The sequence below is a fragment of the Gallinula chloropus genome, assembly GCF_964237585.1.
Source record: "Gallinula chloropus genome assembly, chromosome: 1".
NCBI classification, from domain to species: domain Eukaryota; kingdom Metazoa; phylum Chordata; class Aves; order Gruiformes; family Rallidae; genus Gallinula; species Gallinula chloropus.
The window spans coordinates 128,189,247-128,257,618 of record NC_140085.1 but is presented as its reverse complement, the minus strand read 5'-3'; the positions used below and the strand labels follow the sequence as shown (position 1 = coordinate 128,257,618).

The window sequence follows — 68,372 nt, the reverse complement described above, 5'->3', positions numbered from 1 at the left end:
GATAAACATGGGGGAAATACTTGGTTTCAGGTAGCATTATGCAATTCTTCTGACTACAATAATAATAAAAGAGATGGTAAAAGCAGAACGTCCCATCAGTAGTACTCAGATACGCACAGACAGACCCACAGCACACACAGTTCACCACAGGAGATGAAGATTCTCACCTAAAGAAAGAATATCATTGGTGTCATGCAAAATTATGAGCCACGTTAAAAAAAAAAGGCACAAAACCCCAACACCAATACTGTGAACATGCCCCAAGACATACTGAAATGGGTGTTGGAAAGGAAGCTGCCACCTTAAGCCAAAGACATACCTGCCTAGCAAAATTCAACAGTGCAATAAAAGGGCTAACCATTAAAACCACCCACCTCATTAGAAAACTATTTATTTTTATTTATTTTTCAGTGCCACTCACTGAGCACCATTTATCCGTAACACAGGGGAGCTCCTACCAAGGGTAACAGCACCAGGAGACGCACCTGACAGACATCAGAATCAGATACAGGGCAGAAAGAGTAATTTTTTTGAGGTCATCAAGTACTAGGTAGCATCACTCTAGAAGGCTCGGTGCTCAGTACGGGATGCTTACTGCCAGTGTCCATTCCAATGGGTAGATGACTGGAGAGTCACTGTGTACTTAAACAGAGATCGTCAGGAGGTTGATTTTTGCTGGCAAATGTTGCCTACAGCACCTGTCAGTGCCACTGAAGCACTGAATGTAAATTGGAAAGTGTTAATGAAAACAAGAAATGAAAGCTGTCTTTGCACACACTCCTTACCCTCTCCATCGAAGGAGCAAACATTTTGTGCATGCCAAGTAAATTGCCCTGGAGAAGGTGGCACTGGGATTAAAATATGACGTGGAAATACCAAGACTTGACTGGCTGAAGGCTGGGTGGGGGATCACGTGTCCATGAGCATGTTATGAACTCTAAAGGTACAGAACTAACACATAATCTGTGCAACACCCAAACCTGGTTTTCCCTTCCACAGTATGAGGCTGATGGAATCAGAAAACAAACAAAACAAACCCCCCAATCTGTAACAAAGGGGGAACAGCTCTTGAAATTAAGAATTTCAAATCAACAAGAGTAGGTAATTTATAGCAAAGAATCTGGAAGAAATTAACTGAAAAAACCCTTTGCCAAAGTCACATTAATTTCCTATCACAGAAGGGAACACAGATGACTGAACTACTGCCAGAAAATAATCCCACATATTCAAAAATAAAAAGTGAGTTTGGTATGAGCCAATTAAAACGAGAGAGGTCTTCTTAGCGAAATAACAGAACCATTGTTTGGGACTCCTGATCAGCTCCAGAGGTGCTAACAAGTAGTCAAGTCGGCCAGCATAGCACCACGGAAGAAAGGTATTGCCAAAAATACAACCTAGCTCACAGAGAAGGGAAATAAAGGAGGTGAATGAAAATAATAAGTAACATCTACAGTGTGAAAATATTGCTGCCATCTTCTCTTCCACTGTGTCAGTCTAATTTGGTCTCCTTTAGTACCGAAGAAGGGAACACACCACGTTTGAGAGAGGCCCTTCCTCCTGGGACACATCCCATGGGGTTCAGCAGAAATGCATCCCCAGCGTTCTCCTGCAGGAAAAAATCAAGTTTCCAAAAAGGGGTGGTGGGAGGGAGTTACTTCACAGAAATAAAGTTTTAAGCGATTTTAGGTATTGAAATAAAACTCAAAAGCTATTTTAGAACTCAATATTAAAAAAAAAAACCCAAAACACACCAAAAATGCAACAAATCACCAGTTATTTTCAAGCATTCTTGACAGTAGTCTTTAAACCAGGGGCTTTCATCTGACAGCAAGAGAGCTGCTGAGAAGCAGTGGCAGAGGAAAGGAAAACCGTGGCAAGGGACTGACAAAGGCGGCTTTTATAAGATCACAACCCCCTGTTTATACACCTTTCCCCTCTCCACACACACATTGGTATCCCAAGGTTTTTGTGACATTGTGAGGACGAAACAAAGTCTCCCCTTCCCGCTACGGGAAGCGTACAGTGGCAGTGCTCGGACTTTGGGCACGGGGAGGCCCAGGTGTGTGATAAATGCCCTAGATCCTGTGCACCTGACAGTGGGAGACGGTCTCTTCTCCTGGCCACTGACCACCACCAGATTTATGCCTGGACACCGAGTTGCAAATGTAAGGAAGTCAACTGGGAACAGGTATTTCAAGCTTGGAATGCAGAGTAGACAGGTGAAGTCACTGCAACAATTAGAATTGGGCAGAGGATAAAAAGCACAGCTGGAAGTATGAGTTCAGTGCTGCATAAAGACACGCAGCTTTTCTTGTTGGGAAAAGCTTCAGCACATTATGAATCACATCAGCGCAACATTTTTGAAGAGCTGCTTAACTGAGTGAACTCTGAAGTCCTGTAGGAAATATTCCAGGTCCAGTCTGTTTTAAGGAGTACAAAGTTTACACAAGAGTGTTTAAAGATTAAAAATATTTTATTTACACTTTTCTTTATACACATTTTATACATTTTTTTTCAGTTTAAAAACCAAACAGAGCGCTTATGCAAGTCTGAGCATACTGTGTCCATAGCTAGGGAGAAATACCTTCTGCCAAAAAGAAAGGACAAGGGGAAAAAAAAAGGCTTTAAAAGTTATAAAGAGGCAATACTTAAATAATTCAGAGAAGTTTATAGCAGCCCCAGGGTAGTCATTAGACACTTAATCTACATGTACATACGAGGTCATATATATATATATATATATATATAAAATTTTAATTTTCTAGAGGAAAAGTATTCCAAATTGCTAGCACAAACACAGCACAGCTTGAAAATAACTCTTCCTGGGAAGTTATCAAATACATTCTTCTCAATACAGTCTGACACTGTACACTGGAATCAAGTGGGATACCATAGTGAAATCGCAATCTCCAGCATATAATGTCTTTGAAAGAGATCTATAAAAATAACAATATATAGGGAAAAAATATTTAGAATAAAACCATAGCTCGCTCTTCTTGTTGCCTGTTCCCAGAACTGACATAAAAGTTAGGTGGGTCTCACTGAGGTAATAGACATTCCCTAAGCGTAGCTAACTTTGCAGTCCTACATAACACTGTTTTCCAGACTTCCAATACGGTTTTCCACCAGAGCCATAAATAAAAACTACCATCTGCAAATACAAGTGGTTTTCCCCTAGCTACTAGCTTAATATTAATCCAAAGATATTTGAAATTCATATTTGCAAGTTATTTTTAAAAGACCATATAAACATTAATTGAAATTTGGCAAGTGAAAGAAAAAAAAAATTGCAGAGGGAAAGCCAGGAAAGCTGTGCTCAAAACAAATCTTTTTCTTGCCACCTGCCACGTATGTTTTATGAAGTTTACCCACAGGAATGGAAATTTTATAGTTACCAAATTTCAGAAATAGAATGCAGATGCAAAAGTAGTCATTAGCATTTATTTTAAGCAGCTTCAGATTGTTTTACAAACATTAAAGTCTCAAAGTGGTCTGGGACAGCACCAAGCTTTGTTTTAACCAGGCTACAAGTGCTTTGTGGTTACGTTCTCTCCCACCCCACTTCAGCAAAGTCCTGCCGCGTGTGATGGGCTGTGCTTCCCGTGACTTCACCAGCTATGTTGTTATTAACGGAAGGAGGGCAGGGTGGATGTTTTCTTTGAAGCCCCCAACCCCAAAGACACTTAAGCACAAGTTTAATAACATTTGTGGTTTCAAGCTTTAAGTACCCTAACAGGTTTGTGTTTTCTTTATGTTGGACTGTTCACATATGTGATGTACCCATTTGAAGTGTTAAAAGAATCAGGGGCCCAAGTACTTTTTTAAGGAAAAATACATTAAAAGGGCAAAATACCTCTACAAACATGACCACTTCTAAAAAGACTTTGTCGTATAAATGCTGATGCAAGCCTGAAGTTTATTTTTAAATAGCCATTAGCCATCTCCCCAGAATGCTCACCCTCCTTTTGCAAAAGGATGGACATAATGAGCTAAGCACTGGTTTTCTTTTTAAACCGATTTGAATTTGTACCTGCTGGATTTTATCCTTTGCTTCCTGAGTGTCAAGTGAAGCTTTGTCCCTGATTCAAGTAGTCACCGTATTAGCAGCACAAAACAACGCAGCACTTGGGGTTCGTAAGGCAGGAGGTCCTCAAGAAAAAAAATGGCTGCACATCTCAGAGAGCAGAGAAATAGGGAAGTCACAACCCCTCAGAGCTCACGCCAGCAGGACCGCTATCATACCGCAGAAAGTAGGGCAGCAAAAGAAAGGAACATGAGTGCAGGTTGCCAGGTAGCTCGTGTGCTGCCACTGGCCCCTCTCGCTAGCAAAGCTTTCTAAAACAGCTTTGCAAAAAAAAAAAATCAAGTACTGCCTTTCTTCAGCTCAATCTGTGAGGAAAGAAACAAAAATCCACAGTGTTTTTTGCCACCTAATACCTCCCACTATGAGACTACTACCAGCACTCCGTGAGGAACAACGAGCTAATAGTTTCCTTACGTGGTACTTTGGGGAAACAACCAAACAAAAAAATCATCTGTCCCCTAAGAACAGACATAGCAGCATGTGGAATGAGAACAGGCAGTGTCTGACCCCTTGACAGGAGCACTATGCCTTTTGTCCCTTCATTTGAGAACAAACATTTCCTCTTGGAGCTAGTTGCTAAATTAAGACATGCAGCTGATACGTTTCTTGTTATAAATGTAAAAAACCACAAACAAACCCCTCAAACCCTAGACTGTAACTCACTATGTCCACCTTTTCAAGAAAAGGCAAGTGTGCTTGCTGTTTAAAAATTTAACACATGAACTGCTTTAAGTATGCAGGTGAGATTGGGTTTGCTGGTATTCCATTAGATTGGGGTGGGATTAGAAGAAGAAAGCCTCCCAAACTTACCAAAAGACAGTTACTTACCTTTTCCTTGACAACTGAAGGGGCATTTAAGTGTTTTTAAAACTCCTATTAATCTCATCACAATACTCAAAATTTCATAGTAATAGGCAATTAGCCACTTCAGTTTTGTTTTTATTTCAAGACTCAATTATCTGGAGCTAAATACTAAAAGCAAACACAAACAAAAACTTTCAATAAAAAAAAAAATCCCTCTGATATATACAGCAACAAAAGTAACCACCTTCCACTGCAATGGGAAAGAGAACATAACCTAGCTTTATATTCTGTGTTTGAAACAATAAAAAGCATGATAGAAATGTAAATTAACAAAATATTCTTGCATACCCACACACGTTCTAAACCCAAGCAAATTCCAATCATTCCTAATGTTGGAAAGGTTACATCCAGCTTTCTCAACAGAGGCACAACTTCCCAGATCAAGTTAGAATTTAACAAAACTATTACTATTACAAACCTGAACGAGATCTTTCAGAACTGGGCACCTGAAGATAGATATGGACTCAACAGAGAGCACCTAGAGATCACCTGGTTCTTCGTGTTTCAAGCGGCAGTACTCACCGGTGAACTTACTGGCAGCTGCGTAGTGCACACAACTTCCGAAGCTGCTTGTATACAGACTTAAAGACACATGGGGTTGAGACACACCCATCCTCACTGTTATTTTTAGTCAAGTCTTGGATGTGTTTCTTCACTACACCTGAATCACAGGAGACCAGATACCCAGAACCATGTCCGTTCCCCAGACTGGCCCTAGATACACATGCCCATGACAGCCTACTCCAGCAGCACTAGTTTTCGCTGCCCATAAACTTACCGAGAAATGAGCTGGTGACAAAAACAATAAAACAATTTTCAACCCCCCCCTTTGTTTTCTTCTTGTGCCCCAATTTTCCATGACCTACATGCAGTAGAAACTTTTTACTTTCACACAGCCAGCACCTACTGGAGTCACGTTAATCTCTGCACCCATGCAGGGTGATGTATGCACAAGCCTCACAGTGACACTGAGGTTTTAGTGTAAGCCACGCTGGCTTTAAGTTAAGCTATTTAGAAAGTAAATTAGATTTCTTATTCAGTAAACTAAATTTTGATTACAATAGAGACAGAAATTTAACTGCAAACTAGTTTGCATCAGAAGGCTGAATCAGTTTTTGGTCCAGTCACTACTGTTGTAAGCTACTTCTCACCACAGCTATGATGGCATGCGTTCTCTCTGTCAAAACATGAAGAAAATAGTCTATCAATAAATCATCTCCAATTTAAAAATAATAATAAAACCCACCAACTTGCCATACAGCTCCAAATTCTGACATCTCAGCCAAGAATGTAATTACTACAAAAAAATCAACCTATAAGTATGAAGAGTTTTACATCTTGTTTTAACTTTTACCATTTATTTCATACTTAGTTTAGGCAAGCAGGGGTGATTTTAGCATAGGAAATTTAGGGTGATTTTGGTCCCTTTGTAAGTGCATTCTTTCAAACTCCCTGAGTACTGTACATTCCTTTTCTACAGTGATTTCTGACTGGAAGATGCTGAAGGAAGTGGTTTTGCATGGCTGCATATAGAGTCAAGTCTATTGCTTAGAGCGAAACAGAGCAGCCTAAGATTTTACACAAGACACAGGTGCGTGTTTCAGCATTTTGCTCCTACACATCTGAACCAAGTGTGAGCCTTCAACTTCTCCAAATCCCTCCTAGAAATGGCTAGTTTCACATCATTAAATATCATCAGAATGTAATTACTGTTACTAGTTAGGTCTTGGCAGGTAATTCTTACCAACCTACTATCAGTAATATCTGCAAGTTAATAGAGTGGAGTTATTGGAAGCCCTCCTGGACCACACCTCTCAGTTCAGGCACTCCGAGGTCAGCAGCTCTAGTCGTGTAGGTGTCTTCGTAAAAGCAAGTGGTACTACCCATCCATCCAACCACCTAACTCCACGCTTTCAAAACACAGTAGTTCATAGCAGTCAATAATTAAAGTAACAGCAATATTATACCACTTCGAGTACAAACAAAATCCTCGTACTGAAGTACAAGTTCAAGCAGAGTACTGAGAATAAACTATAGTTTATCCAGTTCTAAAAATAACTCTGGGTCAAAGCAGCACTGAGCATTTGCTTATTGACATTTTCCATTTTCATAAAAAAGAGGACTGGGCAGCAGATTCAAACATAAAAGAAACTCAAGTAAGATGTGTTTTAAGAAATAATTTATAAAATAAAGAATTATCAACAGTTCACTACGGAGCATTGATATAAAGAGTTTGAAGTTAGTGACTCAATCAGTATACACTAAAGATACTTTGATACCAAATGAGGCCTCCAGTTATTTAAGAACGTTGAATTATTTAGCTCATTAAAGGATAGCACTATACCTTAAATTTAACAGCTATGGCTGAATCTGTGCACTAGTTGAAATATGACATTGTAACTGCACATAAAAAGATGGACTTATATATAATTTTTACAGTGTATGAGTGTGTGTGCATTTATTATTTACTCACCAACAAACACAACGCAGACAATAGAAGGCAGCATAGAAATAGTGTTTTCAATAGAAAAATGTTTCATTTTCAATTTGGTAGAAAATGCGTATTTTGCATTTTGGCAGACTTACTGGTACTACTATACAAAACCAGGAAAAAGGGCATGCAAAGGGGTTAAGACCATTCTTCAACATATATAAGGGAAAACAAAAACACCCAGCAGATTTGAGAATACTCTGCGACTAATGGGAAAACCATCCAAAAGACAACATAAAATACAGAAAAGTTTTGTTCTTTAAAGCCTGGTCGTACCCTAGTACAGATGGCAAGCTTTATTTTTGATGATCAATAAGAAAAATGAAAGACAAGTCTCTCCTCCTTCCACAAATGTTTTGTTAAACTCAACTGATCTCAGAAGCATAGTGTAAAATGAACATGAAAAAAAAAGAAAGAAAAAAAAGAAGGTATTGTGGACATGTTACCAAAAAAATAATACACTCAAAAATATATTTTTCTTTCCCCTACTTACAATTATGTTTGTTAAAAAAACCCCAAAGCTTTTACAGTATCAGACCAACTATTGGCTTTTCTAATAAACTCGGTAAGTACTCTGCCTGTACATCCTGTTTCCCTTAAGTGTTTAGCAGTTGTTCTTACACACAAGGTAACAAACGTCTCTGGAGGATTCAACTGGTCTGTGGTTTTTAACAGATTCGGTTTAGCTTTTGTTTTGTGTCATTGAGTCGTTCAACTCTGTTTCAGCTGCATCGTCTAACGTGCTCCAAAACATACTCTGGAAAGTGCAAGCTGCAGACTTGTAAGCCATCCAGCTTGCATGGCATCCTTGGATATTCGTCTTCTTTCCATTTGTTCTCCTCTGGATCAAAGGTGAGAATGGAATCGCTGTAATGACCATTGTAACAAAGGCCTCCAAGAACCATTATCTGTTTGTCCAGAACAGCTACACCGTGACCACTCCTACCAATTGGCATAGACGCCAATATAGTCCATTGATCAGTATCTGGGTCATAAACCTCCGTAGAAGGACATCCTTGAGATTCAAAGGAGGCCCTCAGGATCACACAGACACCACCAAAGACATAAAGCTTACCATTATAGGAAATCATTTTGTGAAAGCATCTTGCATAATTCATTTTGCATTTGTTCTCCCAACAGTTAGTGACCACTTGAGTTCTCCTTGTTCGCTGCTCCACTGTCCCTTCTTTACTGGGATCAAACACACACACTTGCTTAGAAGTTGACGACGAAGTGATTCCACCAGTGATATATAACTTCTTACCAAGCACAGTCCCTTCGTGTCCGTATTTATTGACCGGGTAGGGATCCACAAACTCCCATTTATCTTCAGTAATATCATACCGTTCGGTTGAGTAAAAGGTCTCGTCCCTGGTTCTCCCAGCCACTGCATACACATACCTCCCAATAACTCCAACAGCAAACTCAGAACGTGGAACAGACATGTCTGCCATTCGTAACCAAGTGTTCTGTCTTGGGTCATATCTAAACACTTTGGATGAAGCATGAAACTCACCATCTGGCCCCAGTTCTTCCCCACCTAACAGGAACACAAAGTTATTCACAATGGCAAGGCAGTCTGGTCGCAAAGGTACTTGAGGACCCTCTAGTTCCCACCAGACCCTCGGTTTGTGCAAGAGAAGAATTTTACTGTTTACCATACTGTGTCCTATCATTCCTCTAAATACTGCAGTCTGGGGTTTGGCAGAACGAATTTTGTTCGATTTCATTTCCATCAAAGGCTGTTGGTGAACGCTATGAAAGTAATTCATGGCTTGGTCAACCTCATGTCGCAGCTGCCGGGAGTATCGATAAAACTCTGATGTTTTTACCTATGAATACATTTAAAAGATATTAAAATTCTGACTGAAACAATCCAGAAAACCTAAATGACTATGTGTCAGTAGAAGATTATTTTACTTAGTTTCATTCAGGCAATCTTGAGAGCAATTGAATTTGTGCATGGAGGGTTAAGCTAATACACTGTTATCCAAAATGCAGAGGCAATTTAGTGATTAACAGCAGTGACTAACATTTTCAGCAGAATACTCACATGCAGAACTTAAGCCAGAATTAGGCACAACTGAAACCCCAAAGCCTCAAAATAATTATTCCTTCTCCCAAAAAAGAGCCTGCTCACCTTCTGCTCAAGCCACTAAGAGCCTAAATAAAACCGTGCTGTTTTGTAAAACATTCTACACAAGCATTCTGCGTTTACAAAGGTCTGCTCTAGTCTCATCTCTGCTGAATTCTCACAGCCAAGCTCAAGCTGGTATTCCCAAGTGCTAGGCTGTGCTCTGCAGGGCTATTTAATTGGGGTGGGAAGGAAAGGTACCCAACCCTCTTCCTTCAGAACACGTGATGTTCACCCTAACCACTCATCATGACGCTTGCCGTATGGTTTCTGCTCTGCGAGTCTCCAGCTGTTAACAAATGCCTTTAACATGAGGGAAACATCTCAATCTATAATCCTTTGGCTGTGCATTTATTTAGTAAGTTGCAGAGGTAGGTTTGAGCTTCCCAGGTGAGAGTTACAGCCTCTGAAGTACCACATACTAGTGAAGTGCTCCTTCTCGGTGCTCTCTCGATTTGAAAACAGCTATCCCTGCTCAGTTTTCTTGGAGGTGGAGGCAAAGGAGAAATTGTAAGAATTTACTTTTCCAGGACCCTTCCTACTATATCTCAGCTAATTTAAGCTCCTGAGACTGGCCCCGAGAATTCCTGAACATTTTAAGTAACCTAGCTCCAGGAAGCCCTCAGGTCACCATGTGATTCTCTTCAAAGAGGATTTACTCTCCCTGTACTGTCCGGTTTAACATAGCATTCTGAATTACACTTCTAAACCAAATAAAAACTTGCTAGATATTGCCAGATCCATAAATCCTCTACCAGATGATCCTAAGTCCCAGTTTCTTTCACGTAAAGCTGGATTGCTTTCAAACACTCCAAATGCCTTTAGCTCCCGCCAGCTCCAGAAAGAGAAGCAGTTCTCTGAAGAAATGTCAGGCCACTCTGAAATTCCAAAGCGACCATAAGTTACCATCAGAAGCCACTATTTTGCAGGATCTGTTTCCCCCACCTCCTCCTATTCCCTGTCCCAAGGGACAAAAGTCTGTACCACTACTTACCTAAGGGGCTGTGGTGTAAATTCTCACACAGACAAAAAGCAGTCTGGAAACTGAAGTTCTTTACACCTTGTGAATAAAGTAGCTGCTCGTTGCACAAACATGTACTATTCCAATTTTGTTAGCTTTCTGTCAATCATTTCTGTTCTTGCTACACTAATTAAGACATTCTGCTGTCAGATAAATATTTTTTTAATTCTTTTGAACTGTTATTGAAGCACAGGTCTTATGAGGAGCGGCTGAGGGAGCCTGGAGAAATGGAGGCTGAGGGGAGACTTTATGGCTCTCTACAGCTCCCTGAAAGGAGGTTGCAGCCAGGTCAGGTTTGGTCTCTTCTCCCAAGTGAGGAGAGCACATGGCCTCAAGTAGTGCCATGGGAGTTTTAGATTGAATATTAGGAAAAATTTCTTCACTGAAAGAGTTGTCAGGCACTGGAACTGGCTGCTCAGGGAGGTGGTGGTGTCACCATCCCTGGAGGTGTTCAAAAAACATGTAGATGTGGCAGTCTAGGATGTGGTGTGGTTGACATGATGGTATTGGACAGACAGTTGGATGTGATGATCTTAGAGATTTCTTCCAACCTTAAAGATTCTGTGATTCTATGACATGATTCACACAGATTTTGAGACTGTTTTATGCACCAGATTTTTAAAAACTCCTGAATACTAACCTACCATTGTAAAAAAAAAAAAAAAAAAAAAAGCACTGTATAGGTCAAGAGTTACAGTGATCTGATATTTTTATTTACACTTTTTCCAATTGAAGTTGAATTTCTCAAAATAAAGTGGGGAAAAAAAAAGAGGATGGTCACATGCAGATTGCATGTATTATTTCTGGGACAATATACAACTTCTTTCTACCATTTTTACTGGGGTTAATGATGGAACAAACAGGTTTACTTAGGTATAGTGCTTCTACAATACCCACAGTGAGCCCAACTCTTCTAGGGAATAACAGATCTATTTTCTTATTGCAAATAAAGAATGTATCACACGTACACAGGAGATGTGTTTATGTAGCATTTGTTAGAATATATCTTGCCTGACAAGACTGAACAGAAATTCCAGAAAATATGCTGCAGGAGGGGTTGTATGAAGAAACACAGCACAGGAAAAGAGTGAAACATAGAAAGCCTTAAAGATTACAAAAAATGAAAGAGGAAGTTAGAATAAAGACAAATCACGGGTGAGTTACTTTATCCTTAGAAGTGACTTTCAAACTGTTAACCAAACCAATTATCTCATGCATTCCCAAACCAGAGCTATCATCTTTTGAATTTAACAGAAAGATAAATTATTCTTGTTACACCTATATGCATTTCAAATTTTCTTGGATGATTATGGGAGACACAACAGGATCAACATGCTTACAACGTGAAGCGTGCCAGAACAGCCTGACAGAGATGGAAAATGCATTTTTTTTCTTTCCCCCTCAACATTTACAACTCTGTCTTTAGATCTAGAAATTGAAATGCCAGCCAGAAGCTAGAATTAAAATAAACCTTATATATCCTCACCACTCCTTCACATAACTTAAATCTCACCCCACAAGAGCATACAAAAGGCAACAAGGAATATCTCTAATTTCAGAGACAGAATCTCAAGACCAGGGAACTGATGTTAGTAGTTTACTACTACTTATCTTGACAAAGGCACCAACACCAAAGCAAAGCCTCAATCTCTTTCCTTGAGCCAGAAATACATCAAGAAACAAATGCAACTACCAGTTACATACAATTCTTTCAGACTGAGGTTTGTGGGGAAGCTGCCTATGAGCACAATCTTGAAGAGATGAACATGAAAATACGTAAGAATTAGGAATTATTACAACACCAGGAGCAAAAAAAAAGACTACAAAAACCAAAACCCACAAAAAACCAAACCCAAGTGATAAGACTATATAAATTCTGGGAACAGAAGGTAGCTGGATGCTTCCTAGACTTCACTATTGAGGAAAAATACCTGTGCTTCTGGCTTTCCACCTTTCACCAGCACAATCTCTGCCACGCTGGAACTGTACATCTCAGATGTACCACGCTCAAACGGTGGTCTGTGGTGAATGCCAGGATATGCCTGTATCAAAGCACAGACTGCTCATGCTTGCTTGATGCAAACGAAGACAAAAGAAATGTAGGTCAGTTTACCCACTTCCACACACTCACTGTGTGACATCTTCTAGAATCACTTGGAAGTCCTGTTTAGCCCATAGTAAGGAAAACACTCCAAACACCTACACTTCTGAATAATGTTACAACACTTTTAATTACTTGTATTATCAAAGAAGAGAAGCAAGCAGTCAAATTTAGGCATTTAGGTATTAAGACACATCTGTGGATACATTTTAGTTTTAGTAGATTAAAGAACATGTCCCTCAGCAAACCTTTTGTGGGAACTGCTGTCTGACACCCAATGTGCACTGCAGGAAATCCTTCAGCATTCAAAAGTAGACTGCTGCCATTACCCATAAGTAGAAACAAGGAGTTGATCAAGAAATGTCTAAGTGCTTACCAACTGACAAATTTTCCTGTTAAGTTCAAATGAAGAAACTCTAGAAGGAATATGCATCTTATTACCAACATGCTCAAATAGGGAGAACACTCACAAGTTTCTGCAAAATATCTGAAACAGATGAAAATGTACACTAGCCATGATGAACTTTGAAGTTAAACAAATCTTCCTTCTTAAGAATGCATAATCAATTCTGAATTGATTAATATATATAAATGCTTCATAGCATTTTTAAAGTTTAAAGAAAGACAATTATGCTATTACCTGTGCAACCTGTCCTAGGGAACCTGCTTTGGCAGGGTGTTTGGACTCTATGATCTCTGGAGATCCCTTCCAACCCCTACAATTCTGTGAATCTGTGAACCTTTCCAAAGGGTCTCAAGTAAGTTGGATTTCCTCACCAACCCTCATCTTATTGTAAAAAAAAAAAAAAAAAAAAAAAAAAAAAAAAAAAAGGAACTTAATCCAAGTGCTAAGACTTTGGTCATGACTTTTTACATTCTTTCTCTTCAGTTTTCTGGACAAAAGTCTTCTTACAGAGGTAGTCCCTGGTCACAGCATTAATGCAAGAGCTCCGCAAAGAACTCTCCTAAGAACTACCTCACTGGATCATCCATTAGCTACAGTGGGTCCCAGTTGGACTTTCAGCTACATAGACAGTACTAAAAAACCAAACATATCATTTCATTAACAATGATAAAAAAATACTAAAATATCCACTTCTCACCCCCTAGGTACTCAATACCAAAACTATCAAGACTTCACCAAAATCAACACCATTCCTCCAGCTCCAAACGGAAGCTTCTTCATTTTGCATCAGTGAAATGCTCAGTAAAAACAGCTGGCTTTTCAAATGAATGCAGCCATTAATCACTGCCTGGTTTTTTTCTGCTTTTCTAGCTGCAGTAGCTATGCAAGTTTCAGAATTTTCCATCTATATTCTATGAAAAAGTAAAGGCTAAAGTCTAAGTCATTTGTTTTTAATTTGAAAAGTGATTCCCATGATTTTTTCACCATATTCCCTCCCCCTTAAAAAAATTAAGCAAATTAATAAGCTGCAGGAAGAACAATTAAATGCAAGGTAGATGTTCTGTAACATGAGCATGATTTTGGTACAGAGTTTGGCTTTGGTTTGGTTTTTACTCAGATGCCATTTACAGCTATTGCTATATTTGTATTTTTGTTCTTGGGCTCTTAGGAGAAAATGTTAGAAAACATAAAGGCTACTTTTGAAGTGTACATATTAAAACACTGTTAGTTGTATACCTGGTAGCTAAATCCTAACACATTATTATACAGGATAAGTATAAGCTTGGTTCTTCCTCTAGAACCGGTAAAAACCCACAGAAAAATCTGGACATCTTATAATGTGGCTATGATCTCCAGCCACAGAATCAAAGAAACATTTCAAAGGTTATAAAATTATGCTTAAGTTTCCCAAAACTTGACATTTTTGCACATGAGATGCACTCAAACTTTATTAGGAATGTAGAAGGTATGCTACACCTTTTCACTGAATAATGATGGCATTTGTATCAGAATTATATAGAGAAAATTCTTCCTTTTACTTGAAAAAAAGATATTTTTCAAGAGATTAAGCTGAATCAACACTAAAGATTCATCAATCCTACTAACTAGGATCCTTCTTATTTCACACCTACCTATCTCTGTCCATATTCTAAGCACAGTTATAAGTCTGTCAAACACACATTATAAAAATGTTAACACTTACTCCAAACCAAAATTCAGTCAAATAGAGAAAAAGTCACAGGTATGTCTCTAAACCAGCAGCAACCACAACTACTTTGCAACCAAATATTAGTATACATAGTGTTAGACAAGATGCTGCACTTAATTTTCCCTTTTTCTAACATGGGTCGTTTCTTACGCCCCATGGCCAGCACAAAAACTGGTCAGTAGCAGTATAGGGCTTCAAAGGGCTATTCTGGAAGTGCTACAAATCACTTACTGAGCCTGCTTTGGCAGGGAGGTTGGACCTGATGATCTCTTGAGGTCCCTTCCAACCCCTCTGATTCTGTGATTCTATGATGATACTGCTTTTTCAGCCTAACCATATAAAGACAAGACAACACAGCCTCCCTGCAGCAAGGACAATGCCCTCAATTTGAGTATTTTGTTGTTCCTTTTCAGAAATTGGCAAGAAAAATTATCACAATCAAGCTGGAATCCAACTAAAATCTAATCTCTAATTGAGCCCAGCACATAATACCACTAGCAAATCTGCCCAAGTTAGTAATAGGCTTTAGACAAAAATATCATCTGCAGCACCTATTTAATGAGGGCCCCACTAACCTCATCCACTAGACACTTCTTATTGCAAGCTTTAGCATACAAAGTTGTAAAAGGAGGAACATATGAGTTACTAGACATGGAGGTACATGAGGAAAAAAAAAAAAAGATAAATTCAACACATTTATCAAACGTAAGTCATGACAACATAAAATTGCAATGACATCTTCTCAAAAGCTCCTATATTCCAGGAACAGGAAAACATATACTCAAAGATAATGTGCTATTCATCCTACCTCTAAAGCAGAAGTAGATGCATGTAGTAACTGGTTAGTAAGTTTCTGGTTTAAGCTGGGAATTTATCCATACAGCCCTACAGACTGGGCTTTAAAACACCCAACACAACTTCTCCATTTTAAGGACAGAGGATTTAAAACAACAATCTAAGTAGTACACAGAAATTAAATGAAGCTTAAATAATGTATGAAGGGAAATCATGACATGATTGCCTACAATAACAGAGAGATGAACTCAGTGACCTAAGAGAAATGCCCTCTATCTTCAAGACTTATGGAGCAGTGGATACATTTCAAATAAAGGAAAACATTGCATGAATAGTGGGACTTGTGCTTTTCCCCATATACTTTGCCTTTATTTTCTAACTATTCCTCAAATCCTCACTCCATTTACCTCTCTATTTTCTGCCATACATCTACATCTATTCCAAGGACTGAGGAACAAAAAGAGGATCTATTCATACTTCAGAAGCAGTTCTTTCAGGACACTTCAGAGTAAGCAAGCAGGCTGCACCTTCACTCTAAACATGTATCAGCCTCAAGGAATAAATCTAGAATTGCTCATCAATTCCTTTTAAAAAGGACAAGCCATCCCACTCAGACTGTAAATCTTTTTTTTTAAGTACGTAAGAAATAGAATGGCTTAAGAAGCTAAAAGTATCTTTACTTGCAAAGTTATGTAAGTTATTTATATACTACAATGACAGGCATCTTAGAAATGCGTGTTAGAAAGATTACATAAGAGTACATATGACAAGTCAGCCAGCGTATAGTGAATACTGAGTTTGCTGAACCGTGAGAGTCAACCTCTGGTTGTATTTGGTACATTCACATAGGCACTTCGTATGTGCTGGCTTCAGAAAAAGGGTGAATTCTGTTTGTGGATCTCCAAAAAAGCTGTTTTACCAACACTTTCCCCTCTTCTACACAAAGGAAATGTTTTCCTCTGGTTACTGCCACAACAACAGACATGCTCTTTCTTTTATTAAAACAACAACAAAAAAAGCATGGTCTGTATTTTGATGTTGGCTCCAACTGCAGTTGCCCTTTGTCACTTGTCATGCTGGATTACTCAACGCTCTCTAGCTGGGGCAAAACACAAATACATTCCTAACTTCAGCAGCAAATGCCATACTTAGCTAACTGTGCTTCCCTCCGAACCCACACTGGCTTCTCCCTGTTCCCACATGCACTTAATGGAAAAGGTATCCACAGATCAAGATTTTACATGTGGGTACATAAACTGGATGCCCAAAACAACTTCCTTCTCTCCTTAAGTTGTACCCCTTCTGGCCACCTGGTAGCCAGCAAGATGAAACATGAGAAGCAGTGTAGGCAGGATTTATACTGCTGATACCAAAACAAGCACTAGAAGTGGTATCGGAATGTAGTGCTGAAGACCCCCGTACCCTTTTCACCTGCACCTCCAGAAGCTGAACTGAAGACAGCTCGATGCTTGAACTTGTATGCCAAACACCTGAGGAGCTGAAACGGACTCTTTCACATGCCTTACCCTACTAGACTGACCTCAAGAACACTTCAGGAAAGCTGACTGGCTTCACGCTGAAGGGCTTAAATGATGTCATAATGAGGTTAATGTGTTACTGAAAACAAGACACTACACAGTATCTTGCAGAGTTCAGTTCTTACTAGCTGGAAAAGTTTTAACCCAATGTAAACATTACGTAACTGTTCTAAAAGATCTTTAGGTATTTATTTTGTTTATATCTACAGACTAATATAGGACTATAAAGATATTTTATGTTTTATTACTTCCTCTACACAATTCACACAGGCAAAACCCCAAAATATCACTAGTCTCTGAAGTAATTAATAGCTCCGTAATTTAAAATACAATTACTGCTTAAAAGATCCAGTAGCCCTTGGAACCACCAAGAACAGTATGTTATCTGTATATTCACTAGATACCAAAGTAAAAATATATGGGAAATTAATTTGTAAAAGAAGCCCAATAAAAACACAGGGCCTTAATTCCTATTAATTCACTGACAGGTGAAAAATACACATGTAGCCTGTCTTATGACACAATTAACATTATTAAAACAAACCAGCACAGTTTAAGTAATTCCTAACCTAAATACTCTTATTGCTATGAGCCTGTGAAAGAGCTGCTTACAGAGTTTTGTAATTCTCTTCTATTGAAGAGACTTGCAGGAACTAGAAGCCAACACTTTTTGTCTATGCTTCAACGAAATAGTAGAAAAAGCAAGTTCTATGTATTAAGAGGTTGAAAGAGAGTGTTCAGTTGAATTTTAGATCACATTTTACAAAGATTCCTCTGATAAGAGAAAATAATTACATTTCACACCATCAATAAATTTTAATTGTATTATGTGCCTTGTGTAGAACCAAATGTATGCATAACTTTGCAGGATCAGGACTTAACTTCCAACTGCTGTGTAACTGCACAAGCTCTGAAAGTACAACAACAAAACCACCCTGCAGATTTAACAGCGGATGCTAGTTTTCATTTGTAAATAAAAAAAATCTGTACTTAAACCACGCAAAATCTACAGTCACTACATTTTATATTGATAACAATTGCCATAAGCCCTACATACTGCACACAGCTATAAAACCTCTAGAAAGCAAGGAGCAACTTGTAGAAAACAGCATCAACAACTGAAATAAAACTTAATGCAAGTGACCTGATTTTAAAATGCCCTTTCCATCTGAATTCAATTAAAAACAATGCATTGCAAACCTACCTGTTCTTCAGCCACTGTACATACTATTGTCTAACAGTCAGGTGACAATACTTTTAGATGTTTGTCTTCTGTGAGTTTATTAGAAAAATATATGCTATCTTTTTGTTCCTCCTAATAGGTTTGGCTCTTACCTATTTAATGGCATGCTGCCCTAGCTAAATGATGAATCCTGTCTATTGCTTTTCAAATGCACCAACCTTCTCAAAAACACTGGATGGTGTCATCAAACAAAACCTGATGTTCTGAATGATGGTGTCCGTATGCCTCCAGCGTCTTCGATCATGCCGCAGCCAGGCCTGAACAGCTTCATACAGCTCTATCTCTGGAAACCTGCTCAGGTGATCGTTATCCAAGTAGGACATGAGCTTCTCAAAGCTCAGATATGAAAGGAAGTCAGGTCTGGACATGAGTGGCACAAAATTCTCTAGCAGAAAGGAGTCCAATTTTTCCCTGACTCCTTCGATGTTTACACCAAAATCATCCAGAAGTCTCATAATCTCTGCACAGTTTTCTAAGCAGATTTTAGCTAAGAGAAAAGAGCAGCAAAATTTTACCACCTCTATAAGCTGGACATACATGGCGGCCTGAAGGATTTCATGAACAGTGTTCATACTCAGTTCAATAGTTCCATAGTACATGAATTGGAGTACATGACTGAAGCCTGTAGCTGTCAGACCTTTCAAATGGATTTTGTCCTGATCTCGTTCTCGCATATCAGCTGTGAACATAATCCTGAAGTAATCACTCTGGGTGGCAAGCAGTGCTTTATGGGCCTGAAATTGGTGGTCTTCAATGACAAGTGTGACATCAAGAAGCAATCCCTCCTCATACAGTGCTCTGAATCCAGCAGAGACACTGGTGTCATGGATGGAGGAGCTAAACCCTTCCACGTCCCCTGCCATGAATCACCTAGGGGGAAGAGAAAATAAATAAATAAAAATAAAAATAAATTGTATTTTCTAATAACATATCACAAGCCCTTCCTGACCAGATAAATCCTAACTGAGACTGCTTTTATTAAGAGTCTTCACCATCCTTTTAATTTTCTCTTCAGCTGAAAATCAACTTAAGAAACAACATAAACCCACAAACTTTAAATATTTCTCCCCCCTCCCCCATATTCTTATTTTAATCAAGGGGTAATGAACAAGAATAATTATGCACACTGCCAAAGTTATTCCTCACTCCAAGCTACTTAGTGGTCAGATAATGAATATGCAATGTTAAAAAGGTTGCCATGGTTTTCTTCCTATCTCCCCCTCAATCCTTTCTAAAGAATTTAACTCAGGGAAGCAATAAAACACCCACTCTTGAATATCAAAGGTTTCAGAAAGGAAGCAAAACTTTCTTAACTTCAGAAACAAACTCCAGTAAATCTCTACAAGGTATAATGTAAAAAAATTTTTTAAAGAAAAAAGAAAAAAAAGAAAAAATGCAACCCCAAAAAAACCAACTCCACAAACCCCAGAACTTGGTATCTTTAAAAACATGTCTATTTACTCAAAAGTTATTGATAGGAAACAGCATTTTCAGAAATAGTATTTAAGTTTGTTTGTCTCACTTCTCCTGTAACATAGTCCCTTCCCCCTGCCTTGTTTCTTACTATAGTGATTAAGTGATGAGATGTATACTAGTAAGATATATATATATTAAGGCAACAGGAAGTACTGACAAGACTAGGTCACAATAAATAATATGCTCCTTACTAGGTTTAGTGAAGCTTAATTGCTTATCAGGTATTTGAACATTTGCAGATAGTGTTACTTATGTGCAAGCTATATTCAAACTGTAAATAAGTCTGTAAAGACTCACAGGATCCTACCCTGTTAATAAATTCAATAAAAATTTATATCAAAATCTGTTGAATATTCTGGAATTTTTCACAATCTTACTCAGCTTCCTTTGGTTTAGATGGGATGAAGTTGCACAAGGCAGCTTGAACTAGACTAACAATTTATCACAGCCAAAGGGCAACAGCACACTCTGTTCTCTGTCATTCTGGGGTCTGAGCTCTTGCTGCCTACTTTGAGCCACTTCTGGGGCTCACTGGACAACTCTTGAAAGCCAATTCAACTCATAAACCTGACAGAAAACTAAACCAAGGCCAGGGGGACAGGACATGGCCACCCACCCCATCCCCCAAATGTCACAAACACGCCCACCACTTAGCACACACAAATCCTCAAAACCAGTATCAGTGAGCTAACTTCTGACTTAACACTGCAGGGGGAAAGGCACAAGAACCAATCTGATAGAGAGGGCAGAACACATGTGAGCAGCAACAGGGAAGGAGAGTAACATCTTCCCCCTTTGGCATTAATCTGCTACTAGAATTGGGTCAACTTTTTTTGTTTCACTTTATCCCACCTTAGAATTACACCACAACATTCATCCACTTATTACCTGTGCATTTAACTCTGAATTTTCTTTAATAATTAAGGTTAATAACATTTTGGTACTGATAACGTACGTGAAAAGCTAAGTAACACAAACACATTTAGAAAAACTGATAATGTCAACGTTACAGAACTTCACAGCAGTATATGGACCCAGAAGTGACTCTAGTTTGGCCCAGGTTTCACAACTTCAGAGAGCAGTTACCATGTCATTCCCGCTTCTGCAAACGCCACATCCTGACTGCTACCATTTTAACTGGAATGTATTCTATTAGTCTGCATTGACAGGTAATCATCCCTTCTCCTTAATTCATCAGCACACATCCTGGAAAACAAGACTGGAGATACTATGTCTATGCAACATGGAGATACTCTTTGTCTATGCAAAACTAAAATGGCGAGTGGGTTGTTTCTTGCCACCACTCCCAAGCTGCTGAAGCCTGCTGACAGGTTCTGTGCACAACAGAGTTAATGCTGGGAGTGTTCAGGAAAATTAAAGCCTTAAGACTAAATTCCAATTCCTGAAAGTAAGAGCAGTAGCAAGGGAACAAAGCTGACAACCCAATTGCTTTGTCGCCAGTATCCATGATAGCACACTCCCCTCAATGTCACTGAGGACAGAGAGAAAATGCAAACTGCTCTGGAGTTTGTCAGCCCCTTATTCCTGAGCACAGCACACATGCCTACCAGAAAGAAAAATTATCATTAAATGCTTGTCTTAGCTGTTCCTAATTCTTACATAAAAGCAGCAAAAGAAAGGATAAGTTCACCCTTACCACCTCAGAAAGAGGCAACAAACTGGCAAGGAAGCGTGACATCTGACTTTTCAATATGGTCCTTTTTATTTGGATGTCCAATATTAAAAACAAAAGAGTAAACCCTAATGTTAATTTCTTTTTTCTTTCAATAGAACACTAGTAACTCCCCTTCCCCCATCTCAAGTTCTCTGATATTTAGCAAGAATCATTTCAGTCTTTCCCGTTTAAGAGATTTAATGGTCCCTTGCTTTTAAATTGGCTGCCCATTTTAATTAAATATACAGCAACTTAAACCAACAAGAAGTTACTAGGACGCTCCAACACTACAACTGTATAAACTACATTTCTTTAGGAGACCAGCCAAGACACAGGGCTCAGCTTCAATTCTAAGATCAGTAAAAAAGACAGAAGAGCACAGTTTGGAATTTGCAAGTGGGTAACAGGAACAGAAAACGCAACAATATATTTTTTGGGGAAAAAAAAAACCCACTCAGAAATGAAGCAACATGTACGAAATATGCAACAAAGCAACAAATAATGGAATCTCCCATCACACAGGTAGTGATGTCACAGAAGGTATTTCTTCAAAGCAATACATACTGCATGTGTGAAGACAGAAGAACCGTACCAGTAAGCTACAAACACATCCTAGGGTCTTTCCCTTTAACTTGAGAAAAGCAATTACATTCTAGATATTCTGCAAATAAAATGACAGAAGTTAACTTTTACATAGGATGGCTTTAAAAGGCCTCTTTCATTACCCTCAAAGAAGCAAAAAGAAAAGCTGGCAAGTGAGGAGACAAACGGTATGGGGTAAATGCACTAAATCCAGAGGAGCACCTACAGTGTTCCTCATCAGGATCAAAAGCAAAATAATACACAAACCCCAAAACCCAGTATCTGCGAGAGTTCCGGCCAGCCGGCTGTAGGTGGCCCTGCTGAGTAGGGGCGTTGAGCCAGCTGACCTCCAGAGGTCTCTTCCAACCTCAATCAGCCCGTGATTCTGTGAGCAGGTTGCTTTTACACAGAGACTGCACCATTTTTTAAACTGTATTTGTTTGCTACCATCCTTTCAATTCTGATTAAATAGCAGTAAGACAAACACACACACAACAACAATTATATACAAGCTACCATCCTTCCAATGTTAAATCCATAAAAAAAATAATGTGGTAGGAAACAGCAAAGTACATTAACGCCACAACCCCACCCTGCATTTAGGGAACACCTTTAAGTGTTTTCACATCTCCCTAAAACTGGAAATTCTGTAGAACTATATTTAAACCATAAGTCAGCAGCAAGACTTTACAATGGTAACAGAGTGGTCACCACTCTGAAATTATTATTTCAGAATGTTTTCAAAATCGGGGAGGGTGGGGGTTAAGTCACTTACTTAATCCTTCTTCTCAAGTCCCTGATTATATTATTTTTAGTAAATCTACGTTTTCAATCTCAAAATATTTTTCCTCCCCAACATCAGACTGCACTTACTGGATTATTTAAGTAGAGACAAAACCATAAGACTCCCTCCATTACACCATCTAAAGAAGCTTCAGAATTCTACGAGTGAAAAGCAAAAGACTACTTGTCTTCCTGCATTAAATAAAAGGAGTAAGCGCCCATTTTGGCACAAAGCCATATACATTATCAGCACATATATTTCTCTTTACAACATAAAAATGTATTGGCCAGCACAGATATCTGGAAACTTGATAGTTAAACGTATATTTTGACCAGCTGGTAAAAATATTCATTTCTGTAGCTAATACCCTCAGTCAGAAGCAAACAGCAATGTGGTAGTTCAAATATTAAAAAAGCAATACAAAATATTCTCAAATGAAGTCATTTTTCTAAAGCAGAGCTATGCCATTCCTCCCACACACAGACTTGCAATCTTAGATGTAATTCTATGCACTATTCAAATGCCACAGCTTATTTCCCAGAGGACAATAACATAACGATCTTTTTTATCATATTTTCAATAAAAATGCAAAATTCAAAGTTAGATTTTCTTCAACCATGCAAATCACAATAGCACACTTAATCCCAAGGCAGGCACGTAGCCTACAGTGGTCTGTAAGAAAACTGGAACAAAAAAAATTTCAATGCATAAACAATAAAGAGGGGAAGAAGAAAATATCTAAGTTGACATTCTGCATTGTTCTGTGCATACTAGAGCTGATCAGTATAATGCAGCGCAGGAAGGAAGGTTCTCTGTTGAAAAGCCAAAAGAGAAATATGCTTAACCTTATTAGCTTTTTCTAACATTTCTTCCTCTTTTAGCTCACAATGCATTACAGAGCCTACTCTGCCGTGACTGTAAAAGCACTTACTTGGAACACTGATTTCTCATCTTTATTCCGCAGCTGTAATAAAAGTCTGAAAACCCTGTTCCAGACTGCTTTTTCTTGCTAAACAAGGAAAACCTTCTTTCCTCAGGGTGTCTGAGGCTCTCAGTCACAGGCAGAAGAAATGGAGTCTAAACGCAGAGGCTACTGAAAAGGAAGTTATGGAATACCTGCTTTTACATCATGCTCTGCTTGATTTAAAAAAATCTGTCCAGAAGCAGGACTTCCTGAAAAAGGGTTCTTTAAATAAGCATGCTTAAGTGATATATAAGCTTATACACACCTTCTGGAATAGAAATCTATTGTTCTAGGAAAGTATTGACAATACCAACTCTAGCACACCAGATGAAAGGCAGACTTCTGCTTTCCTTTACCGATGTTCCTTAATTCATTTGAGATGCTGAGACAGAGCCAGCAAGTTCCTTTGCTTACAGATTTCAAAGTACTGCTCATTCTACCTACCCCATGTTCTGAGGAAGCACCTATGTGAACACAGCCAAACAAGTTTTCACATAATAAAACACTGCATCTAGAAGTTACCTGAACATTTCAGATTTCACCAGACATACAGAACCATACTTTGGTTACACAAAGCACTGAAACAGATCATTGGAATTTAAGCTCTGTTTTATCTATCCCATTCCTTTCATCCATCAAATGCATGTATTTAAATGCAAATTTTAAAACCATTACATATGCTTTATTTAGCGAGGTGCATAGCAAAGACTGCCTTGAGCAGAATTCTTTGACCTTAACTTTGTTAAAACAGACACTTCGTTGCACAAAGACGACCCTTCTCCACAGTCAAATGTTATACGCATGTATGAAAATACAATACACACAGGCATCAGCAGACGTCAGCAAAACATTCACAACTGCACATTTGGCACAAAAAACTGGGTCTCTGAACACAGTGTACTGCAATGAGAATGCCTTGAGTGTTTAAATACACAGTTACACAGTATAAATAATTTATCTCCAAAATAAAACCTTTGTTTACACGCTTTGACACTAGTGCCATTAAACCCTGTTCAAGCTACCATTTTTCATCATAATTCCCCACTAACAGCAAGAGAAGGAACAAAGTAGAAGCGACACAGATCAACAACCAGTAGATACCAAAACTTTCCATTGTTACAACAATTGCAAATGTCAGAAACAAAGAAACACATCAAGTTTGTATGCGTTTTATCCAAAATCTTTTATAATTAACATGCTACCTACAGGAAACAATTCACATTAAACACCTCTGTAGGTTCACGTTAAAGACCACTTAATCTGTGCTGAGAATGCCCAAACCCCTGGTTTATATTAGAAGCTTACCAATCGCTGCCAGTCAGAGGAACCCGACTGCCAGAAATCTAGACTAGGGTCCACACTGCATGAAGCGTTTCTTAGGGGTATGCATCTGACCACGACAGCTCTTCTTACAATCTCTACCCACATTGCTATCTCTGAGTGATCTGCATCAGTTTGTAACAACAATAGCAATATTTATAATGCATCAGCTGTCTCTGAGGTCATTATGGCTATGCTAGAAGCATTATGAGAACTAGTTAATGCCAAACACACTAAAACTCAGTGGGATTGTGTCTCAGCTCAGTGTGGTTAGATGGCACTCTCCAAGTATGCTAGAACCCCGCTGAGTAGCCTTCAGCTACCTTCACAGAGTACAGCACTAGGAGAGAGCATTCTGTTCCGTTTTCTTTCTGAGAAACTTCTCACTCAAGCAGATGCAAGCATTCATGATGGATAGGTTTCTCATCTCACATTACTCTGTTCCTAAAAACTTATACTATAAACCAATTTCGTCTTTCTGTACAGAAGAATCCAAAATACAAGTGCACACACAGAAGATCAGAACCATTTTGGCTTAAAATACTGTTGAAGAGTATAGTTTTAACGTATGTTCAATTTAGATGAATGCTAATTGGTTATATGTCAGAAATTTCCCAGTATACAACAATAGCCACCAGAGAATAACACTTGCTCCCCAGCTCAGCCCTTAAAACAAGTTTCAGGATGACTATCAAAAGGATTCTAATGAAAGTACATGCTTGACAAACATTTTAAGACTGCCAGACATATGCATCAGCAGTAATTACCTGACCAGTTTAACTGAATCTAAACTCCGATTCTGCCTCATGAATTAACATCAGTGAGACAGACATTAGTTTCTCATCATATTAGCCCATTACGTGGATGATGCAACTGTACTTCCAGACACTAAATTGGCTTAAGCCATTTGGCTACAAGATCTTTGCATCGCTACACCTGTACAGGAACACATGTTCCTAAAAACAGAACAAGCTCAGCTCAGTGCTCTTGCAATTAAATTTACTGATACTAGAACAGGTGCCCAGTATAATATTTTTAATGTATCCATAAGAATGAGAATTAACTAGAAAAACTTGTATCGCTATTACCTAATACTTAAATGATGGTAGTATCGTAAAACTACAGATTTGTCACTGCTCTCAAAGTGGACAGGATTCCATATACCATGTTCCACCAACACGTATGTTTGTGGCTTCTACAGTAATTTCTCCAAATGTAAGAAAAAATTATTAATAAATTTCTCATTTTGAACTTATCAAGAAAATAAGAGTGTGTTTTATGCAGAAAAGTAGTTAAGTATTTCTTAACAACAAAAACCTAATTCTATTTTTATGTACCAAAGTGTCTGGATTCCTGTTACGTACATTTTTAGTATAATAAAAAGGTATTAAGTTACAAGTAGCATTCATAGTAATAAAATTAAATTTAATCTTAATTAAAAATGCTAAACTAGTCCCTACAATTCTCCTTTTATTATCTGTATATTTATTGACAACTTAGTTAATACTTACAAGCATCTTCTGAGACAATTCAATTAATGAGACTGTGTCTTTTTTTCAAGACACAAGCTTTTGGCTTCACTGCCACATGTCAAGCTCATCTGTCAGAAAGACAGAAATCTCAATCACATTAAATTTCTACAAATTTTCCCCCCAAATGGCAGCTAAATAAATGAAAAACATCTGTTGTCTCCAGTCTGAGCTCAACAGTTATCCGTTCTGTTTTGCCTGCTGAAAGGCTAATCAACACTTGTAGATCCAAACCTGCCATAGGGTATAATTAAGGAAAGTGAAAGGAGATGAGTGACAGTGGGAAAGTTTATAGGACATGTGGTAGAAATTAAACGGTGGCTAGGTGTTGGAAGGGAAAGACAGAAAGTATGCTGGCACACGATGGTATGCTGAGGGCATCCGAGTTCGAACTAGGGCAACTGTGGTGGAAGAGCTGGGTCGTTATCATAGGGACAAGTATACACAACAAAGAAGTCAACAGGAAGCCAGACTTCAGCAGTTCTGCCCTTCTATCCAGTAATAGTATTACGGTTCCCCTAGTCTTCTAAAGGAGAGAAAAAACCCCAACCAAATAAAATAAACAAGCACACCCCAACAACTTGAAATTTTTAAGCTGCATTTAAGTATTTAGCAAATATGTCAAAGCTCCAGTACTGCTCCTCAGCAGCAGCCTGCTCGTGCTCACGGTTACTTGTTTCTCCCCCAACGTGGAAGAACGCAAAATGACCATTTTCGGGGGACGAACTCGGATGACCTACTTCAGCTTGCCTACCCGACGCGTACAGCAGCACTCAGCCGTGAGCCATAGCTCGCAGGCCGAGCTCCCCGACGAACGGGGCAGGCAAGCTGGGAGTTAAGAGACGTGCAACCAGAGCAGCTTGCAGCTCCCGGCTCGGGGCCGCGACCCACGGCCGCACGGGCAGGCAAGCTTCTCACGGCACCCGCCTGGAGCGGCCCGGCCATGCCCGCCACTTCTGCTACAGCGAGCCTCCCGCCGCCGCCACCCCCATCCCCGGCGCCCGCGGGCACCCAGTCCGCCACCCCCGCCTGCCTCGACCGACGGAGCCGGAGGGAGGAGTGTGTCTGAAGGCCAGGAGGGGGCCCGGGCCGCGCTTGGTGGGGGAGGCAGCTGCGGGAAGCACCTACCTCTCGGCAGCGGCGGCGCTGAAGACGCGACTCCTCCCGCTGGACCGGCGGAGAGGGGGGCCTCTGTGTAACATAAAGCCGGGGGCGGCGGGGGCGGCGGCGGAGGGAGGCGCCGGGGGGCTGAAGAGAGGGGCAATGGCTGAGGCAAAGCCGGGAGGAGGAGGCGGAGGAAGGGGGGGATTCTGGGCTCCCTCCTCCCCGCGGTCCGTGCTCAGGGGGAGGTGGGGAGCCGCCCCCCGCCGCGCCGCCCGGGTACCGGCGCTCCCGGCTCTGCCCGGCCTGGCCTCACCCCCAGGGTCCCTGCCGCTCCCGCCCGCACCCCCGCCGCTCACACTTGTTTACCTTCTGCGCTGCCTAGCACGGCCGCAGGCGCCATCTTCCCCCACGACAGGCACCCCGCGCCGGCCGTCACTTCCGCCGCCACCTGCGGGCCCGGCGGAGCGCGGGGGGAGCGGGGGAGCGCGCCCAGGGCGGCAAACAGCCACCGGCCCGGCTCGGCCCCGCTCGCCGACCCGCGCCCGGCGGTGTGTCCTCTCCCACTGGCACCTCCCTGCCCCTCGCTGTGTCAGCCAGATGCCGGGCCGGCCCCGGCACCCACCGGCGGCCGCGGGGAGACCGGGCGTGCCCCTGGAAGAGAAGCCCCTTACCGGAGCCTAACGGAGGCCGCGCATGGCTGGGGTTTGGGGAAGCAGCACCACCGACCATTCTCTGCCTCTGGCTCAGGAGGACGCTCATCCACAACTCTCTGCTTTCGGTAGCTTTGAGTGTGTGCTGTTCCCTTCCACCCCTCCGTCGGGTCCTGCTGCGGACCCCGGCCCCTTTCCTCAGGGCCCCTGCAGCTCTCAGCTTCCTCAGGCAGCAGCCCCGCAAGGAGGTTGAGCTGAAACTCGCCCCGAGCAATAGCAACCCCTGTCAGGAGCTTGCTGAACTCCTCCCCTGACACCTGGGCAGCTGCAGGTGCCACCGGCTGGTCCCAGTTCTCCCTGGCTACAGGCAGCCTTGCCAGCCGGCGTGGGAACCAGGTCACCAGAGCTCAAGGGGTCAGAGCCACGGGCCGCATGCGCCCAGTATAGCTGCCCTCACGCAACAAGCTCACAGGGAACGGCAGCCCAGCATGGGATGAACAAGGCATTGATTGCCTTAGCACAAACATCTATCTTGCCTTTGCCTGGGAAACTGCAACTTTACTGTTAGGAGGTGAACTAAAGTATGTGGACCTTTGGTTTTCCGCTGCCACCCCCAAGTCCTTTTGCTACCTGCTACAGACCTCCTCATCACCTTCTCTGTCACTCACTGCTCTAAATAGCAGGCTGCAGGCTGCCATTCTCTCCCCATTTATTGCCTTTCCCATCCCCTCCGCTGCCTATTTTCAGTCTCTCATTACCACCCCCACCCCATTCTTGATTTATAAAACAAGAGTGTACCTCCTCTATAGCTGCCACCCCCAAGTCTTTCCCACCTTTCACAGCTTCACACAATGAACCAGCTATTGCATGCGCTGCTTCACAAAAGACTTCCCACTGCTATTCCCACTCTGCCCTCCTACTGCTCCCTCACAGCCTACTTACTCCACACTACAATCAACGAGCTCCCATTCACTCCTTCATCCCAACGGCCTGTTCTCTCTACTCAGAAAACTTCATACAATTCCACCTCATCCACTTTCTCATGCAGTAAAATTGCCCCGTCTCCCCAAGCCACTGTTCAAATCCTGTTACTCACGCGCTTATGATGAAACCACCAACCTTTATGTATTGACTTTGCCACAAGAGCTACCAATCTTGCTGCCTAAGTCTCAAAGGAAAGGTATTCTCTCCCTTATCCATAGGTTGTTTCTTCTGCAGCACCAAGAACGTCATACCCACCCACATCTCATGCTTCAAAACACTGTAGTAGAAACTAAGCTTCTCATACACAGAAACAACAGAACCAAAACTTGATGCATCCTTCTACCCTCTTGAAACTTTTGACCTTCATAGGTCAGGGAGAGTGGAAAAATCTAGGTGTCTCTTGATTTTACCTGACTGTCATTTTGCTGTTTGCAGTTCGAGGCAAGCTGAAGCATAAGATGATCTTCGGGTCTCTCCTACACGCTGCCACAGATGACCTCAAGCCTAGCAAAAAAAAAAAAAAAGAAAAAAAAAAGCCCAACAGCTTTAACACACTTACACTCAACATTTAAGAACACTCCCCATCTCCTTCTCTAGGGGGTCTACAGGAAAGATGGGAGAGAAACTCTTTATCTGGCAGTGTACTACTCTAGGACAAGCGGCAATAGCCTTAAGCAGGAGGAGGGCAGATTTAGGTTAGACATTAGGAGGAAATTTGTCCCTGTGAGGGGGGTGAGGCCCTGGCACAGGCTGCCCAGAGAAGCTGTGGCTGCCCCCACCCTGGCAGTGTCCAAGGCCAGGCTGGATGGGGCTTTGGGTAACTTGGTCAGGTGGAGAGTGACCCTGCCCATGGCAAGGGGGTGGAACTAGATGGGCTTTGAGGTCCCTTCCAAACCAAACACCTCAATTCTACTTTCTTAAATAAGACACACTTAAATTTGGGCCTTCAGCCATGACCAGCACTATCAACACTACCTTAGTTAACATTAATTTACATAGAGGTTTGGGCAAACTCCTCTGATTGAGGCATCTGCACGAAGTCAGTTAGTAAGTAATTCCCACTGGCTTAAATGAGACTATTGCAACGAATAAAGCTCTGGACATACATCTCTGAGTTGCATTAACAGATTATTTACCATTTTGTTTGAATCATTTTTAAACGTGTAATATACTTGACAACTCCTAGAGTATTTTTTTTTTACCTGCTTTAATTAGCCACTTGCTGCCTTTTAAGACTTTTCTGGTTTTTCATCGTACTACAAATATTCCCAAATACAATGACTCAGAGTAACCCGATGATCTCAGAATATGTTAAATGCCTAATCCCACCGTTAAAATAGGAGCAACAGTTTGTGTGGTTTTTCAGATTCCTGACAGGGTTCTTGGCGAGGACTAAATCCTTTCTCAAGGCTGCTGCAAATGTGACAAAAACTGTTTCTGTAATTTTACACTGCACTGCATTTTTGCATAATTTAAACAGCTAAGTAACTACAGTCTCCAGTATTTTCAGTTCATTTTCATAAAAGGGTGATTACACATGCTGGGACGTAGAGGCAACTACAACCAAGTATTGCATCATGTTCCCACTGCACTTCACGTATCTCAGTCATAAGCATCTATTGTTTTTCTCAGAAGTGAGCTATTTTATAAAAATTTGAAAACATCATGTGGCCAGATGAAAGATTAGATAAGAAAATTTACTTTCCAGACCAATATGCAAAATTATTGGGTTGCGAGACAAAATAAATGTTGCCATTGCCAACGCCATTGCAGGCACTGTAAGGTTTCTCACCACATTCTCATATTCATTCCTTCAAAGGACAAGTGCTGGCAACCTATCTGTTCTAGGTATATGCAGCAGAACTCAGCTGCCTAACTCTTGTGTCAGGAAAGAATGGTAACAGTAGTAGTCACAGAAGTGGGAGGCTACAGGATTTGTTAAACCAGACATACCAGTTTCGTACAGGCTTCCTTCATCGCATCTCAATGACACAGCTATGAGCTCCAAACCTGGGGTGGGGTTTTTTTTTTGACCAGAGCAGTTAGCCAGGCAAAATCTGGGAATCATGACATTCTCCATCAGGGAAAGCCACTGCTAATGAATGTGCATGTATTTGACACAATTGGTTACTTACATCAAAACCTGTTTCTCTCATCATAGAAGAAATCCTATTAGTAGCAATATTCCTTTAAGAAGTTTCTGTGAAGGAGAAGTCAATTCAATTTCCTACAAGGGAGGACTGTGAATTTGGTCTTCGGTCTCCATTGAACCTCTAAGCTGACTCTCATCACCAGCTTGGGGATTTTCATTCAATTTTTAAAGCCCTTATGCCATATCCAACTCAAAACCAACACAGTTTGGTGCGGTTTTTCGCTGCTTGGTACAAAAGATTCAAGCTGTTGGTATCTTGGGGTAGGGTCTTACATCCAGATGGTTCCCCTAACACTGAGCACTCAGCCTACAAAAAAAAGGTTGAAGTTCAGAATTTTATCAGGCTGATGGCCAGCAAAGATTACCACCATATGCAGGATACTTCACTGTTCAAGCAAATAAGCCAATCAGACACCTAATTAGATGTACTCCCTTGTACATATAAGCATACCTCGCTTCAATTTTACCCCCATCCTCTATTCTACACTACACTGCCCCAAATAACCCAGTTAAATACGCGCAAAACGAACGCGGGACTAATCCTTTCAGGTGTCTCTTTGAACCTCCCCAAGGCCCCCGCCCCAACCTCCCTACCGGAGCAAGGCCGGTACTTTACACGCGGAGCGCAGGCAGCACCAACAGCCGCGGGCCCAGCCGGCCTGGCGCCGAGACAAAAGCCAACCCCCTTCCCACAGAAACACTCCAAAAAGCGCCGACTGCCCGGGCGCTTCTCTCAGCAGCGGCTACTGAAAACTGGGAGACCACCTACCCTCACACAGCCCCTACCGGGACGCTTTAACCAGCCACCCCCCGCCCCCCTCAGCCCACAACCGTTACCCGAAGACAGGCGCGGGGCGCACGCGCGGGGCGCCTTGCCGCCGCCGCGGCCCCTCCCCGCGCATGCGCACGCGTCCCCGCCGGCACCGGCTCACGCGGAGCAGTCCCTGCGGCAGGCCCGGTTGCATCACCCGGCGCGAGGGCGACGGAGGAGGGGGGGGGGGTCCTTCTTGGGGCTGCCCGGCGCCGCGCCTGAGCCGTTCCCGCCTCGCGGCGGGCCTGGCGTCGGCACCCCGCGACCTAGCGCGGCGGGTCCGCGAAGCGGGCGCCTGTCCCTGGGGCGGCGTGTGCCGGGCAGCGCGCCGGCGGCGTAGAGCGGAGCCTGGGGTCAGGCGGCCGCGGGAGTCTCCTCTCTTCCTCTTCAGGCCAAGATGGCGGGGGATGAGGCGGGAGTGACTCTGGGGCAGCCGCACCTCAGCCGGCAGGATCTCGCCACCTTGGTGAGAGCCGCCCGCGGGGCGCCCAGGGCACGGGGGCACCGAGGAGCAGCGGATGCGGGCGCCGGGGCAGGGGGCTGGGGTCGGCGGGCGGGACGTTGGAGGGGGGAAGGGAGGGTGCTGTGGCGGCGGCCCTCGGAAGCGGAGGGGACCCGTGCCTCCCTCCAGGCCCTGTCGTGGCCGGTGAGGTCTGAGGGATGGCGGGAGGTGGCGGTGCTTCCGGGAGCCGGGGCTGAGGGCTCGGGGCAGAGCGGCGGCCCTGGGAGCAGCTCGGGCTGGTCGCTGCAGGTTTGGGTTGCCGGGATGAGGCGCTTGGCTTCCTGGCGAGGCGAGCCCCAGGCTCGGCGGGCTGGCGGCCCGGCCTTGCGAGCGCAGCTCTTGCGAGACAGCGCTGGAGACGTGCGGCTTTCTCCTTGTGAGGGCTGCCCTGCTCAGTGCTCTTAAAGGCTCTTCTCCGAACTGGATCCGTCAAGTGTCTCTCTGCTTCACCGGCGGGTTGGGTGGGTTGGGTGCCCGTCCTCTTTTGGCTGGTCTTAAAGAAAATGTGCTTCGCTACCAGGAAAATCAGTTGCAATGCTCTCTGCTTTGGTAGTCGTGCCTATTAAATGGCTCACTTATTGCATGTTATGCGCTGATAAAACCAGTTGAAAACTGTATTGCTGCTTCCCTGGTGTTCAGGAAAACTAGAAGAGCTTATTTGTCGTTACGGTAGTAATGTTTGATATTCTTGGGGCTTGAGCATAAGAATTGTTCGTGCACTGTGGCTAAGCGTGTTGATATTCCGCGCTGAGGCACGTTAGTAATTCCAGAAAGTTTCTTTACTTCCTTTCATTGTGGCGTTTGCCAGTCAGAAGGAGCACAGATAGGCCTCGTTGGGGGGGGTCAGAGGAAGTTACCTTTAAAGCCTATTCTGTACTTTTTCAGTTGGCCCTTGTATGCTGACTGGAGCTTATAGCCGAACGTTTTACCTCAAGACTGCTATAAGGCTAAAAATTGCGCGTGTACACAATTATGTGCACCGGGAACAAGCGTGTTGATGACAGACTGTGCAGCGTATTTGCCTGCTTGTCACCCTACTAGATGGTGCCCTCTGGAGGCCACGTTCCCGTCGTTGGCGTCAGTGGGCGTCGTCACTTAAAGTTAGATGTATAGGAAATATAAATGTAATTGCCTGTGGCAGGTGGGGGAAAAAAGCTTGAAAGGGGTGAAAAAACTTGTTTGGTGTTCAACATGAACTTTTTATTAATGTAATATTTGAGAAGGGAGCGTGTTTACATTTTATTATTCCTCACAGAACCTATGTAACTGTAAATGATGCATGATATAATGTAAATTAGTGTGTGTGTGTTATTTGTTTCTTAGAAAAATATTTATGCCCTGTCCTGCACTGAGGACTCTTTTGGCATTGTGACTCTTTGAACTGAGCAGCTCATCCATATGAATTCAGTGCAGGATGGAAACTGTAAACGGTTTCAAAAATAGTACAGAGGAATGTTTCAGGGGATTTCAACAATTGTCCAGTACTTGGACAAACAGCTTAAAAAAACCCCAAAATAACCCTTTCAGTTATCTTTTTCATTGTATGGAATGTGTTCATAAGGGTTTGGATTTGCCAGGTGCTATCGATAGATTCATGCAACGGTCTATTTAGGCCAGCAGAAATAATAGTCAGCAATAATGTTATTTGAGGAAAAAGTAGCCTTAGAAAAATAATCCATGTCACTAATGAAATATGTGGATCTACTGACTCCAAAGTGGTAGCTGTAATTATATATAAACTGTAATGGAACCTTATACCAATTAAACAACTCTTTATTGACAAACTTTTGTTTGTAAAACATAGGTGCAGTTCATGGTGTAGCCTATGAGAAGTTAATTTGATTTTGCCTGTTATACGTAATTAAAGTATGGGAGTAGGTAAGGGGGTTTTTTGTATGTTAGAGCTTCTTTTGAGGTGGTTGTTTTGTTTACTTCCATCTCGAACACCTTGTAGCCTACACCAATTTATGAACAGTGTTTAGATTTTTGACCTATACTGGTTTGCAAGCAGGATTTTGTTTAACTTTTGTCCTATTTTACATACCAAAAAGATGGGAATTAACATACAGGATTATTTAAATGAGCTTGGATTTTGCTGAATAGAATTACCAGATAGATTTTTAAAGAAAATACATGTACTACTCTCAAATATTTAAACACAAGATGAATAAATTCTAAAATCTTCTTTACACAGGATGTTACCAAGTTGACGCCTCTTTCACCAGAAGTCATCAGCAGACAAGCAACTATTAATATAGGTAAAACCAAACTTCTAAAAAAGGGGTGTGTTAATATGACTCTGGTACTCATGAAGTAGCATATGGTACCTATGTGGAAACAGTTGAAAGACATTGATACTGAAACAGACAGGGATGCAGTGTTTTTATTACAGATCTTAACAAGGTGCAGAGAGACTTGCCAGACTCTTAACTTGAAAAGCACTGGTTTTACATCAAGAATATTGTTGAATGAAAGTGGGGAATAGTTGCTAAAACAAAGTCTTTTTTACCTTAAAGTTAAGCATTGAAAGGAGTTTAATGGAAATGCAAAGATCTGACCATTGGGAGCTCACTTTAGGATCTTGTTTGTTTAAGCAAAAGCGATTACAAAACCTGTGTATGCATCTGATGGGAGCTCTGGACTTAATGGCCATAGAGAGTTTGGGGTAATTATGTGTTGATCATAATGGAACATTGCACAGAATTAAAAAATGGCTTATTGACAAACATTTGCTTTTAAAACATAGGTACAATTGGCCATGTAGCCCATGGGAAGTCAACAGTAGTCAAAGCTATATCTGGAGTTCATACTGTCAGATTTAAAAATGAACTGGAAAGAAATATCACAATCAAGCTGGGTTATGCTAATGCAAAGGTGAGTCATTACTATAAATCTAGCAAATATGTTGCTAATAAGTTTCATGATGGATGTAAGCTTATAAATAACTTAAGCCTTGATTGATTGAACTTTTCATCAACTTTTAAAAATTATTTACAGATTTACAAGCTGGATGACCCAAGCTGTTCCCGGCCAGAGTGTTACCGATCCTGTGGAAGTAGCACCCCAGATGAGTTCCCTACAGATATTCCTGGCACCAAAGGGAACTTTAAACTAGTCAGGTAACTGCTGTAAAAGGAGTGGTATAAATTGTGTTTACTTAATTTACATAACAGTAAATAGTCAGGACTGAGCTGCAAGCTGGATGTATTTGTTAGGGCAGACTATGTGTTTGTAGATGCTGGGCACCCCTCGTTTATGGTATCACCTAAACTGCCTTGTTTTTATTAGCTGTGATGCACAGTCCGTGGTAGAGCACAACTGTGTCTTCTGTCCTCAGGGATTTGCAGGATTCCGAAGTGGAATTTTTCCTGCTCTATAACACAAGTACATTTTAAAGCCATTAAAATGAGAACTAACGGGGGGCCTCACAAACAGGGGCATCTTTAAAATTCCTTTCTGGAAGGTGACCTTTGTTTAACTTTTTCTCCCTAGAGGCAGAAAAGTTTTCAAGGTTCTTGAAATGAACATATGAAAGCCGGATGCCTAATGCGAGATCAAGCCTGTAGCTGGGGGCCAGTTGTTCTTCCTTTACTTCATTTCCAGTAAAGCAGAGCACGGTCATTACGCAAGCGTCAGAACCACAGCAGTTGTGACTTGGGCCTTCACAGTGATTGCTCAAATGTCAGCAGTCACAAGGGCTGTTGTACGACGAGATTCCCAGTTCATGCTTATGTGTAAAATACACATAGGGCTCTAATCATCACGTATTTCCTTCCTTTCCAGGAATTCCCAGTAAAGCCCTTGTTCTAACAGTAACTCCTGTTGGAGCGTGACAGTCGTGCAGCCGTCATTAAGCTGTTGGTTGAAAGCTGTGGATTGTTTATCTTACAGTAGATTTTTAACATTGTCAGCAAAGCAGCAAATTAGTCCCTTGCTTTTTGGCAGCACGCTACCAGGAAATGAGGATCCTTCAATGAGTAGGTTCAGGCAAGAATGCAGCATGTCAGCTGTTACAGTCTGCACAATAAAATCATAAGGTTGGAACTAAAAGCTCTAACGCTGTCTATGTAGATAGAACTTTGAAGAGAAGTACAATTATAACCCTACTTAATTAAAGGAGCGTAACGAAAGAATGTATGCAATTAAAGAAACATCATTTTTTAATATTGGAGAATGGGAGACATCTTTTTAAAAGGAGATAAAAGAGAAGTCTTGTGTGGTGTGTTGGTTTTGGTTTATTCTGGTGCATTTAAATCTGGTTTAATTTACAAGGAAATCTGTGAAATATTAAAGCAATACCTGATATGGATATATGGTATCAAATCTTAAAACTCAGAAAAAGTATTCAGTAGCCATTCAGTAGTCTTTGTGCTCTTTTAGAACTTTTTTGAAAATACTTTTAAGATATTACTTCTCAGCATCTGTCTTGAAATGTTTGCTTTTCTCTCTATTTTAGGGACAAATTTAACTTTTGTGTCTGCCTAGCCACTCACATAAAACAGTCAGATAAATTGTTGATAATTGGCTTTTGGACTTCTTTTTAACCTTCTTCTACAACAGGCATGTCTCTTTTGTGGATTGTCCTGGCCATGATATTTTGATGGCTACTATGTTGAACGGTGCAGCAGTAATGGACGCAGCTTTACTGTTGATAGGTAATGATTGCTACACAAAAGCAGAGCTCTATCTTTTCATATCATGAAGCAACTTTTATATGGGTTTTCAAATTTACTGGGGCAGGGTGACTGATTAAAACAAGGGAATGTTCTTGAGATGTGTTTAAGAAAATAAAGTGATGCTACAATGAAAATGTCCCCTAACAAGCTACTTTTTTTAAACATCACTGTATATGCTCATTAGTCTGGTAGCTGTCCCAATTTATCGAAGATTCATTAGGTAAGATGAAACTTTGTAGTGGTATAATACTTACTGTGCAATTTATGTAGCTTTATGGAAATATATTAATTACAGGTACATTTTGAGTTTCTCTGCAGTTTTAGTTTGCTTTAAATATGCAGTCTTTGCTGCACAGGAGAGTCCACAAACATAAGTACAAACAATAAACCCAGATGAGTAAGAGAAAAATCAAGGTGCAGGAGATTTATTTTGATTCAGACAATCTGATGCCTAAAGGATGGAATAAGTCAAGTAGAAGCAAGTTAGCTGTCAATATCTGTGGAAATTTTAGATGTGTTTCTACTGGGAGCGATAGAATGGGGGAGCCTCTCTGGCAGCCTCCCATCTGTCATGTATTGTGTGGATGCTACAGCCAGCAGTTCTGGGGAAGCGTGGGTGCATATTAACTTGGATGCTTTACATATAGCTTATTGAGAGGTGACTGTCCTTATAAAAAAAGATAAAATAGAAAATAGATGTCCTACTGTAGGTGTTTTGTCTGTCTTTGTTTCTATATTGTGGTACCTTTTCTTATTTCAGCTGGTAATGAGTCATGCCCTCAACCCCAGACCTCAGAACATCTTGCTGCTATAGAAATCATGAAACTGAAACACATTTTGATTCTACAGAATAAGATTGATTTAGTGAAGGAGAGCCAGGCTAAAGAACAGTATGAACAGATTCTTGCATTTGTACAAGGTAGGTTTTCAACAGCTGAAGTACAGTGGTGGAAATTCTTCAGTGTTGGGACGTGGACGAACTGGGTTTCTATATGTTCATAGAAAAGCTGCTCTTATTTGAACAGTGCCACTGCATGTAGCCTGTTAATCTGATAAACAGACCTTTGGAGTTGTGCTTCTTGGCAGTTTCAGACTGCTTGTGTACAGTATGGCTGTTGGTCAGAGCTTTTGGTGTAAAACTAATAGCGATAGCTCTTGCCTACTAGCATTCACTGAATTTGTGGTTTCTTCTTGGATTGTACTTTGAGTTTCATCTTTCCCAGGAGCTTCCACCATTTTCCCTGCTTATCTGCTTTAGGTGGAGTATATGAAAAGCTGCAAAGCTAGATTGTCACCTTCAAAAGTAGCAATAGGTTTCTCTTTTCACTCAGAATTGTTGCCTTACGTAAGCTGTTTGTAACAGCTATGTCCCAGTGATTTGACATGTAAATTTGGAATTCTTTCAGAAAACTAGAGTTATCACAAGAAACATAGATGTAATTAAAACTAATACTTAACAAGCCGCAATAACTGTGTAAATCTACCCATAAAATTAGGATTTTTCTAAGATATGTATCTGTATTGCAGCAATTCCAAACCACAGATTGTTAGATTGATAGGAATTTTAGTCAAAGTGAAATCTGGCCGTGAAATTGATACTGATACATCAAATACTAAGATATCTGATTTCTCTGAGGAAATTATCTTAAGGATATTCTGAGCACAATGTAAGGAGTGAATTCTGCCTTACAGCAGCAGATTCTCTTGCACGATGTTCAGAGAGCAACTGTAAAACTCCTCAGTACACAGTGACCCAGCGGCAACATGACTGCCTTGAAAAGTGGGTCTGGCAGGTTTGTGTTGAAGGATAAATGCTCTGGTACTCAGTGTTTTGGGAAATACATAGCAAATGTACCTTGGAATTCATTATTACTTTTAGCAATGACAGAAGACTTGTTCATGTTGCTGTAATCACTGTGTGAAGGCTTGATGTTGAACTTGATCCTGGTGTAGGTACAGTGGCAGAAGGCGCTCCGATAATTCCCATCTCCGCACAGCTGAAATACAACATTGAGGTGGTTTGCGAGTACATAGTGAAGAAAATCCCAGTCCCCTTGCGAGACTTCACCTCTGAACCCAGGCTTATTGGTATGTAAATGCTGAGGTCGGGGCTCTCCTGGGGCATCATCCACTACCTGTATCTACACCTGGAATAGCATCTTGCTGAATGCTCTAAAGAGGTAGATTCAAGAGGAATATTTAGTGTGCTCTTACTTTCAAACCTGCCTATTTTCTGAGCACTGTATTGTTTGTTCATAGCTAATTGCTATAATTAAATCTCTGAGGTAATTGGTCGCTTTTGTACATAACTTTGCATGTATTTTATATGTATGACAGCACTAAAATGCAGTAAAGATTAAAAACTTACCCATGCCTTAAAACATCCCTATACTTGCTATGAATTTGATTCACCAAAGTATTGTAGAACTGTTGAATTTGAAAATTAAATTATTTCCATTAAAATCTTGCAGGCAGCATGGTTAGATTTTTTGTTAGTCATGTGTCCCAAAAGTCAAAGGTTTTGTCAAGTGTATTTTGAAATTAATTTCCACTACAATGAATCAATTTATTTGCTTTGTTTTCCCCATGCAAAATAAGGGAGACCTACAGAGCATTTGTTCAGAATGCATAAAAATGGACGTTGAAACAGGGTTACAATTGGCATGGTGAATATTGAAGGGGCTTTTAAAATATACTTCATTGTTGCATTCTTTCACAGAAACTGATATTTAATTTAAATTTTGCTGTGCAGAAACCATTAAACAAACCATTTCTCTATGAGGAGCTTAAATGGTTTTGAGAACAAAATCAAGTGTATACTTAAAAAATCAGAATAAAGTATTGATTATATTTTAGTGTTATCCCTGAATTAGATTTTATAAAATTTAGAAATATGTGTATACCTTATTAAGAATAGGGAAGCGAAGTTGGTAAAGACAGACACTAAGTCCTTTCAAAACTGATCTTAAATGTAAACTCCATTATGATTTGTTTTTTTCAGTAATTAGATCTTTTGATGTCAACAAGCCTGGCTGTGAAGTTGATGACCTTAAGGGGGGTGTAGCTGGTGGCAGTATTCTAAAGGGTGTTTTAAAGGTAACAGTGTCTCTTCCTTGTCTGTAGATTTGTATTGATTGTAACATGTAGAGTTTTTGCATGCTTAGAACAAAATTAATCTATATAATTGAATGTTTTTAAAACTAGAATACAGTCAGATGGCACCCATCCATTCTGTCTGGACCTCCTTTCTACCTCCCTGTTTTTTAAATTTTTTTACACGTATTTTTTGTTAGCACAATCTTAACTTTTTCTAATAATGGTACTGCTTTCATTGCTTACAAAAATGGAGGGAGTGATATTTTTTTCAGTCCTACCATTCATAGTTGCTGAATTACTGAGGGTAAAGAGGGGAGCAGAAGAACTTGTAAAGGTACCTCTGAAGTGCATGTGGGTTCCCACAGGTCCATCTTCCCCATTTAAGTATTATGTGTATTTTGATTTTATTTCCATTGGGGAACTTTAAAAGTTGCTCTGATAGACTGAAAAGCAAACTACATCTTTGAACATTTATACACTTTTTATTTTCTCTGTCTTGCAGTTTAATGATGCTGATCAGTTACATTGATTGTATGAATTCCATTTTTCTCAGTGCTGTAACATTTCTAAATGAAATTTCATTTAAAAATAATCTAAGATTTAAATACTGGAATTCAAGCTGATAAATATGCTTGACTAAAGCAGTTTTGTAAATTGTATTGAAGAGACAATCAACTGTTATGTGGGCTGTAAGATACAGAGCTTTCAGCATTGTTCAGTTTGCAGTAAACAGTGCAACAGAAGCCCTAGAAGTTGTGTAGTAGCCCAGACCCATATACTTGTATAAACAGTAGGTCTTGGGATAAGTAGGTCTTATTTGTGACTAGTAGTTACCTTTATGTTCCTGTGCAACAGCCAGTTAATCACTTTTTTGCTTTTGTAATTAGGTGGGTCAGGAGATTGAGGTCCGGCCGGGCATTGTGTCCAAGGACAGTGAAGGGAAACTCATGTGCAAGCCCATCTTTTCCAAAATTGTGTCGCTCTTTGCCGAACACAACGATCTGCAATATGCTGCTCCAGGAGGTCTTATAGGTAAGAACATTCTCCCATGAAAAGATTTACTTCTTCGTTCTTACTGGAAACACTTGGGTTCACTCAACAATTAATTCAGTGTTGTAAACAAAAAGGCTGTGAGCAATTTCAGGTAATTAATATATGTAAAGAGAGACAATATGGGTGTGAAGATGAGATACTAAATACTTTTTCAAACTCTCACTGGCCATCATGAATGGTACTGGCTTTAACAGTGGAATATTTTTTCATCTGTTTAGACAGAGCTCACAGTCTTGCTGACACTCTTAAAGTGTAGTCCAGGTAGTGGGGAATTCCCAGCACATTCTCAGCGCGTTGTATTTAAATCTCCTTCAAATATTTTAATAACGTGAATGCACCATCTGCCTTTCAGTTACCCCATGTGACTTTCCTGTGTTGTAGGTGTTGGGACTAAGATCGATCCGACTTTGTGTCGGGCCGACCGAATGGTCGGCCAGGTTCTTGGTGCCGTTGGAGCGCTGCCAGAAATATTTACAGAGCTGGAAATCTCCTACTTCCTGCTGAGGCGACTACTAGGTGTGCGCACCGAAGGAGACAAGAAAGCTGCAAAGGTCTGTTCCCCCCACCCCTTTTTTTTGTTTTTTTTCCTGATTTCTCTTCCTGTGCCAAGTTTTTAATTACTTATTTTTTACTGATTGATCTTACCTAGTAATTCTGTCACCCTGTAAATATAGACCTGTCACCAAACTTACCTGCTTTTTAAATATTGTAGAGGAATGCTTTTCAGAGGAGTGGGAATTCTTATCAGAGTAGTTTCAAGTAGCATTAAGTATTTATTTGTGTGTCCTGGAGTTAAGTATTCGTCAAAGCATACTCATAGTTGTTTTCCTTTCCTACTAGCCTAATCATCTGTGCAACGATTAGTTTGCTACTCTTACTGATCTGCTTCCTACTTACCAGCTTTTTGTTGATTCTGGTGCTGAAGAACTTTTTAAAGCTAAGTGTTTCTGATACACTGAAATTAAAGAAACTGAGCTTGATGCATGGCACAGCCTCATGGTCTGTGGTTGGTTTTACACAAACCAAATAAAAAGATGGTAGATTTCCCCATTAGCATTAAAATCTATAAACTGTTTCACAAAACCCTCTCCTTGTCCAGTAAAATTAATTAATTGAGAAATCATTTTGATGCATGTAGGCATAAGGGAAACGAGACTATCCAGATTATTATTAAGGTATTAACACTCCTGTTTGTAGCAATGTCCGAGACTGTTTTCACTCTTCTTACAGTATGTGCAATAGTAAGTTTTACAGAAAATGCAGAGAAATCCTGAGAGAGTGTATCATGCCAAGAACCTGGAGTACTACATGCACAACATATTTATGTCTTTGTCTTTTCACCTATAAACTTCATCCACTGACACTGTTGTGCAAGGTTTGTGTGTGGGGACACTTACAGTTTTTGCATTTCTCAGCTATATCTTTTATTTTTTGGTAGCAAGGTAATGGAAGATACTCAATATTGCCTGTGGAATTCCTTTTTAATGATAAAGCTTACGTTTCAGAGTTTTGTATGTCATTCTCCAGGTGCAAAAATTATCAAAGAATGAAGTTTTAATGGTAAACATAGGATCCTTATCTACTGGAGGGAGAGTCAGTGCTGTAAAGGCTGATTTGGGGAAGATTGTGCTCACCAACCCAGTCTGCACAGAAGTGGGAGAGAAAATAGCCCTGAGTCGAAGAGTTGAGAAACACTGGCGGTAAGTTGGTGCCAGATTGGTAGGGTACCCTGTTACATTGTTAACAAAAAATACATGGTTCTGATTTTGCTCTCGAATAGGTAAGCACATAGCTGTTTTTAAAGTTCCTCTGGATTCTCCTAGCATGTTGACACCGTATTGTGGGATGTTTCATTTCTGGTCTCTTCTAACAGCAGCATTATAGTGGGTAGATGTCGATAACTTAGTAGACAAGGAAACATCTGAGGCTTATGGTTTGTTGCCAAAACATCCATGCTATGATTGAGCTAACAGTAGGCTGTCTCAGCAGTACAGTTGGAAAATTCCAGGGATTCTAAGAAAAAGCCTGTCTTATACCCACCTAAGTCAGTTGTGTTCCACCTGTGGACTTCTAGTGCAACCTTGAAGTCATAGCAGGGGAATGGAGAAGGGTCATTCTACACTTCAGATGTTTTATGTACTATGAGCAGAGAGGAAATAAGAAGGTATCAGCCAGAATGACCTGTTCTGATCACAACTATAAAATGGCTGGATCCACAGAAGCATCTGAAAGCTGAAAATGATGAGGAGAATGTGTTGATGATTCACGTAAAGCTTGATGCTGTACTTCTCTTTAGATAATTACGCACACCACACCTATTAAGTGTTCCATAAGACTGCATGAGTACCATAAGAACATAAGGGTATTTAGATTCAGTGACTCTGCATAGCTCTTGTAGTGTGATGAGAAAGCTTAAGGGAATGTTGCTGTTCGTACAGGAAGCCCCTGCTGTACAAAAAACCAAGCTTTAAATATTTGTGGATGTGTGTGTCTTTCTCAGGTCAACAGGAAAGTGTAGATAAGAATTCAGTGCTTGCTGTCTCAGAGCTAGCTGAGAAATTAGGAAAGAGAGAATTCCCTGGAAAAAAAAAAACCCACCAAGGAATATAAAATGTCTCTTGAACAGGAGGGGGAAAAAATAAGACGAGGGCCCATGTTAAGACAGGGAAAGCAGAAGGAAGAGGAGGAACTATTTATATTGGAAACTTTTTTCTGAGCTACAGACTGACAACCTGTGTGAATTTTAATGCGAATTCTGTTGCTTCTCTAGATTACTTCCCACTTGAAAAACATGAGCAGTTTTTTTTTAAAAAAGCTCACTTGTCTCTCATTTATGGGGTGGACAAGTAGTGGCAGCCTGCTGTGAAGATCCTGTTATTAAAAAGTTGCCTTCTGTGCTAGACTAAAAGGACAAGGGGACAGCATAAGGAAATGGAAAGTTGAGAAAAGGGAGAGGAGGCAAACTGGAAAGAGCAGCTTAATAAAATCCAGTTGGAGTAAAGATAATGTACGGTTGGTACTGTGAAAAGGAACTGGTAGCCTGAGGCAGTGGAGTGCTGAAAAGATGGAAGAAAGTGGGAAAGCAAGAGATGAATCAGAGCTATGAAGTAGAAAGTAAATATATAGAAGCATATATGTTAATAAGCAAGCAAACAGGATACACTAGTGATTCCAAGGAACAATGAAGTCAGAGGTGGACTAGTGACAAACTATGGATGTGCTCCTGAAAAGTGGGAAGTGTCCAGAGACAGGCTCTGCTGCTTAGCAGAATAAATTGAGGTGCATGTGTGGTTCCTGTATATCTCCTTGCCAGAAACTGGAAGCATTTTAAAGACAGTTGTTTTAGTAACATGGGCTCCTGCTGATTGTGGAAATGGGTCTGGTCTTACTGTCTTTTAAAAAGTGCGTTTTTCTGAGGCAGCTGTGGTGTATAAAAGGGAACTTAATGTTACTGAACTTACCTGAGAGCTGAGTTACCTTTATAGGTTACATGTTTGTTGAGAGTTACAGCTCTATTTATAATCTTTGCTGTTGCCTTGCCTGAGTTTTGACATTTTCATTTCCATTTGAAAGCAGCGCTGCGCTGCCAGCATAGGTGAAAGAGAACAAGCTGGGAATAGATTTACAGTCTACCAGTGTAACATAAGTTACAGGATTTTCAGGTTTTGTGTTTCCTGTTCAAAGGTACATATGTAGCTGAATTCAGACATACAAATGTTCTCCCTCACTCATCCTTTTTTACTGTATTTCCACTAACCAAACCAGTCTTAGGTCTTGCAGGGTGTTTTGGGTGCAGGGAGGTGGAGAAAATTCAGACTGTGAGAACTGAAGGCATAAGAATAACAGAAGGATGATTTGTCCTTGTTATTTCTGATGACTGTTAAAAGTAATATAAACTGTTTTTCTCTTTGCAGTCTAATTGGTTGGGGTCAAATCAGAAGAGGAGTGACAATCAAGCCAACTGTTGATGATGACTGAAGAACAAAGGAATGTGTTTCATCTTTAAAGATGATGTACTGGGCTCTATTTTGGAGGGGGTATATTTTCCCAGTGAAATTGGAAGCTGTGCAGATACTATCGTTGAGTTGCATGGCTGTCCTTGTACATTTGATTGAACTTTACCCTCCTACTAAAATACTAGACACTATCACCATTAAAAGTGTAAAAGAATTGGCATAGAAGTGGGTTGGATTATCCACATTTTAATAGAAATTAATTGTACATGTCCCATGGCATGTCTAACTTAGGTCATTTTGTGTTCCAGACATACCTGTTGAGTATCAGTCAGGTCAGCCCCGGTGTAACACACAAACCATGAATCTGGTATTGAAATAAAATATTGCTTATTTTCATTAATTCAAATATTTTTTTCTGAGTAACAAAAGACTGTGGTGATTGTTCAACCAGTAAAAGAATTAAAAGTCAAAACCTCAAACTCTGCTTAAAGACTAGTACCCTTTGTGCACAACATCTTCTTTTGGTTAGACAGCTGTTTACAGTAAAAAGCTTTCTTCCTTAATGTCTTAGGTTCTGACTTTAGAATTCTAGCTGGATTACACTTTGTAATTAGGATTGTGATGCTGACTCACTTAAAGTTGTCATTTCCAATATTATAAAGGGGTTTTGTTAAAACCCCAAAGAACAACTGCAAGTAAACTGGATCTGAACTGGCAATACTGGGTTTTTTACATTATTCTAGGATAGATTTATCCCCCCCCCCAAAAAAAAAGTTATTAACTTGAAACTGGGGTTTTATATAGTGGAACTCTGTATGAGGGGCCTGAGAGCTCTTTATACAGAAGGATTAAACTGCTTATTTTGAGGTTATACTGAGCAAATATCAGCTATGATCTTGAACTCTAAAATATCTGGAAAAGGCTGCAGGAGGGAATGATTAGGGTGGTGGGGTTCTGAATAAGGAAAAAGGTGTAACCACTTTTGCTTAGCTAGCCTGAATCTGAGAGAAAACAGAATGTAATAAATTTGCTGTAGGGTGCTAATACTTTCATCTGCGTAGGTGTAACTTCTTTGTTTGTAATAATGTACATAGTTCTAGGTATTTTATATACTAGAGCATTTAGCAAGTCGTGCTACTTTCCATATTTTTATACAAAGTACTGTGTTCTTTCTCAAAGCCTGGTTTCAGTCATGTTGAATATCTTCAAGGGCATTCTAAAGGTAAATACCATTTCACTCCTGAAAACAGACTTTGATGAAGCAGTGAAAGTTTTGTTCCTGATTTTGCATTGTATTTATGGAATAATACTTATTTCATCTACATTCCTCTACTCAGTTTCTCCATTTGTAAAGTACTACTACCTCGCATGGTGTTGAGAGTAAACACAATTTTGTATAGTGCTTCTCCTCCTGGGAGCAAGAGTCAGCTGTAATTCTTCCTGATTCTCCTAGTACTTGGCTAGGGCACATTCTTGAAAGCGTCTGTTTCAAAGACTGCATCTTCCATGCTGTGAAAGCCTGTGTCTGTAACTCTGAACTCTCAAAACCTGGGTAAACGTGTCTTACCCAGTTTGGGAGTGTGAGGGTGAGCTGGGAGGAGAAGGGGAGCTACCCCAGCGTGCCAGGACGACACCACCACCAGGGTGACATCTAGTCAGAAAGAGTTCTGAGTGCACTGACTGGGCTAACGATACCAATGTGCTGAAATGCTTCTGAGGAACTGGTTAAGCACCTGTAGGCATTCTCAGGCATCTGGGTATTTTGGAGATCGAGCCTCAATCTCTTGATCTGCAGTTTTAAAAGGTGCCTCCATCTTTCCAAAGTGTTTCATGTACTCCTTCACTTGGGTAGGTAATAAATGCAAAGTACTGGTATCATCCTAGTACTAGGGTTAGTAGGCAGCCTTGCATCCTTACAGCTAAGTAGCCATAGGTCATTACCTAATTTAGGTGTAAAATATGATTAGATACTGCTGTCTGAGCTTTATTAGGTAGGTATATATTAGCAGTGACATTAAAAAATGCCTTATGAAAGCGTCTTGGTTTTTGAAATATTAAGTAATTGTTTTGCTGACAGCATGCAGAGGAGCTGGTGGGAATGAGAGAGAATAGAGACAGTGAAGTGGTGAATTTTGCTTCTGTCCCATTTCTGCATCATCCTTTTGCAGTGGCTCTTCCAGTCTGGGCCAGGTTGTTGGAGTGTTTTTATCAGCTGCAGCCCTTTCCCAAGTCCCAAGGCAGTTTCCTGTATTTTGAACTGGTCTCCACTCCTGCTGGTGGACTTGGGTTCGTTCTTGTGTGTGTACACTGTGCCGTGCAGAAGAGTGGCCTGGGAGCGGGGTGGTTGTTAGAGAACCACATGTCTGGCCTGAAGTCTTCTTTCTGATCCTTCCCCAGAGAAGGAAGGTTAGGACATGTCTAGGTAGTCTGAGGTGTGAGCTGTGATTTACACATGACATAAACAATGTCCTGTATATCCTATCACACTAGGGGTGAAAGGCAGGTAAAATGCAAGGTTCAATTTTGCCACCAAAATGTTCTATTTCCTCTAAGTGGAAAGCTTCAGCTCTGCCAACAAGAGTCAGGAATCACAGGAATAGCTCCAAGGCTTCAGTGAACACATGAAGCACGGGACGCTGCAGCCCCAGAGAGCCACCTATGGACAGTGTAAGCACAAAGGTACTGTGTGCCATGGGTCTGTATCCACCCACTCTGCACTGGCTGAATGCAGAGCTTTAGAGGAATGAGGGGAGGGAAAGAGAGAACCTTGCAAAGCTGAGGAAGTTGAAAACCACTTAGATTTTCTTGGCCAGAATGAAAATGATAACAAATGACTTGCAAGCTCTCATTTTAACAAGAATTTGTTTGAGCAATGATTTGATATTTTTTAGTTCAGATTTAGCTGCCTGAATGTCAGTGTGCAGTTGTGTTTCAAAGGGGTTGGCTAGCCAGGGCGCAAGCGTGGAATGAGCAATCGTGGCATAGCCTGTGTGCTGGAGCAGTAGCTGGAGGCAGTAGGGCATCAGGGATGGCACTGGTACCTATGTTTACATAACTGAGCCTCTTCAGTCATCTGTCAGAACTTGGGAATTGATTTTAGGAGGGTGCTGTGTAGTGGTACCTCCTTGCTCCGGGGAAGAAAGTGCATCGCCTCATAAAATATTTTGCAGAAGACTTCTGGTGTCTAAGCAAGCTACCCAACCAGTGTATGTTAACTGAGCTGCTGCTGGTTCTGTATTAAATCTAACAAGGCACACTGGCTTGCCTGTCACCCTGAGGTTTGGAGGTAACACTTTTTGCCTGGTTAGCTCAAATTAAACAGGCTGCATAGGGAAGAGTTCTCCGTTATGTTTACCTGTATCACAAACATGGTACTGCCCTGCAAACTGTGCTCAGTTAAATTCAGGTGGGTTGCCAAGTTCAAGTACAAGAGATCAGATTGTCAGAAATCAGAGGGGGACAAAACTGGAACGTAGTGCTTCACCTTCATGTTTTGTAAATGCTAAAGGGGTGACGTTTTCTTTGCTTGATCTTATGCATGGAAATGAGGTTATTAATAAAAGTGGATACTGGGGTCACATCTCTCCTCCATAGTGAGGGCTCCCACCTCTCTTCCACATCCTGATGTCCTCGCCTCTCAGGTGCTGTGGCTGGATCTTAATCCTCTGAACTCATGGGACCTGCAAGAAGTATTGGGATGCTACAGGGGTTTGGAGGGCTGGTACTCAGAATTGTGATGCTAATTATCTCCTGTTGGGAACTCCACTTACTCTGAGGTGGAATGAACACACAGAGGAGAGCATGTTCAGTTTCTTTTCTCCCTTTTCACACTAGTTCAGTGACAATGAAAGGTGAAATTGATCCTGTGTCTTTCCAGTGCCCTGTTCCAAGTTTGTTCCATGTTCTCTTCCATTCAGATCTTGCTGCAGAACAGACAGTAGTATTACCCATCACCTTATATTTGCCATAAAGAAAGATGTAGGAAAAATGCATTTACTGGAATTTTTGAAAAGAAGGTCAGCAGCCTTAGTAATTCCTATAGAAACATGAACCTGCTGCCATAGAGAAATGTCAGTTTAATGATAACTCTGATCATACAGCTGCTTTAAAGGAGCAGAAGTCTGGGTTCTGTTCAAGCTTAGGCCTTTCCTGCTCCTGGAGGCTTGTTCTACCCACCTGGTGCATCAGCTCCAGTGCTTGTCTGGTGCCCAGTGAGTCAGATCAGGGAACGGATTTGAAAAACTTTTTTTTTTTTTTTTTTAAATGAGCAAATGTGCTGTGGTTTTGCATGGCTGGGTTCTGGTGGAGAAGGGGGCTGCAGGGGTGGCTTCTGCAAGAAGCAGCCAGAAGCTCTCTGCAGGCCCCACAGAGCAAACACCAGCCGGCTCAAAGCCGGAGTCATTGCTGACCAAGGCCAAGCCCATCAGGGATGGTCACAGCGCCTCTGGGAATCACATTTAGGAGAAAAAAAATTGCAAGTGGATGCTTTTTGCCCCCAGAGAAGGGAGTAAGAAGATGTAAGGAACTGTGCAGGCACCAAGGCCAGGGAAGAATAAGAGGGGGGAGGCACGCCAGCCGCCAGAGAGACGATTTCCCTGCAGGCCATGGAGAAGACCCATGATGGAGTGGGTGTCCCCTCGCAGCCGATGGATAATGATGGGAAGCAGAGACCGCACACCAGAGCAGGTGGAGGCGTACAGAAGGCACTGTGACCTGTGTTGGATCAAGCTCCTGCAGCCTGTGGATAGAGGCCCTCACTGCAGCAGGTTCTCTTGGGAGACTTGTGACCCCATGGAGGACCAGGCTGGAGCAGTCTGGGCCTAAGAGACATTCTATGATTTATGACTGCACCCCATAGCAGTGACCCACGCTGGGACAGCTGGTGAAGAGCTGAAGCCCCATGGGAAAGGACTCATGTTGGAGAAGTTTGTGAAGGACTGTCTCCCGTGGGTGGGACCCCACAGTGAAGCAGGGGAAGGGTGTGAGGAATGCTCCCTTCCACCCCCTCCACTAAGAAGGAAAACAGCTCATGAGGAACTGACCGAAACCCTCATTCCCCCATTCCCTGCCCCTCTCCATGCCACAATGTGGGAGAAGAAGGGAGCAAAATCATGACTAAAGTGAAGTCTGCTAAGAAGGGAGGGGTGGGGAGAGGAGCTTTAAGATCTGGTCGCACTTCTCATTACCTGACTCTGGTCACTGGGTGTGCAGGGCAGTGTCATAAATTAGAGAGTTTCTTTCCTTTATTCTGTGCTGAGTCTGTTGTGCCCGTGACACTGATTGCGGAATGATCTCTCCCTGTCCTGTTCTCAACTCCTGAGCCTCTCCATATGTATTTTCTCCCCTGTCCAGCTGAAGGACAGTGATAGAGCAGCTCTGGTGGGCATCTGATCTCCAGCCAGTGTCAAACCATCACAGAGAAGCAGATGAAAGTCTTCTGTTGGCAGCTTGGATTTAAAATGAAGTTTCTGTCAGAAGGTTTCAGGTGACAGGGAATGGGGGAAATCCGAAGGGTGGACAATACCCTTCATGTTTCCTCAGATACCTAATGTAACTTAAAACTTTGTGCGTATGACTTTGTTTTATCTTCATTAAACTAATAATACATCCCAGCCTATGTGCATGTATCAGTGCTGTAGATCTGTTAATTGACACTGACAATGCAGTTCGAGCTGGGATTCCATAACTGTAATATTGTAATTCCATGTGGTAAAAACGTCAAGCCAATAATGGATGAAATAAACCCCAAATATCTTTCTTTTTTCTTTCCCCAAGTTCCAGCAGTTTCCCCTGCTTCGTTATTTTTAGGATTTACTCTGGTGAGCTGATTAAAGGAAGGAGGCAGCTTTACCTGAGAGTATGTATGGAGTATCTGGATTCTGGCTGGCTGTATAACAAGGAGGGTTATATGAAGAGGACGTTCCGCAGCATTTTGATGCTGCTGTTAACACCCTAGGTTGGCTTTCAAAGCCCTGGTTTAATGAAAACGTAGGGAGAAAGACATTATCCTCATTTCCTACTGAAGTTTTCTCTAGGGCATTAGTACATATGTTACACTATTGCATATATATGCCACCCCCTCACAAGAAAATGGTCTGTGAATGGCTGTGCAGAAACTGAAGAGTGTAAAGGTACCATCTGGAAAAGAGATACAGCTAAAAGCTTGTATTTGTGCATAATGCTTACTGAAGTAAGAAACAGCTACGCTGAGAAAGATACAATCTTAAAAGCATAGGTGGGTAGTCCTACGCTCAACAAAAATGCAGGATGATGGTTTATTTTGTTGCATTGTACACCTTAAAAATAAGAGGGTTTAGGAAGTTAGTTTATAATCATACCTATAAAGTCAAAAATATGTGGCTGATGTAACTAACCACCTTGGCTCTAACATGCAGGACTAGTTCCTAACAATTTAAAGTCTACATAATCACCAACCCCCTGTGGTTATATGGTGATGTATAAAGCTTGTTGTAGGAGTTAAATACGCCTAATGGTGGAGCAGGTAGCTATCTGGATGAGAGGATGGTTTCGTAGTTCATTTGTCAGAGTGCTCTCCTCTCTCTCATGAGGTCTTTTCAGGGATCTCCTTTGAACTAGCCAAAATAAAAAGTGCAGTGGGGGAAAAGGCGGGGTTGGTTAGTGGTGCTGCTAGTTTCGCTGTCACTACGTGAGCCTCTGTCTCACCCTGTTTTCCTGGCTGAGGCACTGAGTGGTTCTGAACAGCACAGGAGGTTTGACCAACCCTATAGTATTTTGTGTTGGTTCAAGTTGAACTGAAGCATTGTTAAAGGATACAATGCTGACTGAAGGCATTGCCGTGCCAGGCTGCGTTGCTTCAATATTTAAGGCGGCAGCGCGCTGTAATACATCATGTAATCATGCATCACGCTTCCTTAACGCAAGTAAGCAGATCATCTGGAGCCGTGGTCAAGGCGCTGTGTCAGTAATCGTTTCTGAGACTTCAGGATGCTTTTGGGAAATGCCACTTCCAGCCAATTCTCAGGTTTTGCTCTGAAGGGCTGGAGCATCACTTTTCAATTAACAACTCTGCTGATTCTGTTCCAGTGGACGCAAAAGCCAAAAGCATTTTGAGACGGCGTGCCTGTGGCACAGCCACCTGCAGAAGGTCCTTCTCCCTCACTGCTGGAAAAGGAGGTTCTACCGTTTTTCCATACTGAGTCATCTTGACAGTCGCCTCCTCAGCACTGCCTACGTGTAAGGTTTAAACTTCTGGCCCGTCCTGTTTGCATGTTGGTTTCCCCCACCCCAGCAACAAGCCCCGGCTACGCACGGCCCTGCCGCGCCGGGTCACTTCTCACCGCAAGGTTGTGGCTGAACATTCACGAAGCTTCCAACAGCTGCCTTCCCTTTGCTGTAACCACCACTAGAAGACCAGACCTTGCACGAACAGCGGGTTTCCGGAGCCCATCACCTCCCGCCCATACGATGGCGCTTGTGCATGCGGGATGACATCCAGTTGCCTCTTCACTGCAATCCCCAGGCTCGGTGTGGCTCGGCAGCCCCTCTGTCGCCAGGATTATTTTGGCACAGCTGCCTTAATAGCTGATGCTCACTGACCATGATGTTAACATCACGAATGTGCTCTGGCTTTGCGTTGCTGCTCTTGTTGCTGTAAAGCTGCATCTGTATGTGCGCATCTCTTTTCCCAGACATCTCCAGTCCGTCTGTCCGGCACACTGAAAGCTCTCGTTTCACACCTTTCCAGACTAAACCCAGGCTGAATAAACATTGCAGAGAGTTTTTGGTATGCAGTGAATACTATTTCAGCTGTAACAGCAAAAAACCCTGCGTAAGGGATACAAGTACATAAATTAAGTTCTCCTCCTTCCTTCCCTTGAAAGGATTAAATTACAAACACATCTCCTGACGTGGGCAGCATGCAATGAGGAAGGAATAGGCAAGAGAGTTTTGGTGACAAAGGACAGGAATCTTGTTGAAGGAAATGACCTCAAACATTGAAATAAACACATATTCTTCAACATCTTCTATAAACCACAAAGGACTGGAACACCATACTCAAGCATGGTTGAAAATCATGCAAATACTTCCATTGAAATAATATTAATTATATTATATGTATTATACTATGATGATATATGATATATAGTGTGTTGAGGAAGGCTTTGTTAAGACATTGCAGGGTGTGCACTTCAAGAACACCAACTTTTCAGTACAAGCAGTTGCTTTCTAAAGCCTAGTACCCTTTTTCTAGTATTTCTGTACATTTGCAAAAAAAACCAACCCACCTTCACAAATGAAGTCTCATGCTCCACAACCCTAAGGATTCGAATTAATCGGGGCACCAGCGCTCCTTTATTGCCCCTTTATGGACATCCGTAAAGGAACCTAACACACTAGACAGGGTTCATTATCTTATTTAGAAAGCCTCTTCCCCTGCCAAACATTACATAATTCCAGGTTTAGTTATTTCAGTGTATTTAGCTGATGATGAAGACCTGAAAAGCATTTCCTCCTGCAAATGTGCCCTCAGAGTTTTCTGATTTGTTTTTCTTCCTGCTTTTGCTTATTCATCTGTTCAACCATGTAATCTAAGATGAATCTCAAAACGTTTCATTTTCAACCTAGTCCTAACTACTACATGTACAGAATTAAGTCACAGATTTTGCATGTTTCCATTAAAGAAGCTTCCTTTATCTTGGTGACTAGTGTTGGGCATACAGAATCACAGAATCACAAGGTTGGAAAAGACCTTTAAGATCACTGAGTCCAATCAATCCCATCCTATGCTAAACCATATCCCTAAGTACCTCATCTACCCTTTTATTAAACACATCCAGGGAAGGTGACTCAGCCCCCTCCCTGGGCAGCCTGTTCCAGGCCCTGACAACTCCTTCAGTGAAGAATTTTTTCCTAACATCCAATCTGACCCTGCCCTGGTGCAGCTTTGTGCCATTCCCCCTTGACCTGTCACCTATCACTTAGCTGAAGAGACCATCTTCCACCTCTCTACAGCCCCCCTTCAGGTAGCTGTAGGTGGTGATAAGGTCTCCCCTCAGCCTCCTCTTCTCCAGGCTAAACATCCCCAGCTCCCTCAGCCGTTCCTCATAGGATTTGCCCTCCAGCCCCTTCACCAGTCTGGTTGCCCGTCTCTGGACTCGTTCAAGGACCTTGATGTCCTCCTTATGGTGAGGAGCCCAGAAGTAGCGTACTTTTTCTTTACTACCTTTAGCTGGCTACAGACAAAAGGCTGTTGATTACATAAACTTCAGCAAAGAAGTATTTTTTCTTTCTGGAAGTTGTTTCCCATTTATTCCTTTGGCAGTAACTGTATACAACGTAACCCTTACTTTCCACCAAGAGGTACGAGCGCATTCATTAGTCCCTTTGCAGCAGTCATGAGCACTCTTCGTATGGTTTTGGCATCTTGCCTCTTACCTGGTAGCCTGATAATACATGTGTTAAACATGCTGAGGCAGTGAATGCCAGTACAGCCCTGCAAACCACGTAGGTGTACACAGATTGTCCAGTTACTACCAGTGGGACCATCGTGCATGTAAAGTTAAGCTTGTGTTTTATGTCTTCTGGAAGCGGTGATCTTAAATGCCTTCCATTTTCCTGACGGCTTTAAACCTTCCTTTACACTACTTACCACTTCATGCTGCTGCTACTCTCCCAGTTTGTGTGTTCACACTGGGAAGTTCTTTTTGTGGTTATAGCTCCACATGTGTCTTTGAAAAGATTCTGAACCTTATGGGGAAGTGTCTGTTCTGACACGTGACGTCACCAAAAAGCGGGCTCTCGGTACAGACTGATGAAAATCTGTTGCACATATTAAGCAGATTGCAAGTTCCTGTCTGTTTAAGTAGACCTCAGAGTCTACATTCTCTGGTCAGGGGAGAACAGGGAGAGATGAAGGGGCTCCTTCAAAAAAACCATTTACTTTTAGGGGTTTAGATTTCATTTCTGCTTTGCTTCCTACTTGTGCTCCATTCTTGAGTCCTGTTGGTGCAACCCTGTAGAGCAGCTTCAAGTCACAGCACGTGTTTTTATGTAAAGATTAGAAAATTGGTTTTATCTGTGCTGGGAAACTTGGTTTTCCTTTTTATATAGGACTTTTCACTTGAGGGTTGCAAAGTAGCCTTACGGCACCCCCAGAGCACGGGGAATGTAGCTACAGAAGAGAGTTGCTGGGAAGAGACCAAGCACACCGCTTCAAACAGACCAACACAACCTAAAAATCAGCACTGTCCTCATTGCTACTGCAGGACCAGACTTTAAAGTCTCACTGAAAAGAGGTTTTGTCCCTTGATGTCACGATGAGGTTTGTAACGCTCTGCTGTCTTGTTAAACTGTTTATTAGTGAAACAGGGAGGGGCTGGCACAGCCCCTATTTCAAAATACAATTCTCCAGTAGTCACTGAAGCAGATAGCCCTCGGGGCCATCTACAACTCTTTTAGCCAAGAAGAGAAAATAGAAATGCCTTTTCACTCTGCGAATCTTCTCTGGCCTTTCTTTGTCAGCATCTGTCAGTGCTGGCTTCCAGCAACATATTGGGGTCAATATCCCCTCCTTATTTCAGGTTTGGTACTTGTACTCACCAGCAACTCTGCCCCTGCACTCGGCATTGGTGAGGCCGCCTCAAGTACTGTGTCCAGTTCTGGGCTCCTCACCATAGGAAGGACACTGAGGTCCTTGAACGAGTCCAGAGAAGGGCAACCAAGCTGGTTAAAGGGGCTGGAGGGCAAATCCTATGAGGAGCGGCTGAGGGAGCTGGGGATATTTAGCCTGGAGAAGAGGAGGCTGAGGGGAGACCTTATCACCACCAACAACTACCTGACAGGAGGTTGTATAGAGGTGGGCGATGGTCTCTTCAGCCAGGTGACAGGAGAGAAGACAAGGGAAGACGACACAAAGCTGTGCCAGGGCAGGGTCAGATTGGATGTTAGAAAAAAAATTTTTACTGAAGGAGTTGTCAGGGCCTGGAACAGGCTGCCCAGGGAAGGGGCTGAGTCACCTTCCCTGGATGTGTTTAAAAAAAGGGTAGATGAGGTACTTAGGGATATGGTTTAGTTTAGGATGGGAACGGTTGCACTCAATGATCTTAAAGGTCTTTTCCAACCTTGTGATTCTGTGATTCTGCAGCCAATATCTCTGATCTAGAGACAAATAAGGCAAATGAAATGCAACCTTACATAATTATAGGGTGAATCTTCGCTTTTTCAGTTTGTTTACCTTTGCTACCCCTAAAACAACAAGAGTTTCAACCAAGAGGATGCTAATAGGAGTTGTAGAATACCAAAATAACCTCCCTACCCAATGAAAAGTTCCTTGCAGAGCACTTAATAAGGAAGTTCTAGAAAGAAAAGTGCCCATGAAACCCTACCTTTAACAACTAAGTAAAGTATTAAGAAGTCTACAGAATATTTGCAAAGCAAGGTATTTCAAAGATTTTAATGCAGCCAAAGAACTTGTCAGCTCTCCAGAGGATGCCAGGGACCCCGCTCAACACAAGGGCCTCCCTGCTGTTTAAATGTAAGATCTTTTTCAAACTTCTTCTTTTTGTAGCTTTTAAATTTCTTTTTTTTTTTTTTTAATAAGGGAAAAAATCTGCATGTTGATCTCATGCAGTTGAAAAAAAACTGTGCCTGGAATCTTCCCAAAAAATTCAGTTTAAGGCCAACACCCCTTATGGAAAATTTCAGTCTTGTGAAAGCTGGAAAACTAAAACTCCTATTATACAAAATGTCAAGAGAGCTTCAAAATAGGTGACACTGCGCTGCACATCACTGCTAGTATTTTTAAATAGAAAGGGTATCTCTAGAGACACGCTGCTCTAAGAGTTTCACATTGACCCTACAACATTTCCATGGATTTAATGCTATTAGGTCAGTTAAGACTTCCTGACTTTGTATAAGACCACCACAGGAAAGATGGTTGGTATCTGGACCCTCCTCTGATCTTCCCCCACAACTACTTTGCACAGCACAGCACAGGCAGACGATCATGAGCTCATTGAATTCCAGCCAGCCAAGGGGTTCTTTACATTGGATGCAGTTCCCTAAGACACACGGTAAGACTAGAATAAACCCCATGTCAGCCAGTCATCAAGATAGTACATCCAACCCCATTTTTAAATTACACTTCTTTCCTTAGTAGGAACCATTAGGTCTGTCTGAATCTGAACCCATTTCTCAGACCTCAGGCAACACTTACACATAGGATACTCTCAGTTCATGTTTCACCATTCAGCCTGTGCATTTCCTGCTCATTTGCTATTCAACATCCCATCCTCACCACAAGGAACTTCCTCCTCCTGAACGTGCTGCCACGCTTCTTTCATCAGTTTCCTCTTATTTTATTTTTGGTTTATTTGATAAGCATTTTTAATGGCAATTTCTTCCAAAGAATTTTGTGTGCCAACCCACGATTGTTCAGGTCAATCTTTGCTTCAGGTCAGACATTGCTTCCTTCAGTGCAGCCGCTTTTCTCACCCAGTGAAAGTACTTCTGACATTTTCATTCACTCCAGCCGTTGGCTGCCCGTACGCACGGACAGTTCCCTGGGCATCACAACTTTGGCTGTGAGTTTGTCCTAGATTTAGAGTCTAAATTCAACCACGCTGCTGAATACAACAGGAAGACACTTCTGGTCTTAGAGGTGATTACTGAGCTATACCACGGGGTGGCACTTTTGTCCCCAGACTCCATAGGCTGAAGCAGTTCGTGGCTTCATGCTGCCTGTGTTGGTATGGGCTGGAAGGTGCCCGTCTCAGTGGCCCTGCCATTTGTTTTGACAAATATCAGGCCAGATGTTAGCCAAAGTCCAGTCTCTGTGGCAGCCTGGGCACCTTCCCAGCCCACCTTGTGCCTTCCAAGCTTTGTTTCCCTGAAGCTGTGTGATGCTTCCTACCAATGCCAAGCCAGCTCTCTCTTCAGGGAGCACTCTGAAGGCCAGAGGTGACTCCGAAACTATGGACAGATGGCTCAAAGCCCTTTCACAGCCTCCTGGGGAAGGGTAAGGGCAACACACCAAGCCACAGCATTCAGCTGGTGCTCAAGCTGCATAGTGAGGATACTGCCTGGTGGGAGAAGGTCATGCAGCCAATCCAGGGCTCTCAGTTGCTGAAGCTAGCAGATACGGCAGGTGGCTTCCCCAGAGTTCCGTGCTGGCTTTATCCCACCTTTAATGAGGCAGATAACTAACAGAGCCACCTGGAGAACAAGGAAGCATCTACTTGGGAGCTGCCCGTGACCAATTCAGTACCCATTGAACTGTTTGAACTGTGCCTTGGGAAAGGAACCTGAGGTTATAAAGCGCTTGCCTGTAGATGACATGTATAGTGAGATATAGGCTTGTGATGCCCTGCCCACATGAAAGATCACTCACACCTCCCATTCCCCTGTCCAGTAGGAATGCCAAGCCCTGACTCCTTGTAACAACACTTGACACCTTGGAGTACCTTCTGTCCTTCTTCTCTTTCTGCACCTGCCCTGTGCTGTGATTACTCTGAATTTGAAGATGTTGGCTCCTTGGCCATGGTATGATTTGACACTTCCTACTGTGGACGAAACATCCTGTCAATCCCAGATGACTTGAGCTGCCTTCACTTCTCTGTAGGCAGTTTCAAGGGACTTCATCCACTCAGATTTTGTGGGTGACAATGTGCCTGTCACAGCAGGCAGCAAGAACCAGCAGTGCTTTGGGACATTCCAGCAGCAGCTGTTTTCTTGCCAGGTTTTTGCCCCAAGTGGCAGAAGTTAAAGAACCTCCTCTTCAGACCCAGTTTGGGCATGGTAGCTGAGATCAAACAGTTTCTGATGTATTTCCTTCTGGAGGCTGCAGCCCATTCTTCACCAGGTGTTCCCAGGCCCTGCACGAAAATCCTTGAGACTGTCCAGCCTAGGACATTTTTGCTGAAGGATCAAGTGGTTGGCAGGAGATAATGAAGGGCTGGTGATAGCAAGCTGGTGGGAGTTACTTGCTTGCGGTGGCCACAGAGATTCTTTCCTCAGGCAGCCAGTACACAGGAACAGGGTCTGCCAGTAAAAGGCTTGGCAATATTTAGAAATACAATGTTGTAGTATCTAAGACCAGAGAGAGGGGAGAAACAGGAACTCGTGGCTGAGTGCAAACACTAGAGCATGGACACTAGAGGAGTCCACAGAACTAAGTGCCCCCACAGGTCTGTGTTGTATAATCACAGTAGTTTAACTAATAAACGCAAATGAATGTCTGGACAAATCTTTAGGAATTCAGAACAGCCCTATGGAGACTACAAAAAGAGGGAAGACTGCTTACTACAGGGTAACTAGACCTGTGTGTGTCTTGACAAAGGAATGGTTTGAAACTATTCTTCAACCGAAAGCATCAGAATACTGGAAGATGTGACTTCAAGACATTCTTTTCTCCTAGATACCTGTACTTCCTTCCACTTCTGAAAGGGCAGGGGGAGATTTGCCACAGACAACCTAGTATGACTTTATCTGTCATAGAAGCTGTTACGTTTCACACCCTCCTTTGTGAACTAATGGACTTTGACGTGGGATGCCAGAAAGCCATCCCATCTTAAGCTGAAGGCATCAAGGGCAGGACAACCCATTCCATCCCTTGTGTTTTGCTTGTGGATGATCACCTTTTACCATCTGGACAGTCAACTATAAGTTTTTTAATTGAATCCACCTTGTTTAAACTTCCAGCTATCCATTTCAGTGTTACGTCTTTCTCTAGACTAAGATGACTTCCCATTACTGGGAAAGCACTATGTCATTCACATAATCTCTTGGGTTTTTTGTTCCTATTGTTATTAAACAGCTAGAGGCTTTTTAAGCCCCCAAATCCTGTCATGATTCTCTGTGGCCTCTCCAGTTTGTGGTCTGTTTAAAAAAAAGGGACCCAGCAGATAGTAACTGTCCTTATTTCTACTGTCCACTCCCCTGTGCCCTTTTCTGTCCCATGGGCACACCAGACTCTTTTTGAAGCATCTTGTAATTGTGCCTCTTTAATCATATTCCAAAATCCCTGCTTTCCAGGATTCAGTACTCCCTTCCAGGCACACGATTTCCATTCATTAATCCTAGATACACAATTTTGCACATGGAAACATTAAGATGTAATTTATCTAAGTGGTTTCATTGACAAAGTAATCTGGTCTGTGTGACTGTTGTGCATTACTTATTTCCTCATCATCCATCCTTTGTCACTCCAGTGATGTGGCTGCAAATCACATTGGTGGCGATACCGTGATGACTTCTAGACCGGGCATGGAAGCGTTGGGCCGGGTCCTGTAACTCAGGCTCCACTTCGGTGACCAACCAGCTGTTTGGTTATTGTTGTCACGTTACTTATTTCCTTGGCTCTGTCAGCCCATCAGCTTTTAAGCCATTTAATGCATTACACTGAAACTACCTGAGACTCACTGGCGTGTAGTATGAAGCACATTCCCCAAGCTTACTCCATCCCCACGATTAATTTTGTGCTGAAGCTTCCCACCTACTCCAATAACGAAGCTCGGTGTGCTTGCCAGGATCTGTTTTCCTCGAGCCACGCTTACTGGTGTCAGTTCTGTTGCTGCCCTTTCATTCTTTATCAAAGCAATCCCAGGCTTTCCGTTATTTTGCTGAGGATTGACTTTAACATAATGGGCTGGCTTATTAGTACCTGACTCATCCTCCTCAGACAAACGGGAACTGGCTCTGAAATCACTCTTTCCGAAACGGCTCAAGCCTTTTGAGATTTACATTTATTACTGTAAATGGACCAGCCACCTCCCCTGCTGACACAGGCAGGCAGGACTGGTTTCTAGTACCTAAAGGGAGCTTATAAACAGGAGGGGAATCAACTTTTTAAAAGGGCAGGCAATGGCAGGACAAGGGGGAATGGATTGAAGCTGAAGGAGGGAAGATTTAGATTAGATATGAAGGGGAAGTTCTTTACAGAGTGGTAAGGTGCTGGAACAGGCTGCCCAGAGAGGTGGTGGATGCCCCATCCCTGGAGGTGTTCAAGGCCAGGTTGGATGGGGCCCTGGGCAGCCTTGTGTAGATCCAGGCCTTGAAGGTTGGTGTCCCTGCCTGTGGCAGGGGGTTGGAGCTCTATGATCCTTGGGGTCCCTTCCAACCCATGCTATTCTATGATTCTGTGATTTTGAGGCATGTCCCACTCTACATTTTCCTCCACTCATACCTTCTCACTAGGCATTTTCTACTGATTATTGTCCAGAAACTGCCTACAAGATCTCATAGATTTTTAGCCTGACAGGGGTTTTTTGTTAGGTTCACTTTTAAGACCCCGGGGTTACCTGGACCTGCATATTAAATGGTATCAACAGAATGACTGGTTATCCCTCATACTTCCTTCACTTTGGGTTGTATTTCTACAAGGATTCAGTGTAGCTGTCCCAAGGAACACACAAAAATGGCCCTAGTAGAGTTGTAGCTTGTACCTCTGAGCACCACTCTGGCTGACACACACTATGCCACGCTCCTTTCCTCCCAAGCACAGTAGTGCTCATAGAGGAATGGACCTTCCTGGCAGAGCTACCCCAGCAGAAGTCTGCAATTTAAGCCTCTCTGAGCTCTCTGTAGCCTGAGCACTGCTGTATTTAATCTTCCTGAACTACATTTTGGTGGTTTTGTCTCACAGAAAACAGAAGCATTTACCCCACCACCCTCCTTTTTCACCTAGATTTGCTAAAACCTCTTGCTACTAACACAGTACAAAGCTCTCCGTCCTCTCCAGCCCTTGTCAGGGGCAGTTTTCATGGTGGTACAAGTGGTAGGAAAACAGAGACTACTAAATACTCAGGTGTTTGGGTTCTTTGGAAACACACACGTGTTTAAAATGCATGTAGTCTCTGACACATATCATGGGCTGCTTGGATTAATAGCTGGGATGTTACAGAAGTAATCAATTCTTCCTGGAAGTCACGGATGGTTTAGTGGACAGTGGTGTTACAAGCACTGCCTCAGAATCACAGGCACAAGTTTTCACATCAAACTACACCAAACACCTGAACCTGTGTAGTTAAGTTTCAGAGCTAGTTTCACTGCCACCTAAAATGAAATGGTGTTTTTCCCCAACTCTACAGCTAGGAAGTAAACCTTTGTACCACTGGTAGGAGCAATCTTGTTAGTCCTCCTTTGTTATTGCTTCTTTAATCAAATGATTGCAGGTAAGTATTGGTGCATGTGCTGTATTTTTAATAACTACAAGTTATGGAAGACTTCAGATCCTTGGATTTGTTTTTCTTTTTTCATACACACAAGCATTACACAGAAGCTAGGAGACAGAAAAAAATAACTTGCAGAATTTCCATGAAAATCTATTAACAGAAGACTATTCTGGGAGAAATCAGAACATGCCCCACATGCTTCCTTTCCTACCCAGACTCTTAATTTCTGTCCATCACAGTGGCTGGAAAAACACGAATGTATCACTTAGCAGGCTCAGAATGTTTACTGTACAGTGAAGTAACCTTGATTCAACTCAAAATGGCCATTTATCAACAGTTGATGGGTTTGTCAAGGTTGAAAAATTGCCACATGTAACTGGATGATAAAATAACTCTTTTATTGTAGATCAAGAGGCAAACACATCTTTACCTACAGGCCTTCAAACCAGTCAACACAAAGCTGACAACTCTCAACATAGCATTACTTCCTCCCTGTGAGGCTGCCCAGAGAAGCTGTGGCTGCCCCCTTGCTTGCAGTGTCCAAGGCCAGGTTGGATGGGGCTTTGGGCAACCTGATCTAGGGGAGGGTGCCCCTGCCCATGGCAGAGGAGTGAGACTAGATGGGGTTTGAGGTCCTTTCCAACCCAAACCAGTCTGTGACTGCCCAGAGATGTGGTGGAGGCCCCATCCCTGCAGATATTAAAGGTCAGGCTTGATGGGGCCTTGAGTGACCTGATCTAGTGAAGATGTCCCTGCTCACTGCAGAGGGGTTGGACTCGATGACCTTTAAAGGTCCCTTCCAACCTAACATATTATTCTATGATTCTGTGATTCTAACCTGGGCTGTCAGCAACAGAGCAGCTAGAGAAATCTGGCAGTGTTCCTTGGCACAGTGGCACTTGCTAAGCATGTTGCCAATACCTGGAAAAGAATCTAAATAAGACACAGGACAATCAGGAAGGAAGTGTGACTAAAAATGACTCTTTACTAATTTTTACAATTTATTCACATGGAAATTATCTGTGAGATGGATGCAAACATTATCAGCCATACTGATTTACAGTCATACCCATTTTTCATGATGTGAAGGACACATTAGCTTCTTAAGATTACTTATATGGAACCTGATCATACATAATAGCAAGTGTGATCATTAGGTGTCCAGGAAAGAAATTACCAGCATGTACATTCAGAACTAACTCCCTGACTGCTAAAGAAGAGTAGTTTAAGAGGACATTCAGCAAAAGCCACTGGCTTCATCTTTTGTCAAATAAAAGTTAAAGGATAAAGTCAGATGGAGCATGGTACCTACCACTGAGTGATGCTGAAACAAGCTCTAGGGAAATAAACAAACACTGGACCACAGGTAAAATTAAGAGTCAGAAGGCAAGGGTTCTGTTCATGGGACTGCTATAAATGTTTATAGACAAAACTGCATTTTGTCTCTGACCCAACCTAATCACTGATTAAGGTCAGAAATCCTACTGGTTATTTTTACCATTTGCCTTTTTCACTCCAAAAGTGCAAGTTAGGAAAACATTTGTGCAAATAAGATAACCTGTGTTGTTATGGTGCAACCATGCCTGTTCTATCTGCAGTTTTCAAGTGCGTTCTGCCCTCAGACTCCTCAGTTAGCTGTGAGAGCAGAAAGAGATGTGGGTATCAGTTGTAAACACGGCTTCCTTTCTGGCACCTCCATTGATGGGAGTTACCCTGTTCCTGATCATACCAGGGTGTTTGTGGCCTTCTGGAAATCATAGTGGCTGGGGGACAACATTTAGGTGATGGCTGCATCAGGACAAAATGTCTGTGATGACTCAAAAGCTGCTACCTGGCTCCTGGGTAGTAAAGAACAAGAGGTGGAACAGTTACAGAGAGATGGGGTAAATGGCCAACCAGTAAGAAGGTAAGATTTAGGTCTTCACAAGGCATCTAGCCTTTTGCCTTTCAATGGCATTACAGCTCTTCCGAGGTCTTCCCCTGCAATGACCTAACATTTGGATACGCTGAATCTTTGAGGGTAACGTGCCCTACATTCTGGGCTTCAGTTCCCTATGTGGATGACAGACTGATTAAAATGTCTCTGGAACCAAAGACCTTATAGGATGACCTGCTGTACTATACTACACTTCTCTATACACTTCACATTTTTTGGAAAACTTGGCTTAAAAGTCGTAGCATCATTTAAGTCGGAAAATACCTCTGCGGATCATCTAGTCCAAGCCTCCTGCTCAGAGCAGGGTCAGCTACAGCAGGTTCTCAGGGCTGTGTCCAGCCTGAGATTTTACTTGGATTTTAAGTGTTTCCAAAGATGGAGACTCCACCGTCTCTCCAGAAAATCTGCTCTACTGTTTGAACAAACAGTAATATTTTGTTCTTCTGTTTCAACTGAATTTCCAGTTTGTGGCCCTGGCCCCCATCCTGTCGCTCACCGAGAGGAATGCTGTCTTTACTTGCCCCACTGCAGAGGTGTTTTTACACAAGAAGATCCTTCTCTTCTCTAGGCTGAACAGTCCCTGCTCTCTCAGCCTCTCCTCCCTTGTACATCCAATGCTCCAGTCCTGTAACTATTTTAGTGGCCTGGCTCCTGTAAAAGCACTGTATAATACAGGTTTGTTAAGGACATGTTCCAACCAAGGTCCTTATCAAAGTATAACTTAAACCAACAAATAATTTGACCATTTTTTACTATTCTATATTAGAGCTACCTTGTTGTTGATCATGAATTCACCATAAATTTTTTCTCCTCTCAGCCCTTTGGCCTCTTCTGTCTGCATAAGAATATTTATTTAATACTATTTTACCTTAACATTGCATGTATAGCCAAGCTCAGCAGTTCTTTTTAAGGTAAATATTTCAGGACCCTCTTCTGCAATACAGGTCTGGGATGGCTCTGCGAAAGCTTAACTACAACCATCACAGAATTAAATAAAAGGAATGCATTTTGGAAGTATTATGGCTCCTCTTCTGGCTCCTCACTGAAATAAACTACAAGCATTGTCCAAGCTACTTCTTAAGCCTGTGTGCTAAGACAGGCAGGACAAGTGTGTGAAATTAAGGCTGAGTCAAAGCTGAACCCAAAGGCTCATTCGTAATATAAACAGTGTGTGTATGCTGTTCATGGCCAGATAAGTCATATCTGTATCACTTGATAAGCGCAACAGCTATTTCCTTCCAGTTTACTTAACTGGTAGAAATAACACATAAAGTAGCCTCCTCAAGCCCTGACCTTGAAATTACACAAGAACTCAAACCAAACTGAATGCACCTCCTCATCTTCATTAGGTTCCTCAGGGTACCCAAAATACTTTAGGATGCATCCTTCATAGATTGACAGCCATTCCTTTAAAAAAGAGAAGAATTCTTATTAGCTTTCAGGGCAAGGACGACAAAAGACTGCTAACCAACTGGCTTTGGCAGCACATCATTTCCAAACTTCTACCGCCGACAAAAGGGGTGTCGTCGTGTGTCCCTGTTCCCCCCGCCATGTACTGCTGTTCCCGGGGGGGTAAGGAGGGGGGAGCAGCGCGGCCCGGGCGCGGCGGCAGCAGCAGCCCCTTACATAAGTGCCAGCGGCGGCGGGGAGCGCCGTCCCGTCACGCGTGGAAGGGCCGCCTTCTACGCGTAAACTCGGGGCTCCGGTTGCACCCGCTGCTGCCCCGGCACCGAGCCCCGTCTCTTCGTCGCTGCCGTTACCCGCAGTAATTCCCGCTTGTGGCCGCTCCCCGCGCTGGGGTGACTCAAGGCCGCACCAGCCCCGGCCCGAGGCCGGCGTCCGCCCCAGCGCGGAGCTCCCGCACCCTAAAATTCCAACCCCCACCCCGTCCCCCGGCGCGCAGACGCGAGTTAAACACGCCCGCGGGAGCGCGGAGCCTGCCGGCCCAAGCCGAGTCCGGCCTGGCCCGCAGGCCTGGCGGCCGGCGCCGCGGGATGGCGGCAGCGGGAGGTGGAGGGCGGGGGAGGCTCGCCCGGGCGGCGCCAGAATGGAGGGGCCGGGAGGGGAGAGGAGGGGGGGGTCCCCGGGGCAGCCGCTTCGTTTCGGGGGCGCACGCCGAGCCCCGAGTGGCGCTTCGCGGCCGAGCTGCGGCGGAGGCGGCGGCAGGAGGAGCCGCAGGGAGCCGAGCGCCGCCGCGCCGCGCCTCCCCCCCCCCCCCACCTTCGCCGCCGCCACCACCACCGCCCTCCCTACCCGCGCCGGCTCGCCTCGCCCGGCAGCGGCCCCCGGCCCGCCCGGCGGCCCCGGCCCCGGCGGGTGGCTGGCCCGAGGCAGCGGGCAGCGGCGGCGGTGCGCTCCCTTCCGCCTTTTCCTGGGTCTCTCTCGGGCAGTGACGTGACGTGCTGACGGCGGGCCCGGCCCGGGGAGCTTGGCCGCTTCCACTCAGCTCCGAGCTCGGCCCCTCCCTCCCCTCCCGCCCGCCCGCCCCGCCGCAGCCGCCGCCGCCGCCGCGCTCGGCCCAGTCGCGCTGAGAGAGGCCGCGCCGAGGCGAGCGCCGCCGCCCGCCACCCGCACGGTAAGCAGCCCCGGGGCTGGGCCCCGCCGCCCGGCCCGGCCCGGGCCTTCCCCTGCCCGCACCAGGCCGCAGCGCAGGCCCCGAGGAGGCCGCAGCTAGGCCGCGCCAGGGCTCCGGCAAAAGAGCGGGCCGCAAGGCCTGGGTCGGCGGGTTTCACGCTCCTGGCACGGCCCTGGGCAGCGGGGGGGGCGGCGTGAGGGGAGTGGAAGCTAGGGGGGGTGATTGCGGGCCCAGGGGGAGGCGGGTGAGGTTGGTGCCAGGCCCCGGGCCCGGCCGAGGGGGGTTCGGAGAGTGTCTGGAGGAGGAGACAAAATGGCGGCGGCGCGGGGGGGGGGAGGCGGAGGGCGCCGGGCGCCATCTTGAATTAATCGCTCGCCATAGCCTGTGCCTCCGCGCAGGCCGGGCCGGAGGGGGGAGCCCCTGGCCCCGCTCATCGCAGTGCCGGGCTGCGGGCTCCGGAGAGGGAGAGCCCGTAGCCTCCCCACCCCCGCTTCTATCCCCCCTCTCCCCCCGCCTCTCCCTCCTCCTCTTAGCCTCGGCGCCTGCCAGCCAGCAAGTCGCAGGGGAGCTCGGCGCTTTCCGGCCCGTGGCGGCTTCCTGTGCGGCCGCGCCGGGGCTGCCAGCCGTACCCCCTTCTGCTGCGGCACCCGGAGCCCCAGCCCCGCCATCTCATCTATCCTATCCGGACGGCAATTTGGACAGCGCTGGCTGGGCAGCGGTGTGAGGTTCGCCCTCAGCCTCGGTACCCAGACGCCCGGGTGCGGAGACGCGGGGCCCCCCAACCCCCTTGAGCCCCCCCCTTGGTTGGTGCTGGCTGCTCTTCCTTCCCTCGGGCTATCCCGACTCTTGCGGAGGCCCCCGGCTGAGGGGAAGGAGTTTCAAAGGGGCGTCCGAGAGTGGTTATTTCCCTAATTTAGGTTTCGTTGCGAATTGGCTTAGGTATTGTCTGACGCAGAACATCCCCATGAAATGTGGAGGGGGAAAAAAAAAAATTACCGGTTTCTGCAAATAC

At 42.9% G+C, this 68,372-nt stretch overlaps 3 protein-coding genes across 3 annotated transcripts in view; 2 read left to right on the top strand and 1 right to left on the bottom strand.

The window, feature by feature from the left end:
- Positions 1 to 7,407: 7,407 nt before the first annotated feature.
- KLHL15 (kelch like family member 15) lies at positions 7,408 to 28,203 on the bottom strand. The gene is made up of 3 exons (XM_084277506.1): positions 28,186 to 28,203; positions 18,544 to 19,255; positions 7,408 to 9,271 (listed from the first exon to the last, which is right to left on the bottom strand). The coding sequence occupies exons 2-3, from the start codon at positions 19,246 to 19,248 to the stop codon at positions 8,162 to 8,164; spliced, it is 1,815 nt and encodes a 604-aa protein (XP_084133632.1). The 5' UTR covers positions 19,249 to 19,255; positions 28,186 to 28,203; the 3' UTR covers positions 7,408 to 8,161.
- Positions 28,204 to 32,812: 4,609 nt separating this feature from the next.
- On the top strand, positions 32,813 to 46,417 carry EIF2S3 (eukaryotic translation initiation factor 2 subunit gamma). The gene is made up of 12 exons (XM_084275328.1): positions 32,813 to 32,882; positions 35,113 to 35,176; positions 35,665 to 35,792; positions 35,916 to 36,037; positions 37,479 to 37,573; positions 38,355 to 38,513; positions 39,548 to 39,682; positions 40,596 to 40,690; positions 41,578 to 41,722; positions 42,125 to 42,294; positions 43,271 to 43,443; positions 45,658 to 46,417. The coding sequence occupies exons 1-12, from the start codon at positions 32,814 to 32,816 to the stop codon at positions 45,719 to 45,721; spliced, it is 1,419 nt and encodes a 472-aa protein (XP_084131454.1). The 5' UTR covers position 32,813; the 3' UTR covers positions 45,722 to 46,417.
- Positions 46,418 to 67,296: 20,879 nt separating this feature from the next.
- ZFX (zinc finger protein X-linked) overlaps positions 67,297 to 68,372 on the top strand; it is a 21,928-nt gene continuing 20,852 nt past the window's right edge. The window contains exon 1 of the mRNA XM_084279287.1: positions 67,297 to 67,360. The gene's annotated coding sequence lies outside the window, so the exon portion shown is untranslated. The remainder of the gene's footprint in view (positions 67,361 to 68,372) is intronic.

Bases quoted from the DNA above. Each gene is read 5' to 3' on its own strand.
- KLHL15 (XM_084277506.1), bottom strand. From the start codon at position 19,248: ATGGCAGGGGACGTGGAAGGGTTTAGCTCCTCCATCCATGACACCAGT. The intron at 9,272-18,543 runs GTTGGTGCATTT...ATGTATTCATAG, and splicing joins CATCCAGTGTTTTTGAGAAG to GTAAAAACATCAGAGTTTTA.
- EIF2S3 (XM_084275328.1), top strand. From the start codon at position 32,814: ATGGCGGGGGATGAGGCGGGAGTGACTCTGGGGCAGCCGCACCTCAGC. The intron at 36,038-37,478 runs GTAACTGCTGTA...CTTCTACAACAG, and splicing joins GGGAACTTTAAACTAGTCAG to GCATGTCTCTTTTGTGGATT. The intron at 40,691-41,577 runs GTAACAGTGTCT...TTTTGTAATTAG, and splicing joins TTCTAAAGGGTGTTTTAAAG to GTGGGTCAGGAGATTGAGGT.